This window comes from Triturus cristatus, chromosome 10 (genome assembly GCF_964204655.1).
Source record: "Triturus cristatus chromosome 10, aTriCri1.1, whole genome shotgun sequence".
Taxonomy (NCBI): Eukaryota; Metazoa; Chordata; class Amphibia; order Caudata; family Salamandridae; genus Triturus; species Triturus cristatus.
This window is the reverse complement of record NC_140593.1, coordinates 800850949-800923037: the sequence shown is the minus strand read 5'-3', so window position 1 is coordinate 800923037 and position 72089 is coordinate 800850949. Positions and strand designations below refer to the sequence as shown.

At 45.9% G+C, this 72089-nt stretch overlaps 1 protein-coding gene across 1 annotated transcript; it reads right to left on the bottom strand.

Moving 5' to 3' along the window:
- Positions 1-12536: 12536 nt before the first annotated feature.
- On the bottom strand, positions 12537-43768 carry METRN (meteorin, glial cell differentiation regulator). Its single transcript, XM_085628346.1, has 4 exons — positions 43518-43768; positions 29133-29560; positions 16887-16946; positions 12537-14769 (listed from the first exon to the last, which is right to left on the bottom strand). The coding sequence occupies exons 1-4, from the start codon at positions 43604-43606 to the stop codon at positions 14453-14455; spliced, it is 894 nt and encodes a 297-aa protein (XP_085484472.1). The 5' UTR covers positions 43607-43768; the 3' UTR covers positions 12537-14452.
- Positions 43769-72089: the final 28321 nt, after the last annotated feature.

The window sequence follows — 72089 nt, the reverse complement described above, 5'->3', positions numbered from 1 at the left end:
TTTATCGTAAATTAATAAACAACATACCTGACCCCCTGATCAATCATAGGGCAGCTTGTGCCAATGATCTTGGAAGCATAGACAATGAAGACTGGCAGGATGCGTTGCAGAGTCCTAGAGAGATTGCAATCCATTCAAGGTTCTGGCTGGTGCAGCTAAAAATCCTTCACCATACCTACTACCCCCGCTCACATCTATATGCATGGGGCAGGAGTCAATCAGCATCATGCGTAAGGGGCTGTCAAAAGGAGGGCACCTTCTTTCAAATCCTATGGGAGTGTCCAGAGATCATCCCCTTCTGGACGAAGGTCACCGACACCATGTCTAGTGTGGTGGGTGACGGTTCAGATGAAGCCGAAGTGGCTTTTATTGATGATTAAAGGGGACACTGAAGGGTCTAGGTATGTGGAAATATGGTTGGCCCTGGCAGTGGGAGGGGCGAAACAAAATATTGCTAGGGGGTGGGGGGCGCAGACAACCCCACAGTGGGAGGAATGGAAGCAGGACCTCGACTGGTGCCAAAGGGCCGAAGAAACTGTATACAAAAGTAGGGGGTGTACTAAAAAATGGAAGAAAGTGTGGGAGCCCTGGCGGACGTACAGAGAATCTGTGGCAGTCATTGAGGGGTAGGGGAGTTGGGAATTGCTGATTGTCCTTGTGGTCTTCCAACGTTTATTTTCCTGTTAACTCTTGTGATATCTCCCAATGTGGTAAATAGGCACTACTTTGTACTGTATGGTCTCATGAACATTGTTAATAAAAATATATTTTTTTTTAAATGTATAAGCAGCTCCTGAATTTTTTGTTTTCCCAAAAATGAAATAGTGTGTATAAAATTATTTCATTTTTTTAAGGAGTTTATAAATATAATTTGGTCTTCCCTACCCTCTATCTATGCTGGTCCCTATTCTTATTTGCTGCTTTTAATCATGGTTGCTAAGGGAGAATAAAACCTTAAGATTATAAATCTGCTAATTTGTGTCTTGGAACTTCACCTGGTTTACAATTTTCTACTGCTACACTATGCACTTTATCTAAAAATGAGTCCTCTTTTAAAGCTGATATTGTATACTATTCTAATGTTTACATATGTTTGTGCTGGTATTTAAATGCTCTTTGCACAAAATTGGGTCGTATTCTGTTATTCATCGTTGCCAGGGAAAAACAGTTGTTAGTCACAAATGTTTTAGTTATCTTCTTAGAATTTGTTTTTGTTTATAACTCTTAGCTGCTGCTTTTTGTACTCTATTCAATTTGGATCTACTTTGAAGCCGTTATTGTATAGTATTCCATTATCTACAAATTGCATATGTATTTATATTTATTTTACTAATTGCAGTAAAGAACTTAGGGCCATATGTGTCAAAAAAGAGTTTTACGATTCTCAAATTGCGATTTTTAGCGAATCGCAATTAGAGAATCGCAAAATGCAATGTATGTAGGATTTGCTAAAATGTTTGCGAATCCTACATATTCCTTATTTGCGAATCGCAAATTGAGATTCGCAATTAAGGAATACCTTCCCATTCATTCCTATGGGCTAAGAGGCTCATAGGAATGAATGGGAAGACATTCTCAATTACCAATTAGAGAATCGCAAGGTTGCAAGGGTGCCAAAAGAACACCCTGTTGCACCCCTAAAATATGCATGTGTGCACATTTTGCACACATACATGCCCTAAGGGCATGTATGTGCGACATATGGCACTTTAAAAAAAAAAAAAAAAAATAAGTGCTTTTTTAAAGGAAATCGCAAATTGGTCGTAATTTGCAATTCCTTAAGGCCAAATAGCAAATTTCTGGTGCTTCCAGAATTGCATTTAAGGAATCGCAATTTGCAAATCCTTCATTGCATTAGCAAAATAGAGAATCGCAAATTTTGCAATTCGCTATTTTGCCATGGCCTTTTGGAATGATACATCCTAAAGAGGCTTTTTCCAATTCGCAAACGGGCCGATTCTGAGAATATGCCTGTTTGCAAACGGGAAAAAGGCCTGACACATATGGCCCTTAATTACAGTTTTCTAATTTGTCTTTTGTCGATTACTGAATACTCGTCTCCTTCTTTATATTCGGCGCTATTGATTGTTCCCATTTGCTCGTAGACCATCTATTTTTCTGTGTTTTGGAGACTTGAGAATAGGCTATGAAGGGACATGTTTCTTGATGATGGGCTAATTTGAATTTAATACTGCCGTTATATAGTTATAAATTCTGTGTTTCAGTGAACTTTGAAACAATTACGCTGGAATTTAATTTGTTTAATATTTTACCCTATTTATGATGGCAATGAACTGAGCTTGTATTTTAATGTATATTCATATAATTATTGTGCATATTTTTAAGTGGACCTCATTGGTCATTAATAAAATTTAAGTGAATTGAATCGAGCAGTTTACTGGATTTGAAACCAGTAATCCCAGACTCTGTGGAGGAGGGGGATGTTGTTTCTAGTTCTTGGTTTAAGAGGGTAGCGGATATTGTAGCTCCCATTATGGCTTCTAAAAGGGCTACTATTACCCACTCAGGGTGTGGATTATCTTAGGAATTCGCTCAGGAAAGAGCAGAGTGGAAAAAACTGTTAAGAGTTTGGCGGCATCACTATCGGGAATTAGATAAAGCTCATTACAAAATGGCGCTGAAAGACATCAAAAACCTTAAAAGGGCCCACAGGACCTTTTATATTCAATGTATTAAGGAGGCTGACAATGACGGGAAGGAGATTTTTTTAATTGTTGCCAATTTTACAGATCCTAAATTTACATCCCCCTCACTGAAGCACAGCCTGACTCAGTGATTTTAATGAGGAGAACATCCTTAACATTCAGTCTAATCTAATAGGGGTGAATAATGCTTCCTGGGAGCCTTAAATAACACACTCTAAATTGTCATCCTTTCAGGCCCGGTCGTTGGAGGAACTGAGAGCCTTCTTTGTCGGGGTCCCCAAGGGATCCTATACCTTCTTATATCCGGAGGTCCATCTGGAAATTATTGCTCCAACAATTATTGCTGGGAGCTATTGCCATCCCCATCCATTCAGGTGTCCAACCAGATGACTGGAAAAGAGCTAATGTGATTCCTTTGCTCAAAAAGGCCAATGCCGATTCTGAGTTTCTGGCTAATTTTAGACCACCTTATCTGCTCCCAGCAGCCTCAAAGGTTGAGGAAAGGTTGGTAAACCAACAACTTACCACTTTTCTGACAGAGAACAACTTATTCCATTCCTCCCAATCAGGGTTTTGAGTTCACCACAGCATCAAGACCACATTATTAGAGATTTCAGAAGCCATTGAAACCAGTCTGGACTCTGGACTTAATGCGGCTCTGATGATGTTGGACCTGTCACCCGCATTTGATATGGTAGACCAGAACATCTTACTGCACAGGTTAGAACATCTGGGTGTGACAGGCTTCCTTGAGACAAGAGCAGGTGGTCTGGATGGAGCCGTATGCCTCCGGAGCAAAAAGGTTTAAGTGGGGGAGTGCTGCAAGGCTCCTCCCTAAGTCCCACATTCTTCAACATGTACATGTCCCCTCTGGCATATTTGATTGAATCCTTTAACATAAAGGTCATCTCATATGCAGGTGATACCCTCCTCCTGCTGCTGATGAGTGTCTGAGTAACTGGGGATCCACTTGAAGATTTTTCGGAGCAGACGTAGAGTGCGGAAGCAGGATGATGAGACAGCATTGATCTGGTTAGCTAGGAGTCCAGGGAGATGCCGAGATTTTGTGCGTGGTCGGGGGGGCGTCCAAGTGCTGCAGGCCACCAGGAGTCATTCCAGGCAGAGGGGGTGGAGCCCAGGATAAGGACTCTGGTTTTCTCCGAGTTGACCTTGAGGCAGCTGTTCTTCATCCAGGTGGTGACAGTCTTTATCCCGTCATAAAAGTTGTTCTTGGCTCTGTGGGTTCGTTGGTGAGAGAGAGAATCAGCTGGGTGCGTCGGCGTAGGAGACCATGGTTCCGGACGATGGCTGTGAACGGGGCCATGTAGATGTTGAAGAGAGTGTGGCTCAGGGAGGAGCCCTGAGGCACTATACAGCTGACCTCTGTGGGCTCAGGGTGGAACGGTGGTAGTCTGATTTTGTGTTTGGCTGGTGAGCAAGCAGCAAATCCATTCTAGGGCTTTGTCGCAGATGCCGGTGACGTGGAGTCTTGTGCATTGGGGGTGTTGGGAGACAGTATTGAAGGTGGCCGAGAGGTCCAGGAGGATGAGAGCTACAGTTTCACCTTGGTCGAGGAGGGTGCGGACGGCATTTGTGGTGGCAGTGAGGAGGGCAGTCTTGGTGCTGTGGCTGCTTCAGAAGCTGGATTGGGAGAGGTCCAGGATGTGGATTGCTTAGATGAACTCTGAAAGTTGGGCGTTGAGGGCCATCTCAATTACCTTGGCTGGGAAGGGGAGCAGAGAGATGGGTCTGACGTTCTTGAGGTCCATCGGACATGTCCCCCCTGCAACAAGCAGATGTCAGTCCGATAGATGCACAAGGCTGTCTGAAGCAGAGAAAAAAGGTTGGAGACGGAGGACCCAGAGCATGCTGACTGGCAACTATGCCTTACACTTCTGCTTATGTGCACTCTTTCCCAGACAACAGACAGTCTAGGTCAGAATTGGGAGGTACTGCAGGTTAGCTGAGAGGAGTGATGTGGGATAGGTCTGGGGTAAACTGCAGGTCAGGATTGGAATTTATTGGACGGTTGCCTTGGGGTGTTCTGCTGATTTTGACTTGGGGAGCTGTGGGTCATAATTGTGGTGCAAGTCAGGATTTAATGATAAAGATTATGGTGCCTCGTGTTAGAATTGGGATACTACATACTGACACTAGGCTGCTGGTGGTATAGCTCATGGTGTTTCTGTAAAGGATTTAGTGCTGATGTTAACTACCCTCAGTGACAGAGAGTTGGGATTATGGTGCCGCCTTTAGATTTGGCCAGTCTTTTCAGCTGTGTCACCAACCTTATATTTTCCCGAAAATTCATGGCAAAAATACATTTATAATATACATGAATACATACATGAGCTTTTCAGTCGGCTCTCTTCATCCATGGCCTGTTCATGTGTCATTCATATGTTGCTTCTATCCACCACTGCACGCAGACAATTGATCGGCCCACTTGACTTACTGTCTCTCTTCATTGTGAGTGACACTTTTTCTTGTGTAAAGTGGTACATCCCCCTATAAGGCCCACTTCAGCAACAGGACTGGTTGACCAACCTTTGGTTTCATCCAATGAGTTTTTTTTTTGTTTTTTTTGCTTTGGGTCATATTATACCTATTATTTTGGAAGCATATGGACAGCAATTTAAGCCTGTGGCAAATTTACCTTTTATTGCTGTGAATCTTTAAATGCATATTACATGTTTGCTATATATAAATGAAATTTAAAAATACTGGCTTGCTAATGACCGACATATTGACATAGCCAATGATTGTTCAGTAAAACAGCCCTGCCAATAACAAATGGATGCTTCTTCTCAGGACTGAAGCCTTAAAGAAACAAGCATTTGCAATGCAACCAGTCTTGCCTTTGGGACCTTATAAGTATTGAGCTATGCAGCACATTATTGTGGGTACAGCAATATTTAATGTTATACTGTGCATGAAGCAATGAAAGGGTGCAGTACCACAGGCTGTTATTAGGTATCACTTGGGACCTCTTTTGGCCCCATAAGGTACTGCAATCCGCAACATGGCTCGAGACAGCCAGCTGGAGCAAAAATTGCTCGTGCTCACCCTGCAACATGGCTAGAGACTGCTAGATTGTGCTCAATTGAGTATGAAGGGTGAATTATCCTTGCATGTGAGGAAAGGCAGCACCAGTCAGGCCGTGATGTGAAAGAGCACCCTTTAAGCAAGGCAGTTTACATAACAGCTTCTACCATACAGGGCCGTCGAAGATGCCCTGCTTTCTTGCATGTCATTAACACACATCCATGCAAAGAAGTGCAAAATGAACTAAATCTCAGTTTCTGAGAAGGAGGGAACTTTCTCGCTACGTCGGGTCACCAAATACCAGAGTACAGAAAGTGACGTCACGCACCCATTGTCTCCCTTGCCGTGCAATTGTTTCCTGTTTGCTACTGAGGTGCTGCGGGAAGTACCTAGAGCAGGAATCAAGAGAGAAAGTAAACATTGCAAAAATACGTTTTCAAAATGTATAAAACCGATTTTAAAGAAATGAATGCAGCGATCTCAGAGGTGGGGGCGAGCAAACAGTGTTCTTAGGGTGCAGTACCACAGGCTGTCGCCACATAACTCACTCCACCCTGCAACATGGATAAGTAAAGGTTATGGCGCAGAGGTGAGAGCTGCTGACCAGGGAGCTGGGGATCCATGTTTGAGTCTGGTGTATGCTCAACATAAATGAAAGCTACTAATTTAAAATAAAGATAAGAAATCACTGCAGCAATCTCGGCAGTGGTGGGTGGGAAAGCAGTGTTATGCTAGGGGGTTGGGGGAGGGGATTAAAGGAGGGCACTGCACTGCAAATCAAGTGAAAAGTAACCAAACAGGGTGGGTGAGGAGATTAGCAAAACAAGCAGTGGCTTTGGAGGGGTGGTGGGGGCCTGAGCAGTGTTGGGTGATTAAGGGACAGCTAGCAAATGACGCGGACCAAAGTTTCATTGCACAAGAAAACAGAACACTTAATGGGCACAGCTGCCGGCCAAGCAAAAAAAGAGTTCTCAAAGTATAAATAACTTGAACAGTAAGAACACATGTAACATGGGCAGTCCTCATGGCAGGATACAATATTCTAAAATGAGGGACCACTAAGTGTATTCACTAATGAAAAGCCAACATTTCTATTATTTGCATATTTTATCTCTTTGGCAGTTACTCGGGCTACCACATAAACTGGGGTAAATCCCTAGTGTGCCCCCTGGGCGGCAGGGCTCCAGTCCTCAGGTCCACCTGTTCGACCCTGACCCAGTGGGAGGAGCTCAAATACCTTGGTATCTGGATCACCAGAACAGAGGAAGACTTCAGGGCCCGAAACGTCTATGCCCAGCTTGAGAGGCTGCGGAGGGACGTGGCCTGTTGGCGGCACCTACCAGTTTCAATTATAGATAAGAGTAATTCTGTTTAAGATGGCCCTCCACCGTCTACTATATGTGCTACAAAATACCCCATACCGAGTGCGTGAGACCCTTTTCCGGGCGCTTGAGGCAGAACAGCGCACCCTGCTGTGGGGGGAGGAAGCCCACGAATAGCACTTCATAAATTTCAACGGGGGGGGGGGGGGGGGGGGGTACCAGGGCGGCCTGGCAGTCCCAGATATCAGGAGCTGCTAGCTAGCGTCTTATTTGTCAATGTTAACGATTGGGTATATGCAGTACATATTGTGCCTGCATATCGAGTAGATCGCCTGGCCCTGGGAAACAGAGCTATCAGGGCGTATTGTACAGCAAAAAACGGGACAGACTGCTGCCAACACACACACACACGATGGTGCAGGCGTGGCGTATGGCCATAAAGATACATGGATGGGAAAATAAATCAACAGAACAAACCCCGCTTTGCGATAGTGACCTTCTGGGCGAGGTTGGGCAACTATAGGGTGTTCGCTGGTGGACTCTTGTGGGGATAGAGCGACTGGGTGACGTTTGGTGCAGTGGGGTCATGATTACATTCGAAGAGCTACAGACGGAATATAAAATGACAGATGGGGAAAGACTCTACTATTTACAATTGAGACGTGCTCTACAATGGCACATACCAGAGGGAGAGTAAATACTCGAGTACTACCCCCAGGAAGACGGGCTCCTACTTGACCCGATGAGTGACAGGGCGGTCTCCCTAACAGACCGAAATATCATGAAGAACTCACCAGATATACTGGGTACCCTAAGGGGGGCATGGGAGGCGGATGTGGGACTGCTGGAAGACTATGATTGAGAAGAAGCCATACAGTGTCCGAGGGAAATTGCCATACGAGTGCAGTGATACAACTACAAATCTCAGGACACTCCAGTACTGCAGGGGTCGCTGCAAACTCTGAAGGGTGTGTTTGGGGGTGCGTAGAAAGAGGTACCTTCTTCCATATCCTCTGGGCTTGCCCTAAAATTCAACAATATTGGATGAAGGTCACCCGAGCGATGTCGGCGGTGGTAAGATGGCATATACTGGAGGTAAAAGGAGAGACAAGCTGGCCAAAATACACCACAGTATGGCTCAAACTGGTAGCTGGGGTGGCCAAAGAAACAGCACATGCGTGGGGAGGGTCAACCACACCATAGATTGAGGACAAGGAAAGAGATATGGACTGGTGTCAACAAGCCGAGAGGGTTGTCTACCAAAGTTGGGGCTGCCCCCAGAAGGGGGAAAAGATATGGACTGCGTGGGCCAATTACAGAAATGCACCGTGAGAGGGGAGGCTGGGAGGAGTAGTTCTGCGCTTGGCGTGGACACTCTCCTCTTACCCTATGATCTGCAAGCGTGACTAAGCTACAGCTGGATCCTATGACTTGTCGCCTACTGTACTTCCTTTGAAAGTGTGTTGTATGGAAATGTGCCAGAAGCAATGGTTCAATAAAAATGTTTTTCAAAAAAGCCAACATTTACAAAGGACAGCAAAAGGAAGCACAGAAAAAGATGGTTGGTTTTTGAAGCCCATATCCTAGATATAGCATGTCTCTTCGAGACAGCGCATGCTGCTTATGTGAGACTAAAACAGTGGAGGGTCCCACCACTGGACTAAAGGACACAAAAGCTTAGTGGGTTAGTGAACTTTGCTGTTGATATTTGTGCATACCTTGCAGGTCCAACCAAGCTCCAGTGCCTTTTTCCAAACACTTTCTGAAGAGACGCTTGGGTTATGTAAAAGAGACCCTACTGTTAACAAAACTGAGTTTCGGTGTCAGAACTTTAGGGTGTAGTGCCTAAAAGACCACTTCTCTCCTTTTAAGATCAAATGAAAACCACAGGAAGAGGACAGCTAAAAATACAGTTTTTAATTAGAAAACATTTTGCAACATGAAAAAAAAAACAAGTAGAAATGCTGTCAATACTCAATATTCCGCCTATCATACAGAAAAATACACACTAACATTGCTTCTCTTCATGACATTGTCGACATGGATATGTACAAAATCTACACAATGGCACAAACACAACAAAAACATAGAGCCTCTGAGGCCTGGCAGTGTTCCAGCATTACAATAAAAGTCATATTTATAAAGAAACCCTGACTGACCATAGCAGTCATTATGGAAAGTAGTGGCAGAGCCAATGAGTCCAGGGGAGGGCAGGACCACAAAAGCTCTAGCACCCCTCCAGCCTAGCCTTAGTCTTGTAATTGTGGACCAGGAAGCTGGAATGTAAAACAAATCATTGGCAAAGCCAACAACTCAGACTTTAAAATGCAGTTTGCATGAGTTGCATGTAGAAATGGTATTCACCATAATAAAACAAGACCTAGGGGCATATGTATCAACATCACCATTTGCGATTCTCAAATAGCGATTTTTAAAGAATCGCTATTTGAGAATTGCAAAACGGGATGTATTTAAAAAATTGCAAACTTTTTGCGATTTCTTAAAATTCCTTAATTGCGATTAGCAAATTGCGAAATCGCAATTAAGGAATACCTGCCCATTCATTTCTATGGGCCAGGAGACCCATAGGAATGAATGGGAAGTAATTCTCAAATGGCGAATCGCAATTTGAGAATAATTTCAAAGGTGCAAGGGTGTCATGATGACACCCTGATGCACCCCTGAAATTAGCATGTGTGCGCATATGGCGCACATACATGCCCTAAGGGCATGTATGAGCGCCACGTGGCACTTTGTAAAATTCAAAAAAGTGCTTTTTGAAAGGAAATCGCAAATTACCACCAACTGGAAGTTGGTGGTAATTTGCGATTTCTTAAGGATAATTCGCACAACTTGGGTGCTTTTTACATATCATTTAAGAAATCGCACTTTGCGATTTCTTAAATGCTTACGCAAAATTAAGAAATCGCTAAATTAGCAATTCCTTAATTTTGCGATGGCATTTGCCTCATACATCCCGATTACCGATTTTTTAATCGCAAACGCTGTTATTTTGCGAATCGCAGCGTTTGCGATTAAAAAATCATTTCATACATATGCCCCCTATTGTCATAAATTAGCACAAAAACAAAAGCTTGCTGCATAGTATGCTTGAGATAAAGAATTGAACTTGACAAAGGGTTTATATGCGAGTGTCCTTTTCAGATGTAAAACAGCTCCTCATGCATTCCGAAGAAAGCATTTCCTATGGAGCGGAATGATATATAAAAAAGTCAGGAGTATGGGGATAGTGAAATACTCCTCTAGACATGGCCACAGCCCACTCTGTGTATAGTGTAAAAACAGAATGAGAGAAGGTCTAGCAGACAGCTGCAATGCCAGCAAGGCCGAAAAACAAGCTAAAATGGAGCAAAACAAAAGTGGGGAAATTAGCACAGAACAAAGGGGACTGTGTCTTTATCAGCAAAATCTACTTGATTGACTCCTTTTTTGAGCCACCAACATTCACACCTTAGCAAGAGCAGCATTAATCAAAACCCTAAGTGTACTTCAGAGGAATGAGGTAAAGGTACAACTGTATCTTGTTTAAGAAAAATAAAGCAAATGATAATACCTTATGAAATGAAGTCAGACATTTTCTTTTCTTACTTCCTGATCCACATTTCAGGAGACTAAGGCTGACTGGGTATTGTCACAGGAGAAAAGATAGCAAACTATTTTATCGAACAGGCTTCTCTTTAACTCTGTTCCGACGCATGCTTTCCCTCAAGTTTAGAAATATGTTACATAAAATATATAATATATACAAGTTCATAAAAACATGAATTTAATAAAATATTGCAATTTCAGTATCATCTTTAAAAACAAAAAAAGTTTGGTATGGGTAGAACTTTAGTGCACATAGTGGAAAACTTATGAAGGAAAGAAAGGACTGAAGCCATAGCTAGGCTGAGTAGGTACGCTTACAAGTAAACAGACTCAGCAATGCTAAGTGATCTGTCCGAGAGATCTTCTTCATGCTCTTTTATCTTAGGAGGGGGGGGGGGGGGGGGGGGACACACACATGGTTGTGGGGGGACACAATATAGTTCGTATAAAGCTTACTCAAAGCAAAGAACTAAATGAAGCCCATGTGCTCCAAGAACCCATTGGAAAAAACTCCTGGTCTCGTTTTTGCTTCCGAAGTGGAGTTTGGGACCACACAAGAGTTTTAGCTTGATCTAAGACCCAGACCGAAAATTTGGACAACACAGGAAGCCCCACGCAGCCTCATTACATCTTGGATTGGGTCTTTTGCCACACAGAACTCCATAAGACTTGGCTAACTCATGAGAAATCTGTAGGTCTGGCCTATTACAAGGAAAGAAAGCTGTGCTTTACTAACCTTGGCCAATAGACCAGAGCGAGGATTGGACAATCCATAAGAGACAGAGTTGTGATGATCATACAGGAGACAGGAGCTGAATCTTTAAACCATGCATAAAGAATGCAAATGTCTTGTGGCATGCAAGAAATCCAGTGTAGAGTGTAGAGCCACAAACCGGCATGTCTTGGGCATTCAGGAGACCAGCACAAGCCATGTCCTATATAGAACTTGCGGAACTAAGCTTGGAAACACTGAAGGGCAGGGCTGAGATTTTGGACATACAGGAGACCAGGCAAATCTTGTGTCCTACAAGGCAGTCAGGAAATCATGTTTGTGCTTGCAAAAAGCCACAAAACTAATTGGTTGAAGGATACAACCACTGTTGTAATCTGTAGATGTTGTCACATTGCTCTGAGGAGACAATAGCTGGAAGCCTATTCTGTACGAAGGTAACTTCTTCTATAAGGAGACATGCCTTATAAAAGAGGGAATTGGTACAGTCGGGAAAAAACAATAGTGACAAGTGCAAGAGCAGCGGTAAATCATTTCAGTATCTCAGTATTCAATAACAAGATTCCAGCAAACATATTTAAGTCATTCGAAACGAAAGCCGGGATCTGCTACTTATTATGGATCTTTCTGGGAAATTAATGCCCAAATGACCCGTCTACCTTTTCGGGGGCAGGTTGGGTGGGGAATGGAGGGGGAGTTAGGTCGCTGGGGAGAAAGGCGGGCAAGTGAACAGCAGAAAAAAAGGGGTGACTTTTTTAGGAAGCAACTGTGAGAGCAAGTTTCCTGTTATTTGACCACAGTCTGATCTCACTGCTTCACTAAGGAGGGAGATGTAAGGCTATATATAGGTTATCACAGACACCGAATGTGTGGCATCTGAGGAGCAGCCAGTCTTTCTTGATTTAAAAATACATTCTCAGAGCAGCTTGACCTAGAGACATTTTTTTTGCATCACCTTTCTAGTATGCCCTGGCATGGAAGTCACTGGAGAACTGAATTTTCCAGTCATTGTGGTCGTTGGCCTCTTAGGACTTCACCACCACACAGACTGTGCTGTCTTCCTATAGGGTGCAGAGCAGCTGCTCTTCCCAATGAGTAGCTCTTTCCTCACGGGTTACTAAAGACTACATTTCTCAGAACTTTTTCATCTCACCACAGGACACAGAAGTACTAGCACTTTATTAAATGTGCAGAACTACGATTCCCAGAACAGCCTCAGTTTAGCCACATAGTATTGCGCTACACTGTACAAACCTCTTTCTCGATTACAGTATGCAGAACTACACTTGCTTGAACCTTTTATCTCACTTTAGGGCATAATGATTCAATTTCCTAGAATCCTTCATGCTGGGCGCCCTTTCTAGCGTTTGCGCCCTTTTCCAGTTATTAAACGCCTCTTCCGGCCCTCCCACGACATCCTCTGCACCATCACCCATCTTTCATCCATATCCATTCATTCTACCTGCCTCCATTTTACACTTGTTGTACAGCCAAATCCCACTATATATGTTTTACGGTCAGCTTTGAACCACTCTCATCTACTGTGTGAAGCCCAAGTCCCTAATATTCAGATACAGGCCTTTATAACCCCCCGCCCCCAAAAGTCAGGCCCCAAAGTTGTCCAACTACTAGCATGAGGATCTCCCAATAGCTAAATTGCACAATATCCTGGAGTTTCATATAGAAATACACACAAACAAAATACCTTCGTTTTCATTGAATTTGCAAGGTGAGTTTCCAATTTGCTAATTTATAAAGTTGATGACACTGCATCTGCGTGAGAGCAAGGAGAGGCTACTAATGGGAAATAGCTGCTTATTAAGCATGTTTTTTTAAATTGTGCTGCACCTTCACAACACAAGATATTCTTTCTCTAAAGTCATTCAAGATGGCGGTCAATCCAATGAGGTTCTGGTCTTCAATTTCACATGCCATTTGGAATCTGCACCCTCACTATATCTCAACATTACAGGGAGACCATTATATCTACCATGTTTCTTGGAGGGGGGGAATGGAAATAGAGCAGCGCAGACCACTGCAGACATTCGAACAGTGGTGGAAATGGACACAAAGACGCAGCAAAGAATTAGGTCAAACATCACGTGGCAGGGAACACCCCAGCGGGCAGAGAAGGGAATAGCTGGTTAGGGCTGAAAAAACTTCAGAGTTTTAAACCCCACAGTGTCTCTCCTGAACAATGTTCCCTGGGTGGAATCAATATCAAAGAATAGTAATAAGTATATGTGACCTTTGTGAAACTAGCTAGTCACCTGTAAATGTTTTTCTTTGCTTTGAATCTTTTCTAGATTCACATGGTGTGCATTATTGGGCCATCCAGTGGATGGGTACAGAAGTGTTTGTGGTATTTTTATTTTGCATTTGAGCATTGGCTAGGTTGGAGTAATTATGACTCACGATGATGTTGCCCGTAAGCCCAAAAAGCCCCAATATTTGACTTCCATGTTAGAAAAATGTTCCAGTTCTGTAAAACACAGAATTAATACAATTATTATTGCATTGATGCAGTACCTCGAACACATCTCCCATTCACAACACTGGCCCTTCATCCCCATTGGTCATCGCTCAAAGCCTAAAAGACGCAATGAAAGAATCCTGCACAGCAACAAAGGCAATTAGCTGGTGTAAAATAAATTGCTTGCCTTAAATGTACTCAACAATGCAGTCCATGATTCAATAATGAGACCTTGCAACCAATCATCCTACGAGGCACTGATCTAGTGTCTCTCTGTGCACATGAACGATAAACTGTGGTCCTCCTTGGAAATCCAGGTCAACCCAATTATCTCTGATAACTCATGGTCATGAAACTGGAAGAGCCAGTGTCCAGTCCTTTCTCCAGAAACCATTGGTCCTGGGAATGCAAACCATCTTTCAGCGAAGGCTTTCCAGTTACAGCAGCGGGAGCAGTTCCATGCTCAGCCTATGAATTAAAGTTCAACTTGGGGATGTCAAATCTGGGCAATGTTTTCACACCGCATGCTCTATGGAGAACATCCTCCAGAGAGATGGAACCAGCAGAGCGGGGACAAGAAATCCACAAAATGAAGCCCAAGGTTGCATCAGTCCAGTACCACCTCACAAGGGTTCTGATGGGCCTGCTGGGCGGCCTCGTACACCCGCCGGAAGTCTTTGTGGCGGGGGGCACAGCCGAGCCATGCATCTCCAAAATGCACCCAGCCCATGAAGAGGAAGCTGCCAGGGCCTGGCTTCACGCCACAGCGCAAGAGTGTCCGGATGCTACCTGTTGAGCGTAAAGAGTTTCCAACAGGCTGGAACAAGGTGAACTTCTGTCGATGGATCTTGGTAGCACTGACGCTGATCACGGATTCCTGCAAGTCTGCGTCGTTGGACACTGTCCGGATGTTTCCACGGATAACTATGAAAGGCAAAGGAAGAGAAGTCAGTGTCACAAATCACCGCTACCTGCACAGGCTCTATCAAATCACTGCACGCAAGGCATAAAACATCCGCGCTTTCAAATACCAGGGGGGCGCTCATCATATTTCCAGACTAGAACCTCTGCTCAGAAGACATAAAAAAAAAAACTTCCACCACAGGTCATGAAACGCAACTTGAGAATTGTCCCAGCTCACCCAAGACCACCGGCAAGCGGAGTGCCCACTCCGATTCCATACCATCACAACACGTGAAAACAGAACACTTATTAGGATTAGGAATTCCTGGGCCTCAGCCTATGAGGCCATCGAGGTGATCGAGCCCTGATTCACCAATGGAGAAAAATACCTGCTCTCTGACTCCACCTTATGCCTGTTTCTCCCCTGCCCTCTCTCGCCTCCATCACACCTCCCTTGCTAACCAATGTTGTGTACTTCTTTTTAACTGGAGAACAAATAAGAAAGGCGGGGTGTCCATCATGCCTAGCAGCAACACTTTCACACATGCTGCTAGAGACACCATGACTAAGCCTTCCGCTGTGTGGAGTGAAGAGAGTTGGGGAGGCAACAACAGTTACACAAAATAATTTAAGGTAAGTACAGTGGGATTCTCGAGCCCAAACATTTGTCCTGGACACCGTTTGAAAACCTGTTGTTGATCGGTGTCTTGGATTTAGCCCAGGCTGGACGGAAGCTAAGCAGGTGTAATAAGCACACGGGCCGGGGAGCGAGATATCTTCGTTCTAGGAAGGGTTAATAAGAATTGGACAACATTCGCCCTATGAAATAACGCTGGGTAGGCTCATTCCAGACCTGGAAGCCAATTATGTCACCATAGTCCCCTTGATTGGCATGTGAGAAGCTGGCCAATCAAAAGGCTGGCAGCCACGTCACGGAAACCCCTTGTCAGGGTACATGCGACGGAAACTGGTTATTGTGGAAAAGAAAAGCTTTAGAGTCGGTGACGTCTTAAAATGGCAGCACTGACCCCTGCGTGGCCCTGGGCAACCTGCCCAGATTTCATTCCAGTTCGTCATGTGGCCCCCTCCAGTTCGAGCAAACATGCTTTCCATACCAGCCTCGGCATGGCTGGCGACTGGAGCATGTGACTGATTGGGGGGTTCTTCGGAGATTCCAGGTGGCTTTCAGCACTGCAGAGCCCTTGAAGAATGCGTTTAACTCGAGCTTTAGCTGTCTAAAGTTACCCAGTTAGTCAAGAAAGACAGGATTTAGCCCACAGGCCCAGTTCATCCACACAGACGCCTCATCTCCATGGCAACCACAAACCCAGCAGTGGCGGGAGCTTGAACCCCTCAGACCGCGAAGGAATCTATCCTGTCTTAAGGAAGAACTGGCCAGAGTAAACCGTACCAGGCTTTGGCCTCAGAAAACGAAACTCCTAAATCTCCTCAGATAAAGTTAAATATAGGAGAAAGAAGACAGACATGATCATGTGAAGGCCGAAAACACTGATGCATCTGTTGCTGCTCCTAACATTGGTCTGTCCCTACAACACCTAAGGATCTCATCAATTACTGTTAGCCATTTCACATACATCCTCAAAGTGCATATATGTGAATTAGGAGCAGTCAATCTACTACCCCACGTCACGTATGCTTGCTGAAGGATATCCTGGTAGCGGATATTCTGGGCACAGTATTTTGATAGGTCTAAATATTTGTCATTAATATTGTACTATACAACCCCCACCAATCGCACTGTGCCTCTCCAAGAACTCAAACAAACTGGGTATATATAAACTGCAGGGGGCCTATTGCACAGCCCTGCTGTTCTCACTAGAAGATAATTCTCCAACAGAGCCAAAAGCATGAATTCCATCCTGGGCTAGTTCTAGAGTTGTGTTAGTTATAGCAACCGGGGTAAGAAAGGGGACAATTTCCCCCTCCCTTTCTCTCTTTCCTTCAGTTTCAGTTTTTCTCTCTAATATTTTAAAATTATCATTATATGCTTATTGGCTATTCCATGCCTTATTGCTTTTTTTTTTGCATATTTACCAAATAAAATGTACTTTTAAATTTAAAAAGAAAGGGAACAACCTGAAGGGATTATAAAATGGCCGCACAGCCGGTTTACTCACCAAAGTCACTTGTGCAGACCGCCATCAGGATCTCAGTGTCGTTGCACGGCCGGCAGACCCCTGTGGGACAAGAGAACAGTTCAAATCTGCTGCACCACACAAACCGAAGAGACAATTCTGCAACCCAATGAGTGGGCGGTACCACTGCTGCAGCACTGGGTAGATGGCTAAAAAGGTTCACCCTCATACACACTAGTGCAATTATCACACGCATGTGGCCGAGTCTCTGCGCACCCCACCCAACCAGGCGATAAATAGCAGATTTCTAAAGTCAGATCTGCCATGCTGTTCTTTCCAATGATTAGAATTTATTAACAAAATAATTTAACCAGAGCAACATAGGGTAAGTCCTTTCAGGGAGTTTAAGTCTCATAAGTGCTTAATCCTTCCAAGAATTTATAAAGAGCTGTATAACTACTGATACAATTATAAATAGATGTTGCAAACTTCAGCCATGTTGTTTTCCTTTGTAAAGTGAATGACGCGCAGGGTGTTTGTCCCAATTTGTAAATCAGTGCAAACAGAATCAGGCGCAGCGCAAGAGGGAGCTGCTTTTTTCTGCCACTGGAGTAGATGTTCTTTACTCGAGCGACAGCTTCCTCAAAGCAAACGGAAGGTTTCTCAACTGGAGTAAGATTTTCTTTGCTCGCCAACTTAACGTTGGCAATCGTGAGCGAGGAAATAACTCCACTCCGTGGAGTTTTCCGTAACTTCACGTGCTACCTGGAGCTGAAAAAAATTCTGAAAACTCTGAGTGGAGCGGAATTTCATGGCCAGTCCAACCCACTAGCTGCAACTATAGCAGACCCCAAATGATGAAACTGTTTATCATGAAGACATTTCCAGACACAACTACCAGGTGGTGGAATGCACAACATAAGAATGTCAGTCAGTCAATAGCTTTATTTCGATATAAATATCATAAAAGCATCACCATACAAAAAAGTTTCAAGATAAAATCACATCATAATGGTCAGAGTAAAACAAGGCAATTTTCCCGATGATTAGAAATTAAAGCTATTTGCTGCACATAAGAATTCATTTTGATTAATACAATTTAAAACAATAAAAAATGGTTAAAGTAAAAAATATATAGAGTTCATTATCGGCGACATGGTATGGCGTTACAGATTTCAGATGACCTATGTTCATACTCTATAGTAATCTGTGTCAGTTTTGGGAAGCCCTTCGTATAGCCCTATGCCGGATTAGCCAGGCTCGGCCCAGAAACTTGGCAACTCCGCAAACATATAGGATTCTCAAGTCAGTTCTTAGTATTCGCTGGGCAAACCGATGGTCTATAGTGCCTAGTTGTTTTCAGATTGGCACGAGCCAGCAGGACCTAGCACTAGCGTAAGCAGGGCAAGCAAACATAAAATGTGCAATACTTTCTTTAGAGATCCCGCAGGATGGGCATTCTTCAGTGGTCTGGTTGAAGGGGGGCCACTTTGTGGTGAATTCATAGACTGGGAGTGTGCCAAATCTGAATTGAGTATATAATGCCCTATCCCTTGGGGTCTGGATTACATCCAAATAAGGTTCAAGGCCTCTAGATGGTTTGTGCTGGAAGAACTCTTCCGTAAGCCTTCCTAAATTTGGGTTGCTAAGGTCTCTAGCATCTCTCCAATTCCAGTAAATGCATTTGAGCTCTGCTTTGCTCGGCGGGCTTTGGGGATCCCATGACTCTTCGAGGCCCAAGGTTGTCATCAATACCTTGACATTTGAGATCCATTTTATCTTCTTGCCAGTGTCCAACCCCATTACTTCAGTGAAAGCCTCAGCATAGTTGGCGAGTTCGGGGGTGCACCTAAGGCGTGCCCAGTACAGCAGGTGGGAGAGGTTTGGCCAGATCTTTGATGTGGCGCCTACCCAGGTCATATATCAAAGGGGTTAAGGGTGTACCCAGTGGTAACATGATCAGGTTCCAGAAGAACTTGTGTTCTGATCTACTGATCTCATTGAGGTTATCAAAAGCCCACAGCTAGACTCCGTAAAGCGCCGAGCTAACTGCCTTGGCTCCGTACACAGTGAGTGCTGGGGCAATAGGTCTACTAAATGATGAGCGGTGCTCTTTGATCAGTGCACCGGCCACACGTTACATAAGAATGTGTTCATACTCCAAAGTAATTCCATTAAGCATGCCTACCTTCAAGATGTAGTTGGCAATCAATGTGTCCAAGGTGAACTGTCCTTGCTATGGAAGTTCTCTTGGAAATACTACAATTAGTCAAGTTCTTCTGAATTAAAAAAATTAGTTTGCACCCTCGCCACATGTGCTCCTGAGAAGTTTAATACTTGTAAAATACAAGGTCTCCAACCAGTCATTTTAATAAACAGATTTCCCTGGTTTAAAGGGGAGGAAATCAGATGCCAGTGCTTTCTCTCCCTAGTTTCTCTATTTTAATTTCTCACTAAGGTTTGTGTAAATCAAGCCATGCTTTAATTTTGGTAGCGTTCTTTTGGAAATGTTGACATACGCCCACATCTCAGAGAGAGCTGTGGTTGACAAATAAGGGCCCATCCAGCACACCTTGAAAGAACTCGATAACTTAAGAGTGGCTGCTGGGATGAGAGTTATGTAGGCTACGGGGGCATCCTAATTCTGGAATTTTAGTGTTGGTGATGTTTACTTTGAAGTGCTGCAAGGAGCTGGCAATAAAAGCTACATGCACAACGCTAGCCTCGGTGTCTTTAATGATAGCCATTCCACTTTAGTCTCCTATTCCACAGGCCCTTTTACCCTTCTCATGCACCCTGCTTGTGGTATATTGTATTTTACCACTGTATGCCAGCCTGATTGTTGGAAACCCTGAAGCTCACACCCCCCAAATCTCACTGACTATACTACGTCCCGACTGCAGGTATTTCTTAACCTTCCTTTTTCCCAGTCTGTGCCAAACTTACAAATCTCACTCAGTATCCAGCTTTACTCTCTGTTCCCTGTAAGTTGAAAATATAAGTGATCGCGGTGGAGTGATCTTCAATTTAAACGAATTACTCCTGTGACTTGTCCCATGCAATTTTACAGAATGAACTTATGAATTAAAGTGTACAGCACAAAGAGTGATAGATGGGAACCATCACTTGTGCTCCTCCTTCACTCAATCAATCAGGGAAACCCCGTGAGGGTCTCAAGGAGCTCCTTCCATGTACAATTAATGCTAATATATCTGGCTGAGGTAGGCATCATATTTACCTATCGTACTTTATTTATAGGCAGCAGATGAATTTCTAACAGCAAGGAAGGACACAGCAAGGAACCCTGCTACATAAGAGGAATCTGCTCCAAGATTGTAAATAATCCACGACAAGTGTTGGCTCACGAAGGAATAGTAGTGACGGTGTAGTGCAGGGTAGAGGGGTGTTAAGGTTGAGCAGAAACAGTGTTAGAGTGATTTTTTTCAGTTTCCACCTATCCCTTCCAACCTTCCGGATAAGCACATTTGGACCACGAGGGACTACTAAGGAGAGAACAAAAGAAGCAGAGAGTTCAGGACACCCATGAAACAGAGGATGAGCGAAGAGAAAGGGCAGGATGAAACAAACATGAGAAAAAAAGTCAAATGAGTCAAGATAGATAGGATTGGGAACAGTGCATCTAAGCACTTCTGGAAGGGTTGCAGAGGGCAAGAGCGAGTAGCATACCTGCCAGCTCACACGATACTACCGTGTGTCACGATTTCGGCTTCCTTCACACGGTCACCCCGTGAGGAGCCGAAATCACACAGTGGCAAGAAAATCGAGCTGAAAACCAATGTAAACAGTGAATTTCAGCTTTTTTTCGGAGTCTGTAAGAAGCCAGTGTCCATTAAGAGGTGTGAAAACACCCCAGGACATCTGCGACAGCCTCAAAGACCCTTTGTTTTTATTTTTCTGTGAGGGGGGAGAGGGTGCTTGGTGAAGGGCAGAGTTCCTCTTAGGTAGCTTTTGGCATGAGGCCTCACCCCTCCAAGGCCCCCCCTACCCTCCTCACACGTGGCATTAATTTGTAAGTTAAAGATGCAGCTCAAAAGTTCACCCCCAGTCAAGAGATCTGGGTTAAATCCATCATTCTTGTGCTCACCATGCCACCCCAGTTTATACCACCCATACGCAAATCAGTATTGATGACCTGGAATATGCAAATCAGTATTGATGCTGCTCCTCATGGGAACAGTCCAGCCTGAACTGCCAAGCCAGGCCCTCCCTGGACCAGAAAAAGTATTCTGGGACCGGTTTCAGGGTATCACCCCTCATCAGCCAGGCTGGCTTGAATCCATTGGCACAATATGCCCGGGACCCACGTTTCGGCATACCGGGCACCCTTACGGAGAGAAAGCAAAAGACACACATATGATGGACAGAACGCAAAAAAAGAAAAAGTTTTTTTTTAAAGATACAGATGGATTTAGGCCGAGATCTCTGTACTGGGGTGCATTTTTGACATTGCTTCAGCATTCTGTCCGCCCGTTCTCTCACTCTTCTAGTGAAGCACAGGGCGTTATGCGGCATTGGCTGCTACTGTGTACAATTGTGACCCGTTCGGGAAGGGATGTTACTCTACACCAGTGATACTTAAAGTACAGCACAGAGGCCACTTGCGGCCCAGCCCTCCTGACCTTTCCATGTGGTCCCTTGGTGAACCGCAGCACTAGTCTGCTGTTTACTTGACTCAGCACTAACATACAAAATAGAAGTAACTAAGACAACTTGCCCCATTTAATTTTTGAAACGCCGTCATTTTTTAAAGGCATCTTACAGCAAATGTGTAAAAATATGCTACGGTTACTATAAAATTAAAAAACATGTATTTCAGTAACATGTAGAACCGTTTCTCTTCAGTATATCTGACGATGCCACTGCTTTGAGAGGTTTTTTTTTATAGGATAGTTTAAGCATAAATTTAGAAACATTCATGCTTCCACCGACCACGACAATAATGCAAATAGTGAACCAAGAGGCAAGTCAGTTTGTCATGTGCACCCTCTGGGTGCCCTGGACTGCTATTATAAATGAACAACATCATAGTTTAATAAATTAAACACTAGAGAAGGAAAAGGAGGCAAAGTAAAAAATAAAACAGTTGCCTAGAATCACATAGCTTGGTCAAGTGGGGAAGCCGGGATTGATCACAGGGTTTCTGTGCAATTCAGCCACTATATGTACATGTTTCCCTTCCCCTACACCTACCGTACAAACCCCATATCCCCTGGTGGCATCAGTACGGCCCTCGAGCACACCACAGACCATACTTTGTGGCCCCATGGAAAATGTTTGAGAGTACCCATGCTCTACACAAACGAACGTCCTGGAAGTGGCAGACTCGAATTGCTGGAACAGTCCCATCCACTTTGTCCACGGTGCTGCCGTCCCAGGCGTGACGAAGCATTTTCCCTCCCCCCTTCCTCAATAAAAACGCCTCCATCCTGAAGCATCTAGCAGCCCAACAATGCGAATACTGCCGCAGACACAGGCCCGCAGCCCTAGTTAAAGTGTCATGGTAACCAGGAGTGCGCCTTATCCAGCCGCAGGAACCAGTCAGTGAAAGGTCCGAAGCCTGTGACGTGACGGAGAGCCCTTGGTCTCCGTGGCAACAAGGCGGCCTTATCTGGCCTGGGGGTGAACGGGGATTAGGCCAGCAGGACACTCTAAACTTTTGTTTACTCTGCTGCTTGGGGATAGGGGTTTGGATGGGGGAGGGAGCATGAAAGAAAGGTGGCAGACATTTCATGGGCTGGAGGGTTGTTTGCCTGCAAGGACACATCACACAGTCTGCAGTTCTAAACCTTATGAGCAACATTTAACTGGCATTCGGAGTTTAACAGAAATAATTAGGTGGCGCAGCAGTTCACATGTTGTGCGCTCGTGAACACTGCCTTAAAGCAGCCCCACATTGTCTCCAGGTAAAAACGTAATCACCCCACGTGAGGGTCTAGATGGATAGGTTGAGTATTTCCCATCTGATGTAAAGGTGACGACACCTTCCACAAGCCACGCTGTAAATCCAATCTGGAACAAGCGTTACTCAAGAATGTAATTTATAATTCCATCACTACCACCACCCTTATGTATCAGTCTAACAAACATACCATCTCTTGTGGCTCTCGGCACACTTGTAGCCCGGACTTCTTCAGAAAGTAAGGAAAGGACTGCGAACAGAAAAATAATGTGGCAATGGGCCTTCACCTGCTACGCACCCAGATTGGGAACAACATCCCTGTTTCAATCGGGACTGCCCCAGTGCTGGTCCAGTTTAGAGAAGAGCTGAAGATGCACCTCTTTACAGAGCACTGCATCAGGACCACTCAAATTATGCGGCATTGCGCTGTTAACGTTTCAGCATAATTATGGATTTGACGCATTTGTTACATAAACTAGATTGTGCAGCAGAGGATGGTTAACAACTCTAGTTCAAATGGATCAAAAGTTACTCAAAACGCAGTGACATACTGCTGCAACAGTGGAAGGCCCTATGCAAAGGTTGACTGGTCACCTTTCGGTTGCACATAGTTGCATCTAGGAGTTAATTTGGTACTGAGGTGAAACCTTAACCAGATGTGCCAACCTGTGCAATAATCATAGGATCACAAAATGTGCCTCATTATGCCGCATAATGTGCCTTTTCTTGCTGCATAATTTATGCTGCACAATTTGGACTTCCGCTGACAACTAATTCCGGCGGCCCTGATCACAGTAACCGTGCACTTCTGCTCCCAGAACACTGCTATCCCCAATCACTTGTTGACTATATTTTGTACCTATTACTATGGGAAGCACTCTACTGCCTTGTAACTAGGTTTGAGACATAGAAATACCATATACATATATGTCTCTTGAAAAATGGTGCTAAAACACGTCAGACAGGGAAAACCAATACGGCTTAACACACCTGAATGCAAGCCCAGCATGCATAAGTAACAGAGTGTCAGGGCAGTAATCCCCAGTGTAAGCACAGACTGACAGCACTGGCAGCCCAAGGACAAGCACAGTGTGGAAGTCAAACGTCTGTAGGTCTGTCTCTGCTACCAGAAAAGGAGTAAAGACGTTGACATTTTATAATCCTCAATATAACCTGATCTCTGGAGGGGGGGGGGGGGGCGACTCACCTAAACGAGGTTTAGCCGTTGAAACTTATGGCCTTTGCCTATCAAAGATGCAACAGAGCCTAAGCCTGCTCATTCCGGCCCCATCGAGCGGAAAGTACCCGACATCTTCTGGTGAAAACATGCAGGAATTAGTTCAGAAACAACAATTCACTTACGTTTTGGGCAATCCCCAAAAACCCTAAATCTGGAGGAACAGGCTACCCCATGGAGAAATAGATGCACCCCGAATCTGTACATTATTTTTGGAAGATAGGGTAATATCAGGCCTGCTCGGGTAGAGACAGTGGGGAAATGGTCTCTACAACCAGCCTTTAGCACGCCTGCTGTTTCCCCGCAAGCTGAACCCAGATTGTTTAAACCACGCATATGCCTTAATTTAGGCAGTCAGCGTTCTAGTTGTCCGAGTGGCTGGGCGGTGAGAGGAACCGAAAGGATCATTACAGGAAGGACCGGGGCGCGGCATGGTCAATTGGTGGGGCGGGACAGGTGGGGAAAGGTTTTGGGGATGGGGCTGGTTATAGGGCTCAGGGCGGGGTCGTTTTTAGGGCTCAGGGGAGGAACAGCAGTTTTCAGGGGTGGGGGCTTCTTTTAGGGCAGGGGTTCTGGAGCCAGGGTAGTTTTTTTGGGGCTAGGGGGGCGGATTTTAGGGCTCTGGATAGAGGGCCGGGGTAGTTAATAGGGCTAGGGAGGGTAGATTACAAAGCAGGAGGGCTGAATTTTCGGGCTCAGGGGGGGGGGGGGGGGTCTTTACCGCACATATCTTTACCAATCATGCATTTACAACGAAATTCATTGTAAAGGCATGCGTGCTAAAGACACGGTCGTTGTAAAGAGCACATGGTAATGGCATGCGGGTTTAGGCATGCGCGATTGCCACATACAACTAAAGTGCAACAATGCAACTCAAGACACATGCATTGTACTCTGAAGTGGTCCATTTCCCATGATCCTGCAGCTGCCTGTTTTAGGTAACTTCTACCTATAAACACCCCAAGAGCCAGGACAGCTCAACCAAAACAACAGCTGCCACTTCCTTCTCCCCGACAGGACAACAGTAGCCACAAAAGCATTTACAGGGAAACATAATCCCTCTTGCTTAGCCTGCAGCCACCCTAGTCGGGAAATTGTAAGGGCATATGATGCTGGTTGACAAAACGTCTGTGTGTCGGGCACTGGAGGCCCGACCATCTATTCAATTCTTTTCAATTCAAAGAATCTTTATTCGAATTATAACAATTCATAAAAGCACATCATATATTCACATCAAAGAAAAAACAAATTCCCCAATAATACATATGAGTTAAAATACATCATTATTTACATTTCCATAGTTCTGCGCGCATAGACAGCTGTTTTTAAAAAACTACAAACACGGAAGATTATTTCCTCGTTTCCAAGTGCTAACAATACCTCATAAGATTTGGTTAAACTAATTGGTCTAAATTTTTTAAAATAAGGGATTAAGAACCGCTTTGTATACATTAAGTAAAAATTACAGAGAAAAAAGAAGTGCAAATCGCTTTGTTTACTTTGCCCATTACAGGGACAGCTCGTCATAAGTGCAGTTTCTTGGTACCCCAAAGGGAAATTTAAAAGATACCTAATAGTCCCAGCCCTCAGGCGACATAGAAGACTTCTTTCCCAGTTTGTCAATTGTATAGTAAGATATAATGGGAAGGGATTTCTGGTGGCTGCTATTTCCATATACCTTATAACTGTTGGTTTCTCTTTTTCCCTCCTAAGTCTTTTTTGGCAGAACAGTGCGCTTAGTGCCTCTTTTAATTCAGATTTTTTAATTTTACTGGCATGTGTAGGGTTAATAAAAATATTATCCATGCCTATTTCTCGCAGGTTTGTGTTTATGTAAGATATCCACGGGATCTTCAGCCCCCTATCACAATTTAAACAATCAGTTATTATCTCTTGTGTGAGTAGCGCGGATTTGTTTGTCCAGACCGAGTGCCAAAATAGTACTGGTCGTGAACTAACAAAATCTGAGATAAAATTGAAATCTAATTCATTATGTGTGATGAGATTGGATGTGAAAATTGGCACATTTAATAATCTCCTGCAAAACCGGTTCTCTACCCGCTGGATGGAGATGCTGTTCCCGATGCCCCAGACTTCAGCTCCATAAGTTGCCACTGGCACACATTGGAGTTTGAAGATCTTAGCAATTGCCTTTGTTACTCCCGACCTCTTAGGTTTCGGGATGCTTAAAATTGAGTTTGCGGCCTTTGAGAATTTGCTCGTGGCCTGGGCCAAATGCCCAGACCACGAGCCATTCGCAGCAAAGGTCACACCCAAATACGGGAAAGTATTGGTTGCGATAAGTTTTTCTCCCCCGACTTGTATGGGGCTCAGTCGCCGTTTCCCTGGCCCACATGCCATTATGAAAGATTTTTTAAAATTGACTCTTAAGTCCAAATTATCCATAAATACAGTAAAATTAAGAACCAGAGAACGGAGCGAGTTCGGTGTGCGGCCCATTAGCACCGCATCGTCTGCGTACAGAAGAGTAGGTATTGCTTTGCCATTTATTAGGGGTACGTCTGGTTTGGACTTTGCAAGGTAGTTACTAAGCCTGTTTATATAAATAATAAAAAGCAGGGGTGCTAAAACGCACCCCTGTCTAACTCCTCTTCCAATTTCAATGGGTCCAGACAATTCCCCGCCTACGCCTATTCTCACTTTAGATTTTAGGTCCGTATGTAAAAAAGCTAAAAAGTGGACCAGGGTCGTGTCCATCCCATACTCTAATAAAATAGTCCAGAGTTTAGACCGATTAGCCCGACCATCTAGTTAAATGACAACGGAAAAGTCCTGGGACACAACCATTCATCCACGAAACATTCAAAAGAAATGGCCTTTTTAACTGAATGGTAAGCACATTTCTATTTTGCCTGGAGTGCTGAAAATCTTTAGCCTTACATCAAAACCGATTATACTACTGAATATGGACAGGGAGAATATCAACAAATAAAAATACAGAGGACAGAAATCGAAGACCAAAAAATATTGAAAGGTAAGTGCAAAAGGAGATATTAATTTACTATTCCTAAATCCACATGTACGTAATCGAAGATATATATATGCACACCACACAGGCGCACAAACGCGGAGTCGGTTATTGAAAATCTCGACAAAAAAATAAATATATATCTGTCTTCTCTATTCAGCCCCACCAAGTTGTGACGCCATAGTTAGCAATCCAGGGGCATAACGAGGCCCTTTGGGTGCAGGGGCCCACAGGGTTCCTTGCTTTGGAGGGGGGCCCACTCATCCCTTAGGCCATGCCAGCACATGCCTGGCAGAGTGTATTCAATGGCATGGAATAGGAAACATTTAAACGCTCCGAAAGCCACTGCTTCCCCAAGCAGAAAAAAACAGAAAAACGACACAGTTAATTTAATATTCCAAGCAGATAGAGACAAAGTAAAAGGTACCCCTGGTGTCTATTGCAGGGCCGTAATAGAGGCCCCTGCACCATAAGGGGGCCACAATTCTTCAGCAACCCCCCCCTCATTGAGCCCAAGGCCAATGAATATATGTGCAACTTGGGAGACGCTGGGGTCCCTCAGCACATTCTGCAGGGGGGCATTATGTTAAGTTACCCCAATTTACCAATCGCATTCACTGCAGGTATCCCGTATGTACCTAATGATCATCATATCGACACTAAAGATCAATGACTTGGCACACTGTTAAAAAAGTTGACTACTCAGCCATCCAAGCACTTGCTCGCGACACTTGAGACATATTTCTGGTGGACCATATCCAAAATTCTTCCCACTACAGACGGCATTGTATTAGCTTCTTTACAACACCACATCACCATGAAGTGTGGCCACTGAGATTAGATGTACATGGCTCAACCAGTTCAATTTTGCCCGTGGTGTTGGCTCCTCGCCAGAGTGCAGGGAAAAGACCGGCCTGGGTGAGGTCCTCGCGCGCTAGGTTGGCTGGCTCGAGCCCCGGTGCTCGCGACCATGAGGAGTGCGTCCGGGTCACGCTCCGGAAGCTCACAGTGGGCATGCGAGAAAAATCATGGAAGATTGAGCTGTACAGATGGCTCCACAGCCGAAGGATCAGCTGGAGAATGAAAATCGCACAAGACCCTGAATGCGGAACATTTAAGCGGTCGTGAGAAAATCAGTTTTGAAGGCATGGGAAACTAGGCAAATTCGAGATTGTACGCGTAAATTGTTACAGTGTGTGCCACAGAAACGCCTTTTTCTAACTGAAAAGATTGTCGCTCTCGTCTAAAAATGCATCTGGGATGTGGCTCCTCGGTACCTATCCCAGAGGATTACCAGGTAAGGAAGAACACTACATTCCTGCTTAGAGCACTCAGAGTCAAAGTCATATCAAAAGGTGGTATGGCTTTCTCTAATCTAAGCCCCCCCCTTCTGGAATTATCTCTCCTAAAACCATTATACCTGCGCCTAGAGACCACTGGGTAGCGGCTGCATGATAAATGTACCTCAGCAATCCATCATGCCACTTCGCTCCAGGTCATTAAGGACACTGTATGCAATTCATGACCTTTGTGTGATAGCCTAGTGGATTCTGGGTGTTGTAGTTTTGGTTTACTTCCATTGAACTAATTCAAATAACACACATGAAAGCAATGATTTGTAGATTAGAAGTTCAGGACTGGAGGCAGTGTCCTAATAACCTGCAGAGAGGTGGTCACCATAGCTCCTACAGCACGCACAGCAATCCCCAGAGCTTTATTTGTGCCAGTAGTTGTAGGCACTGGGCTCTGCCTCTCATTTTTGGGGACTGAGACTTTTATTATTAGAATTTGAACAAGAGAGAAAGGCTGAAACTGAGCAGAAAGGAAGGAAGAGAAAAATAGGGACACTGATCCAAAGGGATAAAGCAGGGATAAAAAAACACAAGAAATTTTAGAATTGAGAAAGAGCCTGAGAAAGATGGAATATAAAAAAACTAGTGGAATCCATACATAGGGCGAAATTATCAAGTCTGTGTGCCAGACCAAAGCCACAAAAAGTGAGGCAAACCAACATAAAGTCTTAATAAACTATTTACTTTTGAGGGCAACCCTAGCATTTCGCTGTGCTGGCTGTAGCATCCCCTGCCTATATTTTGTCTCTCTGCCCAACCTTGCCACCTCGCCGAGGGTGATGCCTCTTACCTTCCACGCTGAATTTGTTCAAGGGCAACGGAAGCCTGGAGTTCCAGTCCCCACGCAGCTCGTACCGGAAGGAGGAAATGCGCCTGCTGATGTCCTGGTGCGGGGTGGACTGCAGGAAGAGCGCCGCCTTCTCGTGGGGCAGCCAGCTGAAGCAGTGCACCCGGGGGCGCAGCGCCAAGTCCGCCTCGGAGAGCAGCAGGGCCAGGATGCCGTCCCTCTCCAGGTAAGCCTGCGCCCCACGGAAGGTGCTGGACGGCTTGATGCAGACCGTGATACGGCTGGGGCCAGTGCCCGATGCCGACGTGCCGATGGATATTCGCGGGGAGAAGGCGATATGCAGAGCGCCTGATGGGTACAGCCATTCCAGGGACCCCTCTCCGCAGTGGAGGGAGATCTGCTCCACGCTGCTGGGCTCCTGCGAGAGTCCGCTGGGGGGGAAACAGAGGCACCAGATGAGCACACACCTTCAATTGACATGACTATCATCGTAATAACAGTAATAATAATCAGCTGCTCAACTGTCCAAGATCACTGCAGTTTTTTCCCACATAATTATGGATTTACCACATTTGTCACACAAACCACCACCCAGTGCATCATTTGTAGATTTCAACCAAAGGAAAAAAGTTGTTTCTAGCTCAAATGAATCAATAATGACATCATAAAGTGCAACACGAGACACTGTGCAGTAGCAGACCCTTTGCCACGATTAACTGGCCACCTTTCAGGTGAAGAGTGCAGCGTTCAGATGTTAAAATGGTTCTACTGGGGTGAAAACTTTCCCAGGCAATTCTAATGAATGACAATGGCAAAAAGGGAGCATAATGCAGTCATTTACTGGGCTGCATAATTGAATCAGCCTTGCCGCATAATGAGGTAGGTCCTCCACTGCTGCATCATTCCTTTTATTTTAGGTTGATCGTGCCACTGCAAGTGGCCCTTTCAGGGTTTGCCTGAAAAGTTTATAGGTTTATAATGCTTCAGTCACCTGTCCACCTTGGAGTTTACAGACATGCACAAAAAAGAGAGAGCATGTCCACCCCTGGTGACATCAAGAGGTAGGAGGGCTGAGATGGGCGCACAAATCTGTAGTGGATTTCCAGGGGCGTGACTTCAGCAGGGGTCTTTCGGGTGTTCAACCCCCCCCCCCCCAATAAATCTATTTTCTGACAATCAGTTGGATGCAGGGGCTTTTAGTCGGTTATGCTGAGGTGTCTGTCCAATATCAGGATTTTATACTTGCATACAAAAACGTACACTCACTCCCCCCCCCTCTCTCGGTCTTGAAAGTCCTAAAAAAATGTTGTTATTTTACAAAATATTATGTTTTCTCTTATTTAGTATTCCTACCAATCCACAGGCCTCTCTCCCTTTGCACTGCCCTTTTTGCCCCAATTGCATTCTTCTTGTCACACAATGTAATGTAACATTATATGCCAGAGTGTTTTTTTTGGAAAATCTGAAGCTCCTGCGCCCCCCTTCCCATTTTACTGACCAAGATATGCCTCTGCGGACTAGGCACACTAATGGTGAAGAAGCGGGAAGTCTCGCCCAGCCTGGCTAGGGTCTAAGCCAGGACGCAAGCAAGGCCGGTCTGGCTACCAGGTGCATTGGAGGGCTGCTACGCTGTGGGCCGATTTCACTGTTGTGGGGGCTTAATTTGTTGATGGGACCTGCATGTGCTTTTAAGTAAAGAAAGCAAAACAAATGATTTCAAAGCATCCTTTAAAACCATTTGGTTTTTCATTGTTTACTTAGAAAAACCAGGTAGCCAGTCCGGCCCTGGACCCAAGTAGGGCTCGCCCGACTGCTACTCGTCTACATTTGGGAGTGTTTGGGGGCTTGAGGCATGAACCCCTGCTGGAAATATTGGCTACCTTTGGTGGAAGCAGGGCATTTAAAAAAATGGTGTCGTTTCCACTTAAGATTGCTAGCCTTCATTGCTCTCCCACTTCCTTCCTCGTTCATCTGGTGTTTTTGGTCAGAAGTAGGCAGTATTTTCCATTTAAAAAAATATCCATGACGTTTGTTCATGTCACCAATTCCCATTCTAATCCCTTTGCATGCTTTTATTCCTCAGCACCATCGGGACCCATGATGCCATATGGATGGCTGCGCCTTGTCAGATGACCGTGTCCCCTTTTTTGGGTGCACATGGCCCACATCCTGCGGGCCCCTAAGGTTAGGCTGGCTCTGTGTAGCCTCCTAAATCCCTTAGTCCATAAACAATTATAAAATGTGCCTCAATCTCGCAACACCCTCGCCCATCACACTGCCCGGCACTGCTTCTGGTAACACCATAACCGCACCTCGGTGGTCACCCCGCAATCACAAAAACAAGCCACCTCACTTCCAACCACACATCATGTGGAGCCCTGAAGTACTTCCCTAAATAGATAGCAAGCTACAGCCCGTAGGGTGTGTATATGTGCAGCGCTTACTACTCTTTGTAGGTATGCCACAATGTACATATGCCACAATGAAATAAATATGCAATATTCATTGTATTCCCCAGGGAGGAACACTCATGGGGGGCATTTATAGCTTCATATTCCCTCTTGGTGTTATACCGTGAGAATATGTTATTCACCACTGATGCAGAAACAGTCTCCCGCCGTATACAATGCACCTACGTTGTTGTAAAACGTGGCTGTCACATTTCACACTTTCCCCCACACGCCTGTGAGAGACGATACTCCCGGGACTGGGGCCACACTAGCTGAAAGATGACCTCTGGGGCAGCCCACTTGACCCCGTCACCCTGAGTGTAATATTTGCCTCTGAGAAAGCCCAAGGCTGACAGAAACGTATGCAACAGCTGGCGCAGCGAGCTCTGCCCCCAGTGGCTGGACGTGGGTACAGCAACTGTGAGGAAAGCTCGGAACACTTTCTAGTGCGCGTTCTTCCATACGTTTACTACTGCTGGAGGAGGAATAAAAGAGCCCCAGAAATGTCCTGGGCCAAACATCTGTGCTCACTTGCTACCTGCCTGCACACTTCCGATCTCACTCGTATAAATCTGCAGAGGACCGATCGGTGACTTACACTTACCGTCTCGACACATACTACTCCACCAAAAAATTAAATCAATTGTATTCATTTAAAATATGCCCACTGACGTCGATGGAGCCTCAACAGTCATCGTCATGTTTCCATTAAGGCAATAGGTTGTTGTCTAACCGTTCAGATCTCTCCTCACCATTGACAGCTCTCGGAGGTCACGACCTCCCGTGCTCAGTGGGAAAATATAGTTTACTAGTGGGCACAATCAGTCCTGGGCGCATAGGTGTGGGCTTCCAAAAACTACATGCCGCGAGAAATTTCAAAACAAGCCTGGGACGTGGCTTGTTTTGGTGCAGTGGCACCAGGGCCCTGAGACCTCAGAGGCCCACTGAATCCTGGTTTATGCTTTATTTTAGTATTCAAACAGCAGACAGGCTAGCCATTTCCTTTTTTAGGTCTCGCCCGAGCCAGCGCTTTAACGCTGCTCTGGCGAGAGTTTTAGTAAGCGGCATTTGGAAGTGCAAACTAGTGCTTCTTTGAGGCCTCCAGCTACAGTGCATGTGCGTCGGCGTGCGCACCATTTGTCATCCATCGTGATCACTTTCGCGGCTGCTTTGATGTTCTCAGTGAGCCGCGCGGCCACTGAGAACATCAAAGCGGCCGCGAAAGTGCACACCATGCTACCCCCTCCCATATCCCACTTCCTGCTACACACACACGCATGCACCACTCCCGGGTGATCGCTGCGAAAGCGGCCAAGGCTTGTTTTAAATTTTATGTCAAAACCTCTAGGTTTCTGCTTAGGAAGCATCTGTTTGTAATAGTTCAAGATTTTACACGCACCATTATTTAAAAACTGCGCTGCTTTGACTTTAGATTTAAGGAGCAGAGCTGCACGGGCCCGTACAACTCCTCCCCTGTTGGTTGCTGCTACTGTAGCTCTGACTACAGTGGGGCTGTGGCTGCTAACCTTCCACCCGCTCCTTAATTGTTGCTAGATTGTTAACATTCAGAGGGTGACATCATCCCTGCCAGTATCGCCATACTAAAAATGTTAAAATGAAGAGAACACAGTGGCTGCATTGTTGAATATTGTGGTCAGGCTACACAAGTTAATGGAGTGGTAACGTTGGGCTAGTTTGGGTTAGTATTTGGTTGCTTTTGGGCTTTAAAGTTATGAAAAAATCTGGCAACACTGGTGAAGTTCACAGCGTCCGGTCGTCGTCTGCAGCCCCACCCTAACTCAACCCAGCTTCCAGCAGTGGCCGGGCCCTCAAGTGGAAGGGTTGGCCTGCCGCACAGATCTCAGACTCCAACCGCTAAAGTGTGGGTGCTTGTGGCTTCTAAGGCGATTTTCTCCCCCCCCACACCCGTTCCCGCCAGTCACCTACAGTCCGGCCCTTAGCTTGGCTTAGCCCATGGCTTGCTCCTAGGCCGCACCATAGGACAGGCTTCCGTGTCTTCAGTATCTCATTGCAGCAGGTACTTTAAATGCGTCTGCACATGTGTTTGCGTTATCTGGAGCTGCTTTACAGACAATCGCCAGCCCTCTAGTTCTGGTGAAGTGGGATTCTGGTCGTAGTCTCCAGAACTGTGACCCACTGCTCTAATCCAATCCACACCACGGATGGGCGACATATCTTCATAACTATCCTAACCGGTAAGAGATGAAGGGAAGATTGTATTGTCCTGAATTTTTTTTTTATGCGTGTCTGCGATAATCGCAGATCAGATGACACGGCGTCGCCTCTGCTGAGCTACTAGGAGTCCTTCGTAGTTCCGATGGTTTTCTCAGATTTAAGTGCAAGAGCTCCCAGCTCAGAATTGCCATTATAGTCATACGTGTGTACATCCTCTTTTCAAGTAAGCACAGAGCACAGGTCCTAAAAAATAAGTGGGGGGGGGGGGGACTAACCTAGTTAATCAGTGTGCAAGTGATATCTCAGCGTGTGACATCACAGGAAGTGGCATCATAAGAAGTGACGAGATCTTAAGCCCTCACATACATGTTTACCTGGTCTATCATGAGTACATTGGAGCACATTTTGAGTAAACATGCTAACCCTCCTGAGTATGGGAGAAGACTCACACTTGTAAGCTACACATAAGCAGAGTTTTATATAGCGCGAACTTGACCCGAATCCAATCAGGTATCAGAGCGCTTTACATAGCACCATTTACGTTACATGAGGACACACATTCATCTTTTTTTGTTAGGCAGGGGGAGATTTAAGTGATTTGCCCAGAATCACAGGAAGTTTAGCGTCGTTATCGAGACTCGTACCCAGTTCCCCCAGGTCCGAGGTAGAGCGCCCTCCCCCCTAGGCCAACACATAAAATAATGTTGCCTTTTGTCAGCATAAACTTCATCTACCCATAGTGCTTTACAAGAAATAAGTGATATTTACATTAATACACTGCCTCCTTAGAGAAAGTAGGCTCTATATAAATGCTATTTAATTTGTGTAAATACTGGGAAAGACCAACACATCTGACATTCTTACAGTGCGTGCATATCTTCTAAACAGAGCCAGAACAAAGTGAAATGCTGCCTCTCTTAAAATGTGTGCAGTGCTACCAAGGTGTGAGCCTTTGTTTCCCTTCTGCCGCATTTGCATCTAGGTGTGAGGCTCCTTACTGCTGCCAGCCAGGAAACTCCTACAGAAGGAGGCCTGATGACCCCCTCAGATTCGACCTTTGTTATAAGCCCAGCAGGAGTCTGCAATAAGAAAGCCCCCACGTGCATGCACGTTGTTGTTGCCGATCAAAGCAAACAACCTGCAGGTGCTGCTGAATGCGTCCCAGTGTTGGCAAATTACGCCGGGACAAATTCAGCATATATTTCAGTGGGGCCCAACTTCTTGGCAGAGTGGACGGCGTCCACCTTGTAAAAATAGTGGGTGGAAGCTGTCCACCCGCGTGTAGCCTCCGACTCGTGCCCTGCCTAAGCAAGTTCAAATTCCTCGCCATCTCTACCCACTTGTTAGCCAAAGATAGTGAGCAGTCTCAACTTTTTTTGGAGTAATGTCTAAACAAAATAGACCATATATGGCAACGGCTGATGTTTTATTTAAAACATGGCACTGTTAACGGATTGTGTATTTTGGTTTTTTTCATACTTTCTTTCCATAAATATACCTTTTCTTTTACATTTTTTATCTAACTATAGCATAAATATTAAACAAGCATTGGCATAGCCAATAGGTCTCACCTTTGGGACCTTATAAGTATTTAGTTATGCAGCACAATATCCTTGGTACAACAACATTAACTGTTGCATGGTTAAACACTTATAAGGTCCCAAAGGCGAGACCTATTGGCTATGCCAATGCTTGTTGCACTAAGACCACGGAAACTGGCTACGTCACTGAACCAAGCACAGTTCTTCAGCGAGGTCAGTTAAGATCCTGGCATTCTTCGCAGTCAGTTCTCATGTTTGCTTTTAAGACCCACATGGCAGTACACGAGCCGGGCTTTGCGCCAAGAAAGGTTCTGAAGTGTGACTGGGCCAGTGACATCTGTTGTGCTACAGGAAATTATCGATACTGGAGCAGCTGATGTACATGGTTTTCTGAACCCAAAGTGATCAGGTGCTCAAGTTTTTTTTTATGCCTTACTGTTGATACATGTTGTTTCACATGCGAGGTGACTAAGCGCAAGTGCTCGCTCGTATGAACGGTGTGCACTTCCCAATGACAGTGGCTCGGTCGTAGACAGATATTCTTGCATCTGTGGATTCCAGGGCTAGCCATAGCCAGTTGGTTGTCAATTGTAGTTCTAGAATGTGTGTTATCTACATCTCTATCTGTATTACCTACTGGCGGTCATCGGGGATGTTAGGGACCACGTCATGAGTGATGTAATATATGGGGTCATAAGCAGCGCATTACGGGTTTTGTATGTTATAGTTAGCTCAGGTAACTATAACTACTGAATTTAACTGGTTTTGTACGAGTGAAATGTGAGCCTAACTATAAAACATCTATAGTGCAAACCTAGCCAAAAAGCGGTGGAGCCTATAAAAGATTCATAATAAATGAAGCTGAGTGTGTCCTGGTGATGGGTACCAAGCTTTTGTATAGGACGATTGAGTGTGCTGATGGCACATCTAGTACTTAATCTAAAATAAGTGCAAGGGCCCAAACTTTTCTTAAGGGTCCGCCCCTGGTGCTGCTGGTTGGCAGTTGCTTAATACCAAGCCGATCAACTTCGATTCCACTTCATGCCTCTTTCTTCCACTACCCTACACTTCCTGTCGCTTTATATCACTCTTGCAGGTTCTTTCTCATCTCTGGTGTATTTCGTTGTTACTGTTTTTATATCCTTCTCTTCCCCGGTCTCTTTTTTCTGGCTTTCTCTCACTCTTGCTCACGGTCAGATAAGCACTCTCCAACGAGCACTGTCAGAAAAGTTGTCCAAACTGTACCATGATCCATAACCACTACATGATGCCTCCCGCCCTAACTCTAGCATCCTTTAGGCAGGGTGAGAGATTTGCCCCAAACGCTATCCCCAGAACACAAAGCAGTGCATTGTGGCCCTATAAAGAGCACTCTCGTCTTGATGGGGTCAGACACACTTGTGATCTATTCCTCTAAAATGTTAACACGAGTTATAAACACTGCGAGAACTCCCTCGCCGCCAGGACTCTGTCCTGATTGCCAGTTATATTCTCTACACACCACAGGCTCTGATCAGAGGTGAGGGACACCCTCCCAAATCTTTACGGTAATCTACACACCACAGGTTCTTAGAGGTGTGGGGCTCCCTCCCAAAGCTTTACGGTATTCTATTCACCACAGTCTCTTAACAGAGGTGAGGGGCACCCTCCCAAATCTTTACGGTAATCTACACACCACAGGTTCTTAGAGGTGTGGGGCTCCCTCCCAAAGCTTTACGGTAATCTACACACCACAGGCTCTTAGAGGTGAGGGGCGCCCTACCAAAGCTTTACGGTAAATTCAGAATGTTTCCTAGATCGGACAACTCTTGAGTGACGTAAATGTGTCAAAGACTTTAGTGACCTACACACCATCTCAACAGATCCCATGGGAATATCCGCACAGCCAAGGTGCCCCTTTTTCACACTGTTTACTTTTGACTTGACCCCACGACCCAAGCGTGTGACCATAAGCACTGGATAAGCTGCCCCTCTTAAAACTGGCCATCCATCCGAACTTTCTCCCTGGCCAAAAGAAAAGGGACAGCTTGTATTTGTAAAAACGATTTATTGGTGAGCTTGTATGCCTGAACCTTACTTCTCACTTTTTTTTTTATTCAAACTATTTTATTGTTTTTCAAGAGAGAATAATACTGTACCAGGATTATCACTTTTGATAGCGTTGTTGGGTTAAGATTGTATTTGAGATCATTTACTATTAATGTGGCAGTTTCACATTTTTCTCAGATTTAGCGAACCTCACCTCGAAGGGCTGTTGTTACAACCATGGAGAACTGCCTTGGGATTGTGTCATTTGTCCACCGACAGTCTCTGGATCTCCAGAGCCATCTTGCCGGCCAGACCACGCCCCCGTTCAAAGAGACACTCAATTGAGCTGTTATCACACAACTTTTGAGTAAAAACTATGGAGTCTCTTACTGAGTCACAAAAGGCCCCCGACGGACTAGAAGGCAGAAGAGCCAGTATTTGAAGGAAAGATAGCTTTGATACACAACGTTCAGCGCGCGATTGTGGGCAGCCGGAAGGAGCGGTGTCCGCAGCCGGAAGGACAAGACTCCAGTGCCATGTTTTCGAATCAGGACACGGCGGATATGCAAGAAGGGATGGGGTAAAAAGGCTCCGCCCAAACATAAAATACTAGAATGATTTAGGGGATGGTGGTTTATGATTCCACCTAATTAGCCATTCTTTCTAAAGAGAAGAAAGGCGTAACTTCATTTTACAGCCATACACTGAACAAAGGTAACAGTAGCATGCAACTATGAATAAAATAAAATTAAACAGGAAAGGGGTTGGGAGCCAAGTTCAATAGGCTTTTGCCAGCAGTGACTCGAGCACAATGCCTGCAAAACCCTCCAGTAATATGCAGAGTGTGCTCTTTTGCACAATGGGCGGGGCTTGCATAGAGCTCCAGGGTAAAGGAATTCACAACTACATGCAGAATGCACTTCGCTGGGGCCATCTCGAGAACAAGGAGGGCAAGTGGGTAAACTCGTGCTCCGTGCCCACTTCTGCTGTGCATATTGTGTGATAGCGGGAGGTTTTAGGTGTGTGGGGGTCGAGGCTCTGCAGGGGTGCATTGCTGGCAGTTTCTTTTCTTCTTCTGATGGTCTGGTTTGTTTTGTCAGCGTGGAAAATGGCAGGGTGTGCGTCACATGCACTCTAGAGGAAAGGTCACGTCACTGAATGGTCAAAAAGAGCACTGGACTTTGGGGGGGGGGGGGGGGGGGGGTAGGAGATGATCGCAGGGCGTGCACGAGTGCCTTGGACCCAAATGCAATGAAATAACCCCAATCTCTAGTTTGGCACAAATAAAAAATATCGATAAGCGGGGGAAATTAGAACCCTCAGACCACTGGGCCGGGCGCAAAATGATGCCGCCGCCACTGCTTAATGTGACGACCCCCCATCTCACATATCTCCCCCCACGGGGGGGGGGGGCGCTTTTGTTACTGGGGGGTCCGGTTTGCCGCAGTGCAGCAGTTTTAAAAGCATTGCAGAGAGTTCCTTGTATCCCCAACAGTGTTCAGGCAACAATAAAAGCGCCAAGATAACTCTGGTGGTTAATGTACCTGCTGGAGAGATGGGAGTTTTGCCTAGTGGCAGTTTGGACTCATCCAAGGTAGCGCAGCGGGTTGATATGCCTGCTGCACAGAGCGTATAGTAGGCAGATCACAGAACAGTATGTTGTGTCAAGGCTCAGTGGTTTACCGCTTTTGTCACAGAGATCCTTTTGTGACTGTGCAGTTCAGAAGTTACAATCGCAAACATATACATAGGCGCCCCAACACACGAGAACAAAAGCGGCCATACAGTACTTCCCCGTGACAGACACTGGGCAACTGCCCTATAGAATGGATTATTGGCGCCAAAACTGGTTTATCGAACATGAACTGAGGAGGACGAGGACTGTAAAACTGCCCTGCGTGCAAGGGCCGCAGCGGGACAGCGCCGAGAAGTACTCTGTAATGATATTTTGTCAGTAGTCACATTAACCCACTGAGGTATCTTCGAATTAGGATGTATAAGGTAAAATATATTATAGTATGGGTCGATACACTGCCTTTATGCGGACCAGGAAGAGCACGGATTGATTTATAATAACAATCCCATACACGCGTTCAATTAATCTATTGTACAACGAAGGCCTGCGAGTATTTTTAGCCCAACCCATGACCCCTCATTGGATTTTTGTTGACTCAGCTTCCTCTGCACGAGAGATGTGATTTTGATCACTTCCCAGTCCCATCTAAACTCCCCCTTCCTTTCCAGCGGGGCAGCGCTCGGCTGAGACGCTCTGGCGCCCAGGCAGGAGGTGGGGTCCCTGCCCCGGATGGCCGCCGCTCCGCCCCCAACTCTCCGATTTCGACGCCCCCTCCCCCCACAGCGGTTTTGTTTGTCCCACTGGGACCCCGGGTGGGCAACAGATGTTCCTCCTCGGAGACCCGCACTTCGCTGTGAAACAGGCAGTTTTAGGGTTCTTGGCACAGCAATAGCCAAAGCAGGACAATGGCTGGATTTGGAAGCATTTGGCCAAGAAATGGCAGACGTGTACCTATTTCAGCGAATTTGTTTTATGAAATGCACTGACCTTTCATGCGCGCGCGCCAAGACTTCGGGGTGGGATTAACAGGTTTGGACAACAGCACAGTGGGAGTGAAAACTGTATTTACACAAGGAGGCTGCGGCGACCCTCCCACGAGACCGGATTCCAAAAATAGACGCATTCCACCAGACAAAGGAAGCAGGGATAGCAGGGCAGCCGGGGCCTTCCCTGCAGCATTCCGACCTGGATACCACCCAGCATCCTGAGCCATGCCCCCCCCCCCCTCCCACCAAAATACAGCGCCCGTAGCCTGGGGCACCCTCCACCCAGCATCCTGCACAACCCTCCACCCAGCGTCCTGGACCTGCACCCCCCCCCCCCCCCCCAGCGCCATAGATATGCACACCCCTCCACCCAGCATCCTGGCCCTGCACACACCCCCACCCAGCATCCTGGACCTGCACACACCCCCACCCAGCATCCTGGACCTGCACACACCCCCACCCAGCATCCTGGACCTGCACACACCCCCACCCAGCATCCTGGACCTGCACACACCCCCACCCAGCATCCTGGACCTGCACACCCTCCACCCAGCGCCATAGATCTGCACAACCCTCCACCTGGGACATGCACACCCTCCAACCAGCACCCTGCACACCCTCCACTCAGCATCCTGCACCTGCACACCTCTCCACCCAGCGCCATAGACCTGCACATCCTCCACCCAGTGCTTGCACCCCTCTCCATCCAGCACCCAAACACCCTCCATTCAACACCCTGAGCCTGCTCACCCCTCCACCCAGCACTTGAACCTGCTCACCCCTCCATCCAGCACTTGAACCTGCTCACCCCTCCACCCAGCACTTGAACCTGCTCACCCCTCCATCCAGCACTTGAACCTGCTCACCCCTCCATCCAGCACTTGAACCTGCTCACCCCTCCATCCAGCACTTGAACCTGCACACCCCTCCATCCAGCACTTGAACCTGCACACCCAACCTAGGGAAGTGAGGCCTTCCCAGCAGCCAGAACCTGTAAAGTCACCCCAACTGGAGCCACAGCCGGCAAACTGCCCTCCAGCATCCCAAACCCAGACATCCCTACAGCATCCGGAACATCTATCACCTGATCAACTACGTCCGGACTGCAGAACGCCCTAACCCAGGAACCCCAACAGCATCTGCAACGAGTACACCCCTCTAGCACCTTATTCTGTACAGCACGAGCCAGCCCAAACCCAGGCGCCCCTACAGCATCTGGACCCAGTACACCCCTTTAGCACCTATTCTGAGCCCAGCCAAACAAAGGCACCCATACAGCATCTTGAACCTGTACATTCCTCTACCGCCCTTATCCTGAACACGGACCTCCGCCATCCTTAGCCTGGACATCCCTCCAGCATCCCGAGCTTGTACAGCGCAGAAGCATCAGGACCCTGAGAACTCTTTCAACATCCTTAGCTCCGACAGCACAAGCATCCCCCGCCAGGGCAGCACACAGAGTCTAGACACATCGGCAGCATCTTCGTGCCTGGGTACCACTACCACCCTCCTCCATCCGTCTCCAACCCCCAGCATCCTGGGCTTATACGCTTCCCAAACACTATCAGCCTTACAGACTTCCGAATGTGAGCCTCATCCCCGACACCAGCACCCTCTTGTGACTATCGGCACCACTACAGAGCCCGGTGACTATTTACCCCACTTTCCCTGCAGCACCCCAAGTCTGTACAGCCTTCTGTAATTTTTAGCCCGAGCACATCATTCCAGCACCCTGAACTTGTTAAGCACCCTGAATCTTGACCCTCCCCAACCCGGGTACCACCCGAGCTAGCACCCACCCCCACAGCCGAGCCCCGCCACTCCCCAGGCATATTCTCCCTGGCCAGCCTTACAAAACCATAGGTCTGAAGCCAGCAGCCCCCAATCTCCCCAACACCCCAAGCACGTACACTTCTCACTAGCCTATATATTTACGCATTTTCATATAGTGCTGACATCACACACATGGGTCCCGAAGTAGCGTGCAACTCGCCGAAAAAGCGCTTCGACGCCTAGTCAGGGGTAGTAAGCGCTATATAATTACAATACAATACCCGAAGGTGTTAGAGCGCTTACAACATTAGCAGCGCCCTACAAACGATTCTACGAATCTCAAGATACACCAGCACTATTGAAAGAGTGAAAAGATGTAAACACGTATGAAGTTACATAAGTTATTTAAAAAAAGTAATGGGTAAGCAGCAATATAAAGTCAGTGCAAAATCTGAACCCACTGCAGCCCGGAATCCACATCACACGGGAGGGTGTTGAGTTAAGAAGCAACGAGTCGCCGGACAGGCAGTTAAAATGTGGAGCAGAAACGAGCTGAGCGGTACTGAAGAGATACTGAGCCTGTAAACCTACCGCCAACAGCCAGGGAGTACCTGTAGGGTGGCATCCACCTCAGCATCCTGAGGATGTACATTCCACCCCACCCAATCACCGTTAGTGTGCATTCCGGTGCAACACCCTGCGCCCAGAAACCACTCCAGCACCCTAAGCCTACCCGCCTCTTGTCGGCCTACAGGACCCGCATGTCTAACCACCCCAATTGCTGCAACAGGCCTGTCTTCCTCCCAGCACCACCCTGAGGTGGACGCCTCACCGGCCTGATACGCCTCCCAGCACCCGAGCTGGGCATCCCTCCAGTACCATGGGCCTGACACCCCACCAACCACCCGAGCTGGACACGCTCCAGTTCCGCGAGTGTAGACCCCGCTCTAGCGGCAAGCGTCTTTAGCCTGGACACTTATCGTAAACACCCCAAATGTCCGTTGCATGGACTTCCCACCATCATGGGCACGCGGCTGCAGCACCCAACGTGTACACCCAATGCAGCCTCCTCGGCACAGGCACCAGCTCAGCACCCCCCCCCCCCCCCCTCCATCACCCTGAGTCGCAGTGCCTGGACACCCAGGGCCGGCCTTAGCGCTAGCGGCGGCCGGTGTGACAATCATGCGCCCCCACACTCCATGACCGCCCCCTCGGATTCTCTCACTACCACCCGGCAAAAGCGTCCCTCATCTCCCCCAGGTCCCTACCACCTCCATGGGCCAGCGCCCGGCGTGGCCGCACCGCCCTAAAGCCAGCCCCATGGAAAACGAACCAGCCCTCTAAGTCGGCCCTCCACCACTGCAACCAGCATGGACACCTGCAGCCACCCCATCCTCTTCCACATTGCAGACCCCTTGGAAATCAAATAATTCTATTACCGGGCAGGCGCGCTCCCGCCATAAGAGCTGAGAAACAGGGGGGAGGGGGCGTTCAGAACGCGGGTCACTACCTTTTATTTAACATGTCTCCGGTGCGAGTTTGCGCAAGTCCCCCATGCTATTAAAGTTCCCTTGTGATGGACTCCCTCCCCCGTTTTAAAACACCACCAGCATCGGCCAGAGGAGGTCGCTCACTGCCAAGACGGGAACAGTTGCCATCTGACCCCCTACTGTTTGCACATGATTCGGCCAAACGTTCACGATAGGCTTAAACCAGCTTGCTTCAAAATAGGGGTCTCTACGACCAGAGCTACCCCGCATCCAGACCTGTGAACTTAAGGAAACCCCCTTTACTCCGAGGAGTCACAAGAGCACACACTGACACACGAGTGCACGTACCTGCCCCTCCAGCTGCACAGGTCCGTGGAGTAGGAGCCCAGCACAGGGTTCAGGGTCCCGAGGTACAGGAGAAAGGCCAACCAGAGCATCTTCACACCGAGCCCCTGCGCACGACACACGGCATGGGGGCATCACCCTCCGCCGGCAACTTGCATGGTGTCCGAGGGCCCCGCAAGGCCGAGGACAAGAGGAGGGAGGCGCCGAGACTAGCGGAAATACATGCACCACCAACGACCGCTGCTGACTGACCAGCAGCTCCAGGCAGGGAACGGGGGAAGGGGAGCAGGAGCCGGCCAATCGGACAAGGCCGGACAACTTCTGACCAATCAGAGACCGGCGAGACTGGAGGGGGAGATAAACTTCTTAAAACCCCCTCCCCCAGCGCACAAAGGGAGGGCGGCAGGGGGAATGCCATCAAAGAGGTGGGGGAGAAGTTTAGGAGCTGCTCGGAGCTAATCCATGTCCAGATGTGAGCAGGGCTCAGGCAGAGGGGATGACTTCCTGTCAATTGATTTGCCATGCTTCTAAAATATAAATAGATTCAGATGTTTATACATATGAAAGTAAAGGAATGAATGTACATATTTTCATGAATGCTAACATGGTAAAACAGATTATATACACGGACAAATAAATGTATACGCATATTTAGATAAAAACGCAGAGAAATAAACAGAAGCATTAGATATATATATATATTTCATTATGTTCTTATATACCTTGATATTTATGTAAATATCCATTTATGCGTCTGATTGATGTATGGTTCTATTACTTTATGTATTAATGTATGATGCTTTATGTGTTCTCCTGTCTGCATGTATTTTTCGATATATTTGTTTATTTTTTATGTATTGGCAAATATATATTCATTATATGTTCACAGTTATTTTACTTTATATATTTTGTGAGTATGTTTGTGCGTGACTAAACAAATACGTACAGAGAGTAGTTGAAAGTGTTATTATTAAAATGTTAACTGTTCTGTACGTATGTATTTGTTTAGTCTTTTATGTATGTGTCCGTTTTCGAGCCATGTATATATCCAGAAACAAATCGATTACGTACTAATCGGCTATGCGTGTACCTTTAATTCTCTATAAAGTTAATCTACTTATGTTTTTGCCTATTATTCTTTTCCATGCACTTCCCTTCGGTTATTTCTTTAGCGGTTGTTGTTCAGTTCTGCACGGTCAGCGCTGCGTGTGGCTGCAGGTTGTTTCATGGCGCCTGGGGTAGGGAACTCTTGCTTACTCATCAATATTTCAGGAGTCAGGGAGGCGGGGCAGCAGGTTTAGTGGGAGAGGCACGGCCATTCCTCGCTCCTCCTTTGACAGCGAATCTGATCCCATCTGAAGAACTGATTTATTTATTTAGGTGTTTGCAGAGCGCTACAGCTTCGAAGCACTGTAGACTGAGTCTTTAATAAGGAGAAAGACAATATTTGACAGGTAAGGATGCCTTCTATAGGCAGCTGTCCATCTGCTGCTGTCTACTCCTAAGCCAGAGAGGACTGTCGGCACCTCATGAAAGAAAAAAAAACTTTTTATTGATTTTTGTGCATGTCCGTTTGTAATGAAATTTTGTACATAGTGCAAAAATGAGCCAGTCGTCTTCCTGGGGCTTTTTTAAATAGTTTGCTTTGCAAACTTCAAGGAAGAGGTATTGAAAACGAAGTTTGACTTTTTTACCCAACATTTCTCTACTCTGGCCCTGCACACTGCAGTGGGCAAGGTCATGCCAACCAGGGCAGCTTGCCCATTACCAGACTTATGGAGATATGCAGAGACGGTGATCAGATGCGATGTTATTGGTTTATTTGTGGCCTTATAAAGTAGAAACTATACCCAATCGGGTGTCAGAGCCCTGTATGGGGAAAACACCAGGCAATTCAGCCCTGCGTTGATTGGCAGCAAAGTTAATTGTTTACAGTACATTGGTTCTAAAGCATTATAATGAGAGTTAGTGAAATTACGCGACAGGGGAAGACCAAAATATTCTCTAGGGTATACTGAACTATGCGGCAAGGAAAATACATTATGCGTCACATTGCAACACAATTTGTGATCGTATTACTTCATTGTTTTGACATGTTTACGCTCTTAACTGCCTGGGCTTGGTTTTCACATCAGTACCAGTTGAACAAGTGCGGAGTTACCCTCGACCTCTCGTGTTTTCCCAAAGCTGTTATTGCGTAAGAGCAGCCCAATCCCCATGGAAACTCCAGGGGTTAGTAAGAAACTACTAGACAATCGGAAGAGGTAGTAGGCGCTATAAAAATTACAAATACAATTACAGTTAGCAAATTGTGGGGCTGGACTGACCCCTAGGCATTCTGACATCAACCCGAGGTGAGAGGTAGGGGCTGCTTTTAGGGTCAGGTGGGCTGCCATAACCTAACCTTGGAAGCGCCCAGCCAATATAATTAAATAATTGTGCTGTGATAAGCCCCGTTTTTGGCCCCCTGTATTGCTAACCCCACACTCCTTTAAATGATACCCTTTCTAGAGCGCAGCACGTGCTACAATAAACAGAAATTATTAATACTGTTGTTTTCACCCAATGTTTTCACAGATAGCTTGATGTTCGTGTACAACAGGAAAACGCTTCGAGGGAATACTTGGGTGTTTTTTTACTTCTTATTTTTTTATGAGGTGTTTCGCAGCCCTCTGTGAATTTTTAAAGACGTTTTAAATACAGGTCTTTTTAAGAGACTGCACGTCTGGAGTGCGCCGATTTCCTTTCAAAACTAGTTTTACAAGCTGTGGCGGTTGAAAGTTGATGTGCTGCAGGGGTGCAGGCAGGCCCAGGGCAGCACGAAGTCAGTTTGTAAAACAAATAAAAAAAAGTCCACTTATGTATTGCTGCAGGCCTCTGATGCATAGACTAGAAGAAAACCAGGTAAAGCTGGAGCTAGTGAACGCATTATTCTGTTGACGAGTAACACTTTAACTACAGGTCACAATCTGTTACTACGTTATGGTATGCTATGTTTTCTTTGCTTTGCCATTTTTCTCTGCTGCCTTATTTTAAAAGGAGAAAGGGAGAGACGTGTTTTCAACAGACTCGTCAACTTATTCATACAACTCCAGAGGCGGTGAGGGCGTAGAAACATGCCAGTGCATAAGACTTGTAATGGACCACTGTACTTCAACCACGCCCTACTTTTAGTGGTTCCACCGCCACTGTGTCCCTTATAATCAAAATACACCCTATGTAAAAAGGAGTGCCTCTATCAACAATCTTTACAAGCTAGATGCTTGATAATAGTTATATGGTGGTCCAATTCAAAGAAAGTCCATAGAGAGTATTTATACATTTCCAATTCGTTGTTTATTTCAAAACTTCAATTATTTCACCCAGAAAACATCATAACAGATAATCCAGCCAACGTGTTTCGTCCAAACTTGACATCATCAGGGCTGTAAGTTAGAAAACAAGCACATCAGTGAACATTCCTCCACTGTTCCCCATTCCAGTACAAAATAAACACACATCCATCATTCCCTTAATTAATCTATTTGGCTCCGTGCCTAGACTCAAAAACTTGTGGTCCATTACATTCAGTTAAAAAAAAGACAATTCAAACAAGGTTTCGGTCCATGAATGAGTCTCCATGAAAGTTTGGTGAAGTTTTCTTTAGGGGTGTAAACTGCTTCAGATTTTGTACTTATTTTTACTGGCGTCCTCGTTAGGACTGAAATTGTATGTCTTGGAAAAGCTGTTTTTGAAGTCAGAGCGAAACATGTGTCAGCCAAATCAACCTTCACTCTTGCACAAGGGTATCCCTTGATCCTTCCGACTGAATTAACTTGTATACCTTCAAATAAAAAGAACAGTTTTACAAAGCCATGAACAATTTTGAGTATTACACTTGTGAATTCGAAGGAGAATGATGATTTCTTTTTTCAAACAAGCATTGGCAAAGCCAATTAGTCTCGCCTTTGCGAAAGCTATTGGCTTGCCAATCTGTTTTAGCCATGTTGTACACCAGAGTGTCTGCAAAGTTAGTGGGGTAAAGGAGAGTGGTGTGGATTGGAGTGTCTTAAATTGGAGTAGAGTAGAGTTGAGTGGCCTGGAGTGGAGTGTCATGAAGTGAAGTGTTGTGGAATGTCACGGAGAGAGTAGAGTGACATAGAGTGGTAGGGTGTCGAGTGGAGTAAAGGTGAGTGGTGTAGAGTGCCAGAGGGGAGTAGACTGTCATAGAGTGTAGTAACATAGATTCTCGTAGAGTGGTGTAGAGCAAAGTGGAGTGGTGTGGAGGGTGTTGCATAGAGTGCAGTAGAGTGTTGTAGAGTAGAGTGGTGCAGAGTGAAGTAGATTGACGTAGAGTGGAGGGGCATAGAGCATCAGCGGCTGTCCATAAGTGTCGGTCTGGCTGAGCAAATACAGCCTGACAGACACTCCATATTTTTAGGTCAGGCAGCCAGGAGCTAGACATGTGCTAAATGTGCAGGCTCCTGGTTGCCTGAGCTGGGCTGAGGATGTCACAGCTTCTGTGGGTGTGACCCCCTCAGCTCGGCAAAGGTCTTCGGGCCCTCCCCCTTGTGATGAGGGTGAACGTTAGTGATAGCCTCGTACATGGGAGCTGCAAATTTAAGCTCTTAAGTTCCCAGGGCAGAGTGTCTATCACTGACACCGCCTAACAGAGTGGGTGGGGACAGCAGTCTCTCTGACCCTATAGAACTCGTGTGATGAGGTAGGGACTGCTGCCTGCCCTCATTGGCTGACCTAAGGAAAGAGTAAGAGACAGAGTCATGCATGCACCCTGGTACACCCCCTCACTCCGAGAAGGGAAGCAGAGGCTTCATTGGTGTGAAACGATCTGGTGTAAGCACTATAATCTGGATGCTTTGAGTAATTATGAAGTTGAGTTTCATTCCTATAAAAGAGCACTTGTGGCTACTAAAGCAGCTTTTTCTGATGCAAGGATTTCTAAAGCTAGTGACCTATAAAAGGAGATCTTTATGGTGCTTAAAGAGCTAAGCTGGACCAAAGATCAGGCCCCGGTGGTAGATTCTGAGGATTGTAACTGGATGCAGGACTCTTTTTATGAATACGATTGGGGACATTCAGAATGAAGTTGGGAATACCCTGCTGTGTCCCTGCCCGTTGGTGGCGGCTGGTGTGTCCCTTTATCGGGGCAGGCAGTTATCATCATTCCCATTAGTGGACCTGGAGACTCTGGCCTCTTTCCTGGCAGCTGTTAAATTAGGCTTGCCGGAGGACCTTTGTCCACCAGAGATGTACACAGTGGCCTTCCCAGTTATGGGGGAAAAGCTTCTGTCTCTCCTAAATGCCTCATTGGCATTGGGGTAAACTGGCATTGAGATTTAAGAGGGCTATGGTTAGCGTTATGTCTAAGAAGGTGGGCGCAGACCCAAAAAACCTAAAGAACTATCGCCCAGTATCCCTGCTGCCATTGGGGGGTCTCGAGTTTGCCTGAGGCAGCGCTGGTGTGTGGTGCAAGCAATCTTCTGGTTCCGACATCGTTGTGGGCTGTTCCTGGTCTGCGTCTCCCTCCCGCCGCCGCGTTAGGCACTCTCGCGGCCGCGGTTGGAAGGGATTACAATTCCCGGCGTCCATCCCTTCAAGGAAGATACCGCCCTCAGCCCGCCAACAGCGCCTGGAGGCGCTACAAAAACCCAGCTCACCCTCCGCATCGCGGGACGCGCGCGGGCGGCGCCGGGCGGAGCCCGGGCAGAGGGTGGGCCGTCTGTGGCCGTCCGGGGCTGGCCAAGGCTGGGCTGGGCCATCCCTCTTTCAAGTGAGCGTATGAAGTTGGAAGGAAGGTGACGGTGAACTGTTAACCGAACTGCGTCGCCCGTGTGATCCATTCGCCAATAATACACGTAAGGATTTTATTAGGTCTGCTAAATATGGCTGGGAAGGGGAAGCGTGCCACAGTCCCTGCAACAGTGTCTGGTACTATGGACCAATTCATAACCAGAGCAGTCTCGGTTATTGAGCATGAAATCGCCATCACTGAGAGGCGCCTTTCTACTGATCCCATGCTCGCAAGACGCTCCTCACTAGGAATATTGGCCTAGTCCAAGTCACCGACCAAATTAAGGGCGCAGTTTCGGAGGGATGCATCTCCGTCGGCTGGCTTTGAAACGCACTCTAATATATCAACATCTTCGGACAGGTCGCTTGTTGATATTGCTTTGTCTGATGGAACACCTGCAGCGCCAGTAATGGTCTCACCCAATGCCAACCCTACTCCCCCTCAGACAAGAGCTGCGACCAAATTTTCTAGACCCGTTAACTCTAAAAGGAAAAGGGGTGGAACTATGGTACGTACCAGGCAGGCGAAAATGCCTAAAATATGTAAAAATTCAGCTATCCCCGACACTTCACGCACCCAGGAATGCTTATATGGGGAGGACGCTAGCACAAGCACCCCCTTTTTGCTCGATAGTAGAGACATGATTTCCCAACTAGAACTGGCCGTTCGATCTTTAATTTTGCCAATTCTAGAAAGGGTTAAATCAGTGATTGAAAAAGTTGACAGACTGGAACAAACTATTTTGGACAATTTTTGTTCTTTAAAAATTGTTGTCAAAATGTCTACTAGAGACAATGTTAAAGCTAGTTGCCCCCATAATGTAAACTCTTCGAATAGTGCATCGCTCCCTTCTGGAAAACCTACCTCATCAACCATCACAGACTTAGGAACTAGCTCTACCAACTCTGCGGCTAACACCCACCAGTTGTCAGGGCGGGAGGGAGGGACACGTAAGGAATCCATGAGTAATAATCCAAAGCACATTGCGGAAGGGAGAGAAGTTGTTAATCCTGTTACCACCGCAAAGCCTTCAAGTCCACCCTTAGCCCAAATTCATTTACCACCAGAATCTCTCCCATACGTAGTTGTTTTAACTGGAGTCCCAGAATTATCCGCAGGCAAAACCGAATCTTTCCAGGAGCTAAGAAACAAAGTAAGTCATTGGCTAAATATAAATAGGCCAATCCCAAACAACCTGAATGGGAGAATTTTATTTGTAAGAAGAGTAAATTGGGCGGGCTCAAGTACTAAAAATGTAGCGGGTGATTGTATTATTGTTAACTTCGAAGACACTCGAATCCCGAGGTTCATTACGAACCACACACCACATGGACCCAGTTCAGGGATAGAGACACACACCCTTCACCATTTTTATGATACAGGCCCTAGATATTGACACTCACATCGCAAAATGAACTATACACTAACTAAAGTCCAAAGGGCAAATGAATGTGAAGCTACTGGTGGCCATGACGTTGTCAACCCTGGTTCGCCAGGGGTGCCCACTCCATCCAAGGTTTGCTCAATAGGCCCTTGTAGTGTGAGAGGGAAGCCGAGTGAGCCAATTGAGACTGTCGCACACCAAGGCTCATTGCTGGGGAAAAGACAAGGCACTTTGTTATCGTGGAATCTAGCAGGTATGAAGACCAAACTAGATTCCCCTGACTGGGTGGGATTTGTCAACAATTATGATGTTTGTATTCTGCAGGAAACATGGTCCTGCGAGCCCCAGTTTTTGCTGGGTTATCTGAATTTTTATGTTCCAGCGACCAAGGGCCCAAAAGGCCGACCTATGGGTGGATTAACCATCTGGGCTCGCCAAGATTTATTCTCTAGGGCAGTTACGATTGATACGGGCTCCCCAGACATCCAACTAGTGAGACTAACCTTCGGCTCAATGAATACATTAGATATTTACAATTTGTACCTCCGCGGGACGAAAGGGAAAAGGTCACGGGTATTGGACACTCTGACTAGTCTTATTGAAAACAACTCGAGCAATAGGGATATGATTGTTGCGGGCGATTTTAATGTTACATTTGAACCCCTTCTAGATCCGGACTCCGAATGGGGCCTTGATCCCGAAGAAGATCGACTATGGGGAATACCTGTCCTGCCGCTTTGCCCAATTAAAAGGTGGTCCATGATAGCAGTGCAGGTAAACGCACTATGCTATGAGAAAGGCCTAAGGGCCTTGAACGGAAGGACACCTGGAGACAGGAACGGTGTATTTACCTTTGACAACGGACGTTCGGCTAGTAGGATTGATTACGTTCTTTGTTGCATGAGGTTGTGGAAGCATATTGTTGACATGGTGGTTGTATTAAGAGCTGAGAGCGACCACAACCCTATATGCGTTACCCATAGTTGGTGGGGAGATTGTAACACGGCGAGAGAGGAACATCAATCGGGCTACCCTGACCGCGTTCCTACTAATGATATGAGAAGACTTAAGTGGCCCCAGGTTAAGATCAATGTCGAGGTCATTGCTAACATCGATGATGAGCTTGCCAAGACTACTGCGAAATTGGAAGACATTCTGGTGACCAATCAAGCTAGGGACCAAGTCACCAGTCTACATGAGTCCTTCTTTGAGGGACTACGTAGTTTTTTTTATAAGCCAACAAAGAAGGGTACAAAACCACTCTTCAAACGTTTAAGATGGTACGACGAGGAGTGCAGACGAGCCAGAGGCAATCTGGCGCAAGCTCTTTCTAGTAGGAGCAAGACTATTATTCAAATAGCAAGACTATATTACAAGAAGTGTCTCACCCAAGCTAAAAAAGGTGGGATGAATCGTATTGGTCCGATCTGAAGGAGGCTTGCTACGCCAGGGATTCCAGATTGTTCTGGAGTGTGATCAAATGGAATAGAGGTGGTACGCCTGATAGCCCATCTAACCATGTCACCCAAGAGGACTGGATAGGTTACTTTAAACCGCAATACGCATGTAACCCCCTATTCAAATCTCCGGGGTCGACATTGTATGAATTTTATTTGCATGGCCCTTTTACCCCAAACGATGTTCTAGTAGCCCTGGCCTGTGTAACCACAGGGAGGACACCGGGATTGGATGGGGTCCCATCTGATCTTTTCCTTAACAATAAGCCCAGATGGAGCAAATATATCTCACTAGTGGCCAATGCTGTGGCAGAAGGGGCTCCCGTGCCCAAATCATGGGGGGGCGCAATTATAATCCCCATTTTCAAAAAGGGAGATAAATCCCTCCCAGGAAATTATAGACCTATTAGTCTAATTGACACAATCCAGAAGGTCATCGGGAGGATGGCCCTGAATGTGCTACTGGACTGGATCAAAGACAATAGGATACTCTCCTCTTTCCAAGCGGGCTTCCGCAAATCCACCAGCACGGTGGACCAGGTGTTCCGCTTTGTTCAACTGCACTGGAAAGTAGTAACATTAGGCAAAGGCAGTCTCTACGTCGCTTTTGTGGACCTAAGAGCTGCCTTCGACCTTGTTCCCCGAGAGCAGTTGTGGAGGATTCTCGAAAAGCTAGGCCTTTCCATGGAACTTTTGACCCTAATTAGGCGACTGCACGAGCCGAATTTTGCAAGAATCCAGTGGGGAGGCCCGGGGGACATTACCCCGGAGTTCCCGGTGGAGCGTGGTGTGCGCCAAGGATGCACCATGGCACCCACGCTCTTCTCCCTGTACATCAATGGAATAGTCGACTATATGACTCAAGTTAACACCGATGCCCCTACGTTGGCTGGAGTGAGCACCCCAATATTGATGTTCGCTGACGACACCCTTATCGTATCCAAAACACCGAGTGGCATGCGAAGGGCATTGTTAGTTTTTGAAGATTTTTGCAGAAATCATGGCCTAGAGGTCAATGTGACCAAAACCAAACTCATGGCCTTTAATCCTCATCCAAGTTACAGAGCAGGAAAGTTTGTCATGAGTGGGCAGAAACTTGAGGAAGTAAAAAACTTCATCTATTTGGGCATGCATGTGACACATGATAACAAGTGGAACAGACACTTGGAAATGGCCACCCTGAAGTTCAGGCAGATAACAGGAACCCTGATTGGTGAACACAAAAAATCCTACACTAGGCCCATTAAACCATTGCTCCAAGTGTATGAGGCAAAGGCCTTAAGCTCAGTGCTGTACGGGGCCGAGCTATGGGGTTTCGACACACTATCATCTCTAACAGCTGTCGAAAACAAATTTTTTCGTAATATAGTCGGCCTCCCGCAGAGCACTCCCTTGGTCCCGTTACGGTACGTTCTAGGTAGGAAGGCAATTAAGGACATAGCCAAACTCCGCCCAGTTCTCTACTGGAGGAGACTCTGGACTACTCCTGAGCTTCACTCATATGCTATGGGTCTTATGGATGTTATACAGGCTGACACGTTCCATAAGATTGGGTGGCTAAGGAACCTCCGGGAAACCATGATAGATCTGGGTATGGAGGGACTATGGAGCGATCCGGTGGCTACCGGGTTCCCCTCAAAGAGATCCCTGAAAATGCTATACTGGGAACGGATATACCATCGGATCTGGAATGATTCTGCCTCACCTACAATGACCAGTCGCTTTTTGGAGGCAAAGGTTTCCCCAGCTCTTGAACTCTACTGGGATTTGATCACCCAACCCAGAGATCGGAAACTTTATTTCCAATTAAGAGCAGGTTCGCTCCCACTTAGGGCTCTAACTAAAGGGTGGGCTGGAGCAAGTGCAGGGACTTGTCCCATTTGTGGCCTCCACGAGGAAACAATTGCCCATTTTCTGTTTGTTTGCCCCGCTTACGCCAACCCTAGAAGGACATGGTTGTCCCCTTTGTGTAAAATCCTTGCCACAAGGAGCTCTGCTGTTGCATTAAGACTCTTGTGTACAAGTACTCTTCCAGTATTATCAATCGCCCTATCTAAATATTTGGGATGGGCTTGGTCTTTAAGATATAGGGCTCTTAGGGAATCTGCGGGAGCACCTACCACTGGGTAGTTAGTAGTAAATTCCCCTCAAAGAAAAGTAGCATTATCTTGAAATGCCTTTTTAAAAAAATGTTTCCATCTTTTAGTCTTTTGCCATGTTTAATTCTCGTCTTAAACTGTAATTTTTAGCTTGTTGATATGTCTGGTTTTTTGTTTTCTTTTTGTTTCTGTTTTGTCCTAATTAGAGTTTTAAAATATTTAAAGGATGATTTTATCTATTTTTATAAGGACCAGATTCTGATAATTGTGTTTTTTGTATATGTTTGTGTCTTTTATGGATTTTTTAAAAATTCGAATAAAGACTATGATGATGATGGTATGTCTTGAAAAAGCTGTTTTTGAAGTCAGAGCGAAACATGTGTCAGCCAAATCAACCTTTAATCTTGTACAAGGAGCCAGGTATCCCTTGATCCTTCCGACTGAATTAACTTGTATACCTTCAAATAAAAGGAACAGTTTTACAAAGTCATGAACAATTTTGAGTATTACTCTTGTGAATACGAAGGAGAATGATGATTTCTTTTTTCAAACAAGCATTGGCAAAGCCAATTAGTCTCGCCTTTGCGAAAGCTATTGGCTTGCCAATCTGTTTTAGCCATGTTGTACACCAGAGTGTCTGCTGTTCAGCAAAGTTAGTGGGGTAAAGGAGAGTGGTGTGGATTGGAGTGTCTTTAAATTGGAGTAGAGTAGAGTTGAGTGGCCTTGAGTGGAGTGTCATGGAGTGAAGTATTGTGGAATGTCACAGAGAGAGTAGAGTGACATAGAGTGGTAGGGCGTCGAGTGGAGTAAAGGTGAGTGGTGTAGAGTGCCAGAAGGGAGTAGACTGTCGTAGAGTGTAGTAACATAGATTGTCGTAGAGTGGTGTAGAGCAAAGTGGAGTGGTGTGGAGGGTGTTGCATAGAGTGCAGTAGAGTGTTGTAGAGTAGAGTGAAGTAGATTGACGTAGAGTGGAGGGGCATAGAGCATCAGCGGCTGTCCATAAGTGTCGGTCTGGCTGAGCAAATACAGCCTGACAGACACTCCATATTTTTAGGTCAGGCAGCCAGGAGCTAGACATGTGCTAAATGTGCAGGCTCCTGGTTGCCTGAGCTGGGCTGAGGATGTCACAGCTTCTGTGGGTGTGACCCCCTCAGCTCGGCAAAGGTCTTCGGGCCCTCCCCCTTGTGATGAGGGTGAACGTTAGTGATAGCCTCGTACATGGGAGCTGCAAATTTAAGCTCTTAAGTTCCCAGGGCAGAGTGTCTATCACTGACACCGCCTAACAGAGTGGGTGGGGACAGCAGTCTCTCTGACCCTATAGAACTCGTGTGATGAGGTAGGGACTGCTGCCTGCCCTCATTGGCTGACCTAAGGAAAGAGTAAGAGACAGAGTCATGCATGCACCCTGGTACACCCCCTCACTCCGAGAAGGGAAGCAGAGGCTTCATTGGTGTGAAACGATCTGGTGTAAGCACTATAATCTGGATGCTTTGAGTAATTATGAAGTTGAGTTTCATTCCTATAAAAGAGCACTTGTGGCTACTAAAGCAGCTTTTTCTGATGCAAGGATTTCTAAAGCTAGTGACCTATAAAAGGAGATCTTTATGGTGCTTAAAGAGCTAAGCTGGACCAAAGATCAGGCCCCGGTGGTAGATTCTGAGGATTGTAACTGGATGCAGGACTCTTTTTATGAATACGATTGGGGACATTCAGAATGAAGTTGGGAATACCCTGCTGTGTCCCTGCCCGTTGGTGGCGGCTGGTGTGTCCCTTTATCGGGGCAGGCAGTTATCATCATTCCCATTAGTGGACCTGGAGACTCTGGCCTCTTTCCTGGCAGCTGTTAAATTAGGCTTGCCGGAGGACCTTTGTCCACCAGAGATGTACACAGTGGCCTTCCCAGTTATGGGGGAAAAGCTTCTGTCTCTCCTAAATGCCTCATTGGCATTGGGGTAAACTGGCATTGAGATTTAAGAGGGCTATGGTTAGCGTTATGTCTAAGAAGGTGGGCGCAGACCCAAAAAACCTAAAGAACTATTGCTCAGTATCCCTGCTGCCATTTCCAACTAAAATTCTGGAACAGCTTGTAAATAAGGTCTGTATAACATTTTTGAATGACAAGCAACTGCCTCATCCTTGAAAATCAGGCTTCCGAGCACATCATAGTCCTGAGTTGGTGATGCTCTCTGTACTGAACGAACTTAAGTTGGCGGCAGATAAGAACAGGTCCTCCACGTGGATTTAGCTCGACCTCACAGCAGCATTTGTTACATTGGACCATCAATTGCTCATGCACCAGTTACTGATGTGCAGGATCACAGGGTCTGTACTTTTGTGGATCTTGTCATTCTTGAATGACCGTTCACAGAGGGTGCAGATGGGTGGTCATGTCTTTAGGGAAAGGATGCTAACTTACGGAGTCCCTCAGGGATCCGCAATATCCCCATTGCTGTTCAACATCTAAATACAGCTGTTGATTGCAGAACTAACACAGTTGGACTGTCAACTGTTCAACAGTGAAGATGACATCCTGCTGGTCTTGCACGTCAAAAGTTCTACATAGTCAAAGTTGAACGAGAGAATATCCTATGGTTCAGTGTGAACTGGATGACAGCTAACTCTCCGAAAATAAGCCCAGAAAAAACAGTGGTGCTGGCAAGCACAATGAAGGGGAATCTCTGGAAGGACAGTGTTTGACCCCTACAGTTAGGTTCCCCTCCCGGGCACCATAGCAGCAGTGAAAAGCCTTGGTATTAAGCTGCACAGTAACCTGTCTATTGCCAAGCAAGTGGCGACAGTGTGTGGGAGTTGCACAGGTCTCCTGAGACAGCCCCAGAAACTGATTCCAATTCTTTCATTCTCAACCATGCAAATGGTGGTGGCGGCAATAATTTAGTCACGGCTGGATTATGGAAATGCGCTGTATATCAGCCTCCCCAATAAGCTGTTGGGCAAGTTCCAGGTGACAATGAATGATGAAGCATGATTTCTGTTTAAACAATCAAGATGGGCGCAGGACACTTCACTGGTTGGCAGTCAAACAGAGGGCCATGTTCAAAGGCTTGTGCTTTGCGCACAAGACGCTGCACGGCACTGTGTCCCATTAAGGAATGTCTGAGGCATTGCGTGCCCAGTCGTTGTCTGCGTTCCCCAGGGGCGCCCTTGCTGACTTGCCCACGCTTCAATAGAACAACTTTGGGTGGCCAGGCATTCTCAGTTTTGATTCCCCAGATCTGTAACAGACTGCGGGAAAGTTACATGTTATTATAACCTTCGGGTAAGTGCCAAGAGACCACTGGTATTTGTCCGCATTATATAACTGTTAATAACAAAACATAATAATGAGGGGAGGCAGCAGTCCCAACCCTCATACCACCTCCCTAAAAGCTGCAGCAGGTAAGTGTTGTGTTTTAATTGACTGGTGCATGCTTGTGTGTATGTATGAATATATGTGTGTTTGTGAGTGAGTTTTGTGAATGTGTGTGTGTGTGTCTGCATGTGAATGCATGTGTGTAAGTGAATCTGCATGTGTGTGTATGCGGGGCACCTGCCCCCTCTAACCCGTATTACCGGGCACCACTGACTTAGATTGGAGTGGGATCGGAGAGTGAAATGGCATAGAGTGGGGTGTTGTAGAGTCGAGTGGCATTGAGTAGAGTGGAATGGCAGAGAGTGTCATAGAGTGGAGTGGCATAGAGTTGAGTGGCGTGGTGTGGAGTGGAGTATTGAAGTGGAGAAGAGTGGAGTAAAGTGCCCATAGAGTGACATAGAACGAGTTACATAGAGCGTAGTAGAGTAGTGTTGTCTAGTGGCATAGAAAGTAAAGTATTGTAGAGTGGAGTGGAGTGTCATAGAGTTGAATAACGTTTCTAATTGAGTAGAGCATCATAGAGTAGAGTATCATAGCGTGTACTGTAGCAGAGTGGAGTACAGTGGCCTAGAGTGAAATGGCGTAAAGTACTGTGGTGTAAAGTAGATTGGCGTACAGTGCATTGGTTTTGAGGAAAGTGGTGTAGAGTGTACTGGCGTAGAACGCAGTGCTGTAGGGTGGAGTGGCTTAGAGTGCAGTGAAGTAGAGTAGAGTGGTGCAGATTAAATTGCAGTGGTGTACAGTGCAGTGGCATAGAGTGAAGTGGTATAGAGTAGATTGGTTCAGAGTAGATTGAAGTGGCATAGAGTGGAGTACAGTGCAGAGGTGTAGAGAAGAGTGGTGTAGAGGGCAGTGGTGTAGAGCGCAGTGGCGTGGAGTGCAGTTGTGCAACATAGATAAGAGTGGTGTGGAGTGATACAGAGTATAGTGTTGCAGAGTACATGGGTGCAGAATAGATTAGAGTAGTGTGTAGTGATACAGAGTGTAGTGTCGTAGAGTACATTGGCATAGAGTGCACTAGAGTGGCATAGAGTTTAGTGGTGCAGATTAAAATGGAGTGGCATAGAGTGTGTTTGCATAAAGTAGAGTGGAGCAGAGTAGAGTGGTGCAGACAGCAGTTGGGTAGAGTGCAGTGGTGCAAAATAAAATAGTGCTGAGTAGAGTGCAGTGACATGGAGCGCAATGGTGTAGAGTAGCATAGCGTGCAGTGGCGCAGCGTGCATTAGTGTAGAGTGCAGTGCTGCAGAGTAGAGTGGTGTTGAGCTCAGTGGCAGAGAGTGCAGTCTTGCAAAGTAGAGTGATATAGAGTGCAGTTGAATAGAGTGGAGTGGTGCAGAGGGTAGTGGAGTAGAGTACAGTGGTGTAGAGTAGAATAGTGTGGCATAGAGTGCAGTGGAACAGGGTGCAATGGTGTAGAGTGGTGTAGTGTGCAGTGGCATAGAGTGCAGAGTAGAGTAGCGTTGAGTGCAGTGGCATAGAGTGTAGTAGCATAGAGTGTAGGGTCGTAGAGTGCAGTGGCGTAGAGTGTTGCAGTAGAGTATAGTGGCGTAGAGTGCAGTGGTGCAGTGTAGTTGGTGTAGAGTGCATTCATTTTGAGTAAAGTAGTGTTGAGTGCATTGGCGTTGAGTGCAGTGGTGTAGATTGAAGTGGTGCAGGGTTATAGTGTAGTGGCATAGAGTAGTGGTGTAGAGTGGAGTGGCATGGTGCATAATGTGCAGTGTTTCAGAGTAGAGTGGCATAAAGTGGAGTGGCGTAGAGTGAAGTGGTGCAGAATAGATTGGAGTGGCCTAGACTGGAGTGGTGTAGAGTGCAGTGGCGAAGAGTACAGTGGTGTGAAGTAGAGTGGGGCAGAGTTAACTGGCATAGAGTAGAGTGATGCAGAGTAGAGATTGAAGTGGAGTAAAGTGCATTGTCATAGAATGCAGTGGTACACAGCAGATTAGAGTGGCGTAGAGTGTATTGGTGTAGAGTGCATTGGTGTAGAGTGCAGTAGAGTTGTGTACAGCCCGACACTACTGCACGCAGTCACGCTGCACCCCAACAGATCCTGCTCAAGCAGACTCCGCTCACCAAAGATGACTCACTCAAGACCATGAAGAGCATCCACTCGGGAGCACCCTCGGACCCTTGTTCACATCACATCTTCCATAGAGCAGCCACCTCCACCACTGCCGAGCTTCACCGCGCCATCAACTACTCCATTGAGACCACCACCTACCCCGACGACTAGAAACATGCCAAGATCTACCCCCTGCTAAAGAAGACATCCACCGACCTGATATACCTCAAGAACGTCAGACCCATCTCCTTGCTCTCCTCCCTAGCCAAGGTCATCGAGAATGCCATCAACGCCCTACTCTTCGAGTTCATCGAAGGTAACCATGTCCCAATCTGGCTTCCAAAGCAACCACAGCTCCGAGATCACGCTCTCAGCTACAGATGACTTCTGCTCCCTCCACGACCAAGGCGAAACCGCAGCCCTCATTTTACTGGACCTCTCGGCCATCTTCAATACTGTCTCCCACACACCCTAATCAGAAGACTCCTCGATGCTGGCATCCGCAACAAGACACTGGACTGAATCTCCTCCTTCCTAACTAGCCGAACACAGCGAGTCAGACTTCCTTCGTTCCTCTCAGAACCTTCAAAGATCATCTGTGGAGTGCCCCAGGGCTTCCCCCTGAACCCCACCCTCCTCATTGTCTTCTATGCCGACAACACCATGCTGATCCTCTCCCTCACCAACTAACCCACAGCCACCAGAATCAAATTCCACAGCGGGATGAAGGCCGTTGCCACCTAGATAAAAGATAGCTGCCTCAAACTCAACTTGTACAAGATGTAGTACTCATCCTGGGACCCACCCTCTCACCCTTGGGCGACTCCTGGTGTCCCGCCGCACTGGGAGCCCCTCCCCATCCACACTGACCATGCACGGAAGCTCTGCATCATACTGGACTCCTCGCTCACAATGAACTGCCATATCAATGCCATATCCTCCTCTTGCTACCACACGCTCCACCTGCTTCGAAAGACATTTAGACGGATCCCTACAGAATCCAGAAAGGCAGTCACACAGGCACTCATCAATGGCAGCCTTCACTACAGCAATACACTCCACCCCAGCGGCGCCCAGAAACTGCTCAGGAATGTACAGAACGTTAAAAATGCAGCAGCCAGACTGGTCCTCAACATCACACAATACCAAACTAGTATCCAGGCTTGTAAAGGCTCTACAAACTAATTGCACCTTACGTGGTGTACACCGCAAAATGCGGGAAGGAAGCAATTCCTTTTTGTTATTTAACCCTCGCACACCCTATTGGTGTCATGCTTCATCATCGGGTTCACCCTAACTCCTAAAGGTCAGGGTGGGCTCAACCATATTTCAGGGAGCACTTAAGAGATGTAGGCCTGGGGGACTTAAAGATATAAAAATCCTACTCTGTTCCTCAGGTATCCCTTTTATTCACGGGGACGTAGTGGATATTCAAATAAGTTTAAAAAACAGGTCTTATTTGAGGTTATGGTCAGTGGTAGAGAGTGCAGTGTTGCAGAGTTGAGTGCAATGGTACAGAGCAGAGTGGTACATAGCAGAGTGGCGTAGAGTGCATTTGTGTAGAGTGCAGTGGCACTGAGTGGCGCAGAGTAAAGTGACGTAGAGTGAAATGGTGTAGAGTAGAGTGGCATAAAGTGCTGTGGCATAGAGTAAAGTGTTGCAGACTAGAGTATAGTGGCGTACGGTGTAGTAGTGCAGAGTAGGTTGGCATTGAGTGCAGTGGTGTAGAATGTATTGGATTTGAGTAAAGTGGTGTAAAGTGCATTGCCATTGACTGCATTGGCGTAGAATAGAGTGACGTGGAGTGGAGCTGGTTAGATTGCTCTGACGTAGAGTGGAGTTGCATAGAGTGGAATAGCACAGAGTGGAATAAGGTAGCGTAGAGTGCAGTGGGGTAGACTAGATTGTTTCAGAGTAGAGTACATTTGTGTAGATTGCATAGGCATAGAGTGCAGTGGCATAGAGTGCACTGGTGCAGAGTAGATTAGAGTGGTTTAGGGTGGATTTGCATAGAGTGAACTAATATAGAAGGGAGTGGTACAGAGTAGAGTGCACTGGTGGGTGTAGAGAGCAGTGGCATAGACTGCAGTGTTGCAGATTAGAGTGGCTTAGAGTGGAGGGGCACAGAGTGAAGCCTTGTAGAGTGCAGTGGCGAAGAGTTCAGTGGTGCATAGCAGAGTAGTGTGAGGTAGAGTGCAGTGATGTAGAGTAGAGTGGTGTAGAGTAGAGAGGGGTAGAGTGAAGTGGCATAGAGTGGAGCAGTGCAGAGTAGGAGTGGCGTGGAGCAGAGTAGAGCTGAGTGGGGTAAAGTGGAGTATGCATGGTGTGGTGGCGTACTGCCATTACAGACAACACATCTTCAATTGAAATTACCATTACATTTGCACAGACATAGAGTTTTACTGATAAAGCTATACGGCGAGCAAACAACGATGTTTAGAAATCTCATCACCCAGTGTGCTGATTTGTTTGAACGTATTAAAATATTTATTTCCACCACACTTGCTTCATTTGTGCTTTTCTGAAACTAATATATTCTGAAATATCTGCACAGTTCATTTACAGACATTTACATTTTGTTGTGTGATAGAAAAAAGAATAACATTGTACAACCATCCTCAAGTACACCCCCAGTAGCCAGCATGATTGTCACATAATTTCTCTCACTTTGAAGTCAAAGAAAGAAAAGTAAACATCAAGCTCCCTGGAACACAGAGCCTGATGTCTGACCTCTGTCTTTGAATACTCAGCAAATGTGACAAGACAAGAACAAGATTTAAAGGCCTGTTTACAGAAATCCAGTACTGGTGGAATAATACAGTAAATAGGATTTAGGTAATGGAAGAGACAAACTCATGCTGGACAGCCTAAAACAAATAGAGTAGGCAGATAGAAAGCAAGCAAATGTGAGTTACAAACCAAAAAGCCAAAAAACAATGGATGGAGTGTGTAGCTGGGTCTGGTGGCTTAGGGGACTAATGCATCCACTGCAGGGGCCTGTGTTTGACCTCATGGTCACAGGTTCAAATACTGGCGGGTCCACTCTGCCTTTTATCCATTTGAGGTCGATAAAATGAGTACCATTGAGTTGGGTAACAGTAAAACATCTGTTATTCAGCGCCTTGAGACCCCTGGGTGATACGTGCGCTTTACAAATACAAGTGTTATGTTATGTTGTATCCAGGGAAGCTTTCCGAATGTCCCCAAGATGTCGTTAGCAAACCAGACAGCTGCACCATATCATAGTCTTCGATCTAAAAAGTGATCAAGGATGTTTCTAGTCTTTAACAGCCAGGCGATACATAATGCTCCTTCTTGTATAGAGACAGAGGTTCCATATATTTGTAGGATAAAAAAAAAACACAATATGACAGAGGTACATTTTCCTACAATATTCTTTTTTCTTCTCTTGGATGCTTCCTAGCTAGGTTCATGTAATTAATATTCACACCTTACATACAAAATCCACCCTCCTGATAAAACCTCCCTTCTTCTTGGTTTCACAAGTTTCAGACCCATACTTGACCTGAAGACACTGGATAGTTTATATTTGAAGCTGGATGTGTGGTCATAGGAAGGAAGAGGTGGTCATGTCTAAACATTATACTCTGAACACTCTCTGCATTCTGCTACTAGAAGACCTGTTTGTCCCACTATACTTAAAACCATAAACTGTATGCCTATCTCTCATATTTTTCATCCTTCACTCTGCTAAGTGCTGCATCCTAAAACTCAATAATCAAATCTCAGGGAAAACAGCGAAGCACTTTGCACCTAGGTTCATAACAAATGCAATACTCTTCCAACAACACACCCTTTATGGAGCAGCATGCTACCCATGTAGGCAAGCACTTCAGTAACCCACATAGGGTAGTAAGTGCCACATAAATATTACAACAGAATAAAATACATTGAGGGCTCTAAGTACCAGTGTTACAGGGATTATATTTAGTCTCTATTTTAGTTTCCCTTTTTAACTTAGCATCTTTTTAAGATGATGATTTGAACATGTGTTACACTAACATGAGAAAATGATACAAACACATTTATTTTTGGTAGACATCGTTGTTCTGTAGTCTACACTGTTAGTTTCAGGGACACACATACCAGAACGCGATGTCCTTGCTTTATTATGTACTCAAGGGAGACGGCTCTTTTCTCCAAACTAAGTAGAGAAGTTATTCTACATCTCTAGCAGAATGAGATTAGGCAGTGTTTTACTATTTAAGCAGCATCCAATTTGAATTCTGTGAGAGGCACTTCATATCAGAGTTATCATGCATGCTGCAGGGAGCTAACAATGAGAAACAGCTCCGCAGGCCCTGACATTCATCATCAGAGGAAAGATAGCTGCAGAAACAGAGATGTGTGCTGGCTTGACATGAAGCGCATTTGTTAATGCACTGAGGCCTCCTTCCTGAGACAATACACAAAGGTATGGGGTTAAATCATTCCAACTGGGTCTGGCAGAAGGGTACTCCCACAATGCTCTCTAGGAGTAATGTTAGGAACAATTAAATGGTTGAACTGTTTGTATTTTTAATCATTCTAATGATGCTTATAACAATGATGTGTCTCATCTGTCTAATTATCGCAGTCATGTGTTACAAGGATTAGGGGGCACGTGTACAACCACCGGATATTGCAAGTCCCTAATTGTGACTTTTTGCAAGTCACAATTAGAAAGTCGCAAAATGCGGTGTACCAATGTGTCTCAGACACATTTAGTGATTCCTAATGGCATCGCAATTGACCTACCTCATCAGTATTCATGAGGTAGGTCTCAATTTGCGGCTTATTGAGAACCGCAAAAAACACTGAGATGGTAGTCTGCTGGGGACAGCAGACTACCATGTCTGTGTTTGCTTTTAAAAAAAGCAACTTTTTTTTGTTGATTTCAGAGTATTTTATTAAGAAATTTTCATCACCTACAATTGACATCGCTTTGCCATCGCGGGGAAGCAACACAAACTGGTTACTCTTGCCCATTATACAGGTAATCGGTCCACATGTTTGGCTGCTCCCCTTTTCCCTGTCTTACCCTACGAATGGAAGTGATTGAGAGGAGATAGGCAGACAGAAAGAAAGAAAAAGAAACAGAAAGAGAAGAAGAAGGGTGTTGCACCAGAAGAAGTACGTATTCACCTCTCTAATCTGGCCTGTGGGAGATTGTTTGATGGCCGTTCGTCCTTCTACCGTTGTGTTCATGGGGTAGGGGTCGAAGTATTCATCAAGCAATGTCCACATTCCCCTGGATGCTGGTTTCCAGGGTGAGTTCCGTAGTGCGATACTGTCTGCATGCAACCTGTGTTCCTTAAAGGAAAAGAGGATGTGTTTCAAAAAGCAAAATGAAATGTTCCAGTTTAATTTTTTAAGAGCTAGCAGTGGTATATGGGACCACTGCCTGCTCTTAAAAAATGGTTTTGCTACCATTCACAAATGGGAAGGGGACCCCTGGGGACCCCTTCTTATTTGCAACTGGCTTATCACCTACTTAAAGTAGGCGGTAAACTTCGAATGTTTCGCGACCACATTCCAGTCACAACACATTCATACATCCCCATGTGACTCGCTACTAGGAAGGGACACCCTTGATATGCCCCTTCCTAATACTGACTCGCAAACCCTATTTTGCGAGCCTGTGATAGGTTACTGATTGTAAAATAGGGTTATTACATGCCAAAAGACTCTTTAGCAGTCACAAACGGCCCAATTCTCCATTTGTGACTGCTAAAAGTTGTTGGACATGTGGCCCTAGATCGTTTCAACAAACATTTGAAAACGTATTATTGTCTCTTCTCTTTGTGAAACTTTCGGCATGCAAAAGGGACAAATGAAAGGGTTAGATCTGTTTTCACGAATTCTTTGGGAATAAGATTGGTTATGTTGGAGGTTGCCGACAGCATCTGAAACTCTGGGGGTTTAGGAGTTTAGATGTGGTACTGTGAGCTAGCTGAACCAACGTTTGTTGATCCAATACACAGCCCTACTAAATTTGTAGAAACAGTATAACACCAAAATACACAGAAAGACAGGATGAACTACTTATACTTGGATCTAATTAACTTGAAAGCGCTGAAAAAAAGTGATTTCAACTTTTGCAATTAGGGTTTCGAATCGGCAAAGATGTCTCTGGCCCATAAACATCATGTACATAAGCGAAGGGAAATTAGTTGTTCAAAACCACTACAAAGCATACACATTGGTCTTGATTAGAATGGAGGTGGTGAACTCCTATCCGTGCTTAAACAGGGTCCAGTCCAGATCCAGTTGCCACTGGTTAGCTGGGTACATCGAGGAAAAGGCCTCCTGCAGCTTCTTGCCTCTCTGTAGCCATACAGTAGGTCAGTCCACTTCTTTGTCCTGAGTACAAGAGAGGGGCAGCTCCAGTCCATCAGGGCTCCTCCCAGGTCACAGACAGCAGGTGAGGGCCTCTTCAGATCTTCCACAGGTCCAGAAAGTTTTCTGAAGTGAGCACCTAGAGATGCCATTTTTATGCCTGGCATGAGCTCTTGGATAGGGTGACTCCTGGCCCCTCACTAACTAATGGGGTAAATGTTTTCGGGGCCATCCCTACCCACATTTCCAGTAGTTTATTTTTGCTTTACTGCAAACAGGCCCAAAATGCAATATGTCAGGGCATTTTTCGAGATGGCAAACGTCTTCAGCCACACTAAACTTAGACTCTGGGGCGTGGCGAGATACTATGGAAACCCTAGTGTCTTCCCACATCTAACACTAACATCCAGTTTGAAGCAGGTACTGTACCCACAAGAAACCAAGAGCCATAACTATGGTAAGACAAAAGCAGGGTCCTTCAGCAACCTGGAGGTAGATGTGCAAGAGTTGTCTTGACATCCTGTTCTTTCCATTTCCATTGTGCCCCAAGTGTTATATGTGAACGCATCAGGCCTATGGAGCAGGATTTGACACTCAAGCCTGACATCACACTGCAGTGTCAAAAGGAATGACCACAGCTCCCAACATGCATATTCTGTGGAATTCAGAGGAGTCATCTCTGCCAATTCAGGTCAGCCTATTGTTTAGCTCCTGGGAGGCATTTCACACCTATTCATGGCTAATGGCTGGGAGAAACTTGAGAACTATGCAAATCAAGCAAACACAAGGAGATGATGGACAGAATGCTGAAACTTTTCAAACACTCACTCCCAGTCACAAATCTGCGATGAATCTCACTTCGCCACCCCAGTTCAGACCCAGCCACTATGCAAATTAGCCTGCCAGGAACTTCAGGGAGGGTGAAGGTAACTTTCTAAAAGTTACCTTTCATTAATATTTTTTAAAATCCTACTTCACCATTAAACTTTGTTTATAATAACTGTTAAAAGCATCTGGTTAATTATTTTTCTAGAGCCCATTCCTGAGATACAGTATTAGTACTTGAATCTGTACTCTTGTTTTCTACGGAGAAAAGCTAGGCATGTCACAGTGAAATTATATTTTGGGTAATAGTCCTCGTAAGGTCATGCTAACATTACATTTCTACATGTCCTATTTTTAAATTCCATGCACCTTATCATCTGGGCTAAAAGGCATAGATAGGAGTGAATTGTTAATTTCTAAAAGCAAGGTTTTTAATCTATGAAAAAGGGTTTATTTTGCATGTGTTGCACTGCTACAATCAGGCTACAGTGGTAGACCAGAAGTCATGTATGGACTGCCATCATGGTGGATGGCACAATAGGTGCTCAGTCCACTAGTGGCATTTAACTTCCAGGCCCTGGTTACATTTTGGACCATAACTAGGGACTTATAGCCAAGTTAAACATACCAATTAGGAGTATACCAATTCAGCTATTTTAAAAGAGGGTGCACAAGCACATGACTGCTGGATAGCAGGGCACAGTGCACAGAGTTATAAAGCCAGCAAAAATATAGGGTCTAGCAAAATGTGAAAAATCCGAGGTGACCACCCATAAAAGTTGTATTTTCTACACATCGCACCTCCACAGTTTTATTCTGACAATTTTTGTCTGGCCAAACCTGATGAAATTTATCAGGTGAACATGTGCAGAAAAACTCCAATGTATGCCGATGGAGGTGTGGTAAGCATCTCTTTCTGTACGCAATGCCTCATTTTCTTTTCACCTAACAAAAGAGCAAATTAATAATGCAGAAAACGTGCTACATTATGCTGCATGCCTTTTCCTGCCACGCAATTTAGTCAACACTTTATCGTAATTTCGTCTTCCATTACAGCTTAATTCTAGGGGCCCTGAATATTGCTGAGGGATTTTAAGAGTGAGACCCATAGCTTTCGTGAGGCCCATTTTAGATGTTTTAAAGTCCGCAAAAGCAGACGTCTGACAAAAATATAAGCTGGGAAATCAGCTTCTTCAAATGATTACATTGGGGCCGATTCACAGAACTAATCTGAGATAAAATCCTAAACCTACTACTTTTGGTATTCACTGAATGCAGTCAGTAGTAGTAAAGTTAGGACTCCTAACTTTACTACTACTAAACTGAGATAAAATCCTAAACTTACTACTTGTGGCATTCACAGAAGGCATTTAGTAGTAGTAAAGTTAGGACTCCTAACTTTACTACTACTAAACGTAGATAAAATCCTAAACTTACTATTTGTGGTATTCACAGAAGGCATTTAGTAGTAGTAAAGTTAGGACTCCTAACTTTACTACTACTAAACGGAGATAAAATCCTAAACTTACTACTTGTGGTATTCACAGAAGGCATTTAGTAGTAGTAAAGTTAGGACTCCTAACTTTACTACTACTAAACGGAGATAGAATCCTAAACTTACTACTTGTGGTATTCACAGAAGGCATTTAGTAGTAGTAAAGTTAGGACTCCTAACCTTACTACTACTAAACGGAGATAGAATCCTAAACTTACTACTTGTGGTATTCACAGAAGGCATTTAGTGGTAGTAAAGTTAGGACTCCTAACCTTACTACTACTAATTGCCTTCTGTGAATACCACAAGTAGTAAGTTTAGGATTTTATCTAAGATTAGTTCTGTAAATCGGCCCCATTGTGTTTAAATTAAGGCTTCCAGACTTGGATCCTCAGAAGCATTCATAAACCCCATGTTTTGCTCTCAGAATATAAAACTATACATTAGGAGACTGTTGGTGGTCATTTAGTCCCAGAATGTTACACATGGAAGTATATCGACTTATCACAAACAGGAATGACTCCCACAAGATTTCTAAAATGTTAGGTAAATAAATGTGGCGCTTTCAGTTGAACAATCTCTCATTTGAAGGCGTGTTAGGCTGTATTTAAACCTGACGCTTAAAAACATGCACCAAAGGTAATTGAATTAAATCAAAAGTGAAGCTTGTAAGAGAGGGGGGCTTAGCTCCTGTATGTGATGGTGTGGCTTAACAACGATCCAGGTGGACGAGATTCACCATATTTTCGGGGTACATAAAATTAATTTACATGCATTTAATATAAAGGGACTCCGCAGTAGTTATTCTCCAAATCGTGCATGCATAAGGCTCTCCTGCAGAACTGTGAGTGCTGGTGGTTGAAGACGGTGGGCTCTGAAGCTTATTTTTAGGGACCTTGAATATGACCCAGAGAAACAAAAAGAGAGAATATGGAGAAAGGCAGAGGAAGTAAAAGATATAAAAAAAAAGTGAAAAAAGAGTAAGCAGGAAAGCTAAAGAGACAGGGCATGCGAGTGGTGGAAGAAAGATGCATGAGGTGGAATGGGCCGGGGCGGTGGCTGGCTTTTATGAAAAAAATATATGGGTCCTTGCACCTGTTTTTGTTATAAATTAAGCACGGTTTGGACCTACGTTGGACACCCCCACTAGTACATGGGGCACCCACCCTACAGGTCCAGTAGAGCCCGAAACCGAAAGTGAAGTTTCAACTCTGACACAGGTGACAGTGGTAAACAGAGTTTGTACAGCCAGTGGCGTAATGTAAAATGATGCCCCCCCTCACGCGCGGAAAGTGGGGAGGGCCCCTGAGACTCCCATACCTCACAGAAATAAATAATACACCCTAGGTTGAAAGGGGGTCGCCCTAGAGGTCGCCCCCTCCCTCCCCCCAATGTACAGCTCTGAGGATTTTCAAAAGACTGCTCAGGAGTGTCTGCTGAACGGAAAAACATCGAGCAGTCACACGTTCTGCGGTAGAAAAGTTAGAAATAATCTCTTGATTTTACAATAAAGGCGGCTCAGGCGAGCTGGTAGATAAGAGGACTAGTAGACATTTCTGGGGTTTTGATGACTGACTAGCGAAAGCAAGATGAAATCACACCACTTGGCTATGTGTATTGCTAAATAATTTAGCAGCTCTATATTGTGCGTCACATAGCTCAATGGGTTAATGTGCCTCGTGCGCAGATCTGCGTATGACACTGAAAAATGGTCGATTTCGCAGTTGCATAACATTCGGCTAAATTAACTCGGTTATTGTAGCGCTTCAATACCAAGGAGGCATTAAGAAGGCACTCGGGAAACTATTACTATTGCCTGGCCTCTGCAGGAGGTGCCGCATGCCAGAATCCTGGCGTGCACTCAGAAGCACAGGTCTGCCTGGGGCTTGGGGCCTCGGCTGGCACCTCTTTTTTTTGTTTTTAATGGCTGGTAAATGCTGAGTAATCAGACGCGCATCACGGTGCTGCCCAGCGAGGACGCCTGCCTGCATTTTACCTACACAATGCCAGCCCCCTCCCTGCTTAATCAGAACACGATACAAAGTTTATTCCAACCCCCAGCAGCTAATTATATTATTCTGCAGACATCATTGTCCCCAGAAGACACCCCCCTCCTACATCAATTAAGCCTCCATCGGCGTGACAGCCCGCCAAAATGTTTTGAATAAGGAACGCGGAGACAATGGCTTTGCAATGGATGCAGAACACAAGCAGGGGAGTCCCCAGAGAGAGAGGGGAACGCCGGGGCAGAATGGCAACGAGGGGCTGGAGACAAAGTGGTGGGGGAGAAGGTATCTGCAGCTTTAGTCCTAGGCGGCTTCTTTGTCAAAGTTTCATTTTTCCGTTTCCTGGGCAATTCTACAACGTGGCCCAGACCCCTGACCAGGTGGGAAGAGTACTTCACAATAAGATGCAGACGCGCTCTTTTTGGGAACGTGACTTATTTTTCATCATCAGACTTTGACTCAGAGGAAGAGAGAGCAAGGTAGAAAAGGGAGTAACAAACCGAAAGATAGGAAACACTGAAAAGGGGAGAAAGCAAGGATGAAAAAGAACCTGCAAGCCTGATCTAAAGAGACAGGAGGTGTAGGGTGGTGGATGAAAAAGGCATGAGGTGAAATCAAAACACAGGGGAAATGTATCTATGCGCTGTTGCAAAGTCACAAAAAGTGACACAAACCAATGCAAAGTCTTGAGAAACTTTTTACTTGTTTTGCACTGGAAAGTTGCCTGCAAGTAGCTGTTTGTTACTTTGTGTCAAGGGGCGTCCCATGGGTGGTCAATCCCATGCTTGGTTTAGTCTCTTGTACTAGAATCTTCACTGCCTGAAATATAATTAAGTCTGCCCTTAGTCTTCAGCAGCGCCTCCGAGGGACTCCTAAGAAAAACTTTAGGGCTCTGCTTTTTTTTAGGCTTCGCGACTTTGTTTACATACAGTTGGCTTACAACCCTACCCGTTTGTCAGCTTCAGAGTCATTCTCATGTGCCTCGCTCCCATTTGTCACGGCATGCAGGCATCGTGTCCTCTTCTGGTGTTTGGCCCTCCCCTGGAGCATGGACCAAGTGCTAATGTCCATCCACTGCTCCTGTTTTTGGAGATGCTTTTTTCTTTGTGATCAAGCACTTCATATCAGTGCTTGAATTCAGACATTTTCACGTATCCCTGCCATGTAGCTTCTATTTCCTCCCACCCACCCCAAATCTATGTTGCTTCTTTTCCCTTCCATCCCCTACCCCATACTCTATGCCACTGCACTCCACGCCACAACACTGTGCGCCAATCTGGTCTTCTCTGCACCACTCCACTCTACAACACACACTCTACATGACTGTACACTATGCCACTCAACTCTGCAGCACTCTATGCCACTGTACTCTGATCTACACCACTGCAATCTGCGCCACTGTACTCTATGCCACTATACTCTACTCTGCACCACTCAACATCACTGCACACCACGCCACTGGACTTTATACCACTGCACTCTATGAAGCTCTTCTCTGCAATGGTCTACTCCATGCCACTGCACTCTACGCTGCTGCACTGTACTGTGCACCACTCTACTCTAGGCCACTGCACTCTACACTAGAGCTCTCTACACCACTCTACTCTACACCATTCCGTGGCACTGCACTTTACATCACTGCACTCTATGCAATTATAATCTATTATGCACCACTCAATGCCAGTACTCTTTACAAAACTGTGCTTTATGCCACTGCACTCTATGCTACTCTACTCTGCACCACTCTACT

Coding starts and splice junctions, on each gene's coding strand:
- METRN (XM_085628346.1), bottom strand. CDS start 43,606: ATGCTCTGGTTGGCCTTTCTCCTGTACCTCGGGACCCTGAACCCTGTG. Junction 16,947..29,132: donor GAACAAATTCAGCGTGGAAG/GTAAGAGGCATC, acceptor CTTGTCCCACAG/GGGTCTGCCGGCCGTGCAAC. Junction 14,770..16,886: donor GGTCTGCACAAGTGACTTTG/GTGAGTAAACCG, acceptor TGCCTTTCATAG/TTATCCGTGGAAACATCCGG.